The sequence below is a fragment of the Lucilia sericata genome, unplaced genomic scaffold (genome assembly GCF_015586225.1).
Source record: "Lucilia sericata isolate MDLA Ls3-8-SP2 unplaced genomic scaffold, ASM1558622v1 Contig000749F_arrow, whole genome shotgun sequence".
Classification (NCBI taxonomy): Eukaryota; Metazoa; Arthropoda; class Insecta; order Diptera; family Calliphoridae; genus Lucilia; species Lucilia sericata.
This window is the reverse complement of record NW_023994746.1, coordinates 166,479-238,567: the sequence shown is the minus strand read 5'-3', so window position 1 is coordinate 238,567 and position 72,089 is coordinate 166,479. Positions and strand designations below refer to the sequence as shown.

At 31.0% G+C, this 72,089-nt stretch overlaps 1 protein-coding gene across 3 annotated transcripts; it reads right to left on the bottom strand.

Annotated features, from left to right (window-relative positions):
- Positions 1–20,288: 20,288 nt before the first annotated feature.
- LOC119607787 (box A-binding factor-like) lies at positions 20,289–42,260 on the bottom strand. 3 transcript variants are annotated; one of them, XM_037961895.1, is made up of 7 exons: positions 39,627–42,260; positions 26,404–26,782; positions 26,094–26,316; positions 23,100–23,272; positions 22,240–22,404; positions 21,968–22,136; positions 20,289–21,819 (listed from the first exon to the last, which is right to left on the bottom strand). In XM_037961895.1, the coding sequence occupies exons 1-7, from the start codon at positions 42,029–42,031 to the stop codon at positions 20,702–20,704; spliced, it is 4,632 nt and encodes a 1,543-aa protein (XP_037817823.1). In that variant the 5' UTR covers positions 42,032–42,260; the 3' UTR covers positions 20,289–20,701. The 3 variants fall into 3 exon arrangements, with proteins under 3 accessions (XP_037817823.1, XP_037817825.1, XP_037817826.1); XM_037961897.1 differs by lacking the exon at positions 23,100–23,272 and adding an exon at positions 22,600–22,727; XM_037961898.1 differs by having other exon boundaries at positions 20,426–21,394.
- Between the last annotated feature and the right edge of the window lie 29,829 nt (positions 42,261–72,089).

Here is a 72,089-nt window from a genome sequence, read left to right as displayed (position 1 = left end):
AGACTAGACTATAGACTAGACATAGACTAGACTATAGACTAGACTATAGACTAGACTATAGACTAGACTATAGACTAGACTATAGACTAGACTATAGACTAGACTATAGACTAGACTATAGACTAGACTATAGACTAGACTATAGACTAGACTATAGACTAGACTATAGACTAGACTATAGACTAGACTATAGACTAGACTATAGACTAGACTATAGACTAGACTATAGACTAGACTAGACTATAGACTAGACTATAGATAGACTATAGACTAGACTATAGACTAGACTATAGACTAGACTATAGACTAGACTATAGACTAGACTATAGACTAGACTATAGACTAGACTATAGACTAGACTATAGACTAGACTATAGACTAGACTATAGACTAGACTATAGACTAGACTATAGACTAGACTATAGACTGACATAGACTAGACTATAGACTAGACTATAGACTAGACTATAGACTAGACTATAGACTAGACTATAGACTAGACTATAGACTAGACTATAGACTAGACTATAGACTAGACTATAGACTAGACTATAGACTAGACTATAGACTAGACTATAGACTAGACTAGACTATAGACTAGACTATAGACTAGACTATAGACTAGACTATAGACAAAATTATAGACTAAACTATAGGCTAGACTATAGACTAGACTATAGACTAAACTACAAGACTAGATTATAGACCAGACTATAGACTAGACTATAGACTAGATTATAGAATAGATTATAGACTAGCCTATAGACTAGACTACAGACTATACTATAGTCTAGACTATAGACTAGATATACTAGAATATAGACTAGACTATAGACTAGACTATATACTAGACTATAATAGACTATAGACTATAGACTAGACTATATACTAGACTATAGACTAGACCATAGACTAGACAATATACTATAACTAGAATAGACTAGACTATAGACTAGACCATAGACTAGACTATAGACTAGACCATAGACTAGACTATAGACTAGACCATAGACTAGACTATAGACTAGACCATAGACTAGACTATAGACTAGACCATAGACTAGACTATAGACTAGACTCTTCTAGTTTAGCCAGAAAATGGACTTTTTTCACTCAAAAAGCGAGTTTTGATAAGATATAATAATGATCACAGATACCCATCCTTTTGGCTCTAGCTCTTCTAGTTTAGCCGGAAAATGGACTTTTATGTTTTCACTTAAAAATCGAGTTTTGGGAGGAAATCATAGTGATCACAAATTTTCTTTCTTTTGGCCCTAGCTCTTCCAGTTTAGCCAGAAAATGGACTTTTATGTTTTCACTCAAAAAACGAGTTTTGGTAGGAAATAATAGTGATCACAGATTTTCTTCCTTTTGGCCCTAGCTCTTCTAGTTTAGCCAGAAAATGGACTTTTATGTTTTCACAAAAATCGAGTTTTGTTAGGAAATAGTAGTGATCACAGATTTTCTTCCTTTTGGCCCTAGCTCTTCTGGTTTAGCCAGAAAATGGACTTTTATATGGTAGGAAATTATAGGATCACAGATTTTCTTCCTTTTGGCCCTAGCTCTTCTAGTTTAGCCAGAAAATGGACTTTTATGTTTACACTCAAAAATCGAGTTTTTAGGAAATAGTAGTGATCACAGATTTTCTTCCTTTTGGCCTAGCTCTTCTAGTTTAGCCAGAAAATGGACTTTTATGTTTTCACTCAAAAACGAGTTTTGTTAGGAAATGGTAGTGATCACAGATTTTCTTCCTTTTGGCCCTAGCTCTTCTAGTTTAGCCAGAAAATGGACTTTTATGTTTTCACTCAAAAATCGAGTTTTGTTAGGAAATAGTAGTGATCACAGATTTTCTTCCTTTTGGCCCTAGCTCTTCTAGTTTAGCCAGAAAATGGACTTTTATGTTTTCACTAAAAAATCGAGTTTTGTTAGGAAAGTAGTGATCACAGATTTTCTTCCTTTTGGCCCTAGCTCTTCTAGTTTAGCAGAAAATGGACTTTTATGTTTTCACACAAAAAAGGATTTTTGGTAGGAAATGTAGTGATCACAGATTTTCTTCCTTTTGGCCCTAGCTCTTCTAGTTTAGCCAGAAAATGGACTTTTATGTTTTCACTAAAAATCGATTTTTGTAGGAAATAGTAGTGATCACAGATTTTCTTCCTTTTGGCCCTAGCTCTTCTAGTTTAGCCAGAAAATGGACTTTTATGTTTTCACTAAAAAATCGAGTTTTGTTAGGAAATGTAGTGATCACAGATTTTCTTCCTTTTGGCCCTAGCTCTCTAGTTTAGCCAGAAAATGGACTTTTATGTTTTACACTCAAAAATCGAGTTTTGTAGGAAATAGTAGTGATCACAGATTTTCTTCCTTTTGGCCTAGCTCTTCTAGTTTAGCCAGAAAATGGACTTTTATGTTTTCACTCAAAAACGAGTTTTGTTAGGAAATGGTAGTGATCACAGATTTTCTTCCTTTTGACCCTAGCTCTTCTAGTTTAGCCAGAAAATGGACTTTTATGTTTTCACTAAAAAATCGAGTTTTGTTAGGAAATGTAGTGATCACAGATTTTCTTCCTTTTGGCCCTAGCTCTTCTAGTTTAGCCAGAAAATGGACTTTTATGTTTCACTCAAAAATCGAGTTTTGTTAGGAAATTGTAGTGATCACAGATTTTCTTCCTTTTGGCCCTAGCTCTTCTAGTTTAGCCAGAAAATGGACTTTTATGTTTTCACTCAAAAATCGAGTTTTGTTAGGAATATAGTAGTGATCACAGATTTTTCCTTTTGGCCTAGCTCTTCTAGTTTAGCCAGAAAATGGACTTTTACTTTAAACTCAAAAATCGAGTTTTGTTAGGAAATGGTAGTGATCACATTTTCTTCCTTTTGCCCTAGCTCTTCTAGTTTAGCCAGAAAATGGACTGTTATGTTTTCACTAAAAAATCGAGTTTTGTTAGGAAATTGTAGTGATCACAGATTTTCTTCCTTTGGCCCTAGCTCTTCTAGTTTAGCCAGAAAATGGACTTTTATGTTTTCACTAAAAATCGAGTTTTGTTAGGAAATTGTAGTGATCACAGATTTTCTTCCTTTTGGCCCTAGCTCTTCTAGTTTAGCCAGAAAATGGACTTTTATGTTTTCACTAAAAAATCGAGTTTTTTAGGAAATAGTAGTGATCACAGATTTTCTTCCTTTTGGCCCTAGCTCTTCTAGTTAGCCAGAAAATGGACTTTAATGTTTTCACTCAAAAAAACGAGTTTTGGTAAGAAATTATAGGGATCACAGATTTTCTTCCTTTTGGCCCTAGCTCTTCTAGTTTAGCCAGAAAATGGACTTTTATGTTTACACTCAAAAATCGAGTTTGTTAGGAAATAGTAGTGATCACAGATTTTCTTCCTTTTGGGCCTAGCTCTTCTAGTTTAGCCAGAAAATGGACTTTTATGTTTTCACTCAATAAACGAGTTTTGTTAGGAAATGGTAGTGATCACAGATTTTCTTCCTTTTGGCCCTAGCTCTTCTAGTTTAGCCAGAAAATGGACTTTATGTTTTCACTCAAAAATCGAGTTTTGTTAGGAAATGGTAGTGATCACAGATTTTCTTCCTTTTGACCCTAGCTCTTCTAGTTTAGCCAGAAAATGGACTTTTATGTTTTCACTAAAAAATCGAGTTTTGTTAGGAAATTGTAGTGATCACAGATTTTCTTCCTTTTGGCCCTAGCTCTTCTAGTTTAGCAAGAAAATGGACTTTTATGTTTTCACACAAAAAAGGAATTTTGGTAGGAAATTGTAGTGATCACAGATTTTCTTCCTTTTGGCCCTAGCTCTTCTAGTTTAGCCAGAAAATGGACTTTATGTTTTCACTAAAAAATCGAGTTTTGTTAGGAAATAGTAGTGATCACAGATTTTCTTCCTTTTGGCCTAGCTCTTCTAGTTTAGCCAGAAAATGGACTTTTATGTTTCACTAAAAAATCGAGTTTTGTTAGGAAATTATAGTGATCACATATTTTCTTCCTTTTGGCCCTATCTCTTCTAGTTTAGCCAGAAAATGGACTTTTATGTTTACACTCAAAAATCGAGTTTTGTTAGGAAATAGTAGTGATCCACGATTTTCTTCCTTTTGGGCCTAGCTCTTCTAGTTTAGCCAGAAAATGGACTTTTATGTTTTCACACAAAAAAGGAATTTTGGTAGGAAATTGTAGTGATCACAGATTTTCTTCCTTTTGGCCCTAGCTCTTCTCGTTTAGCCAGAAAATGGACTTTTGTGTTTTCACTAAAAAATCGAGTTTTGTTAGGAAATGGTAGTGATCACAGATTTTCTTCCTTTTGGCCCTAGCTCTTCTAGTTTAAGCCAGAAAATGGACTGTTATGTTTTCACTAAAAAATCGAGTTTTGTTAGGAAATTGTAGTGATCACAGATTTTCTTCCTTTTGACCCTAGCTCTTCTAGTTTAGCCAGAAAATGGACTTTTATGTTTTCACTAAAAAATCGAGTTTTGTTAGGAAATTGTAGTGATCACAGATTTTCTTCCTTTTGGCCCTAGCTCTTCTAGTTTAGCCAGAAAATGGACTTTTATGTTTTCACTAAAAAATCGAGTTTTGTTAGGAAATAGTAGTGATCACAGATTTTCTTCCTTTTGACCCTAGCTCTTCTAGTTTAGCCAGAAAAGGAATTTTGGTAGGAAATTGTAGTGATCACAGATTTTCTTCCTTTTGGCCCTAGCTCTTCTAGTTTAGCCAGAAAATGGACTTTTATGTTTTCACTAAAAAATCGACTTTTGTTAGGAAATAGTAGTGATCACAGATTTCTTCTTCCTTTTGGCCCTAGCTCTTCTAGTTTAGCCAGAAAATGGACTTTAATGTTTTCACTCAAAAAACGAGTTTTGGTAGGAAATTATGGGGATCACAGATTTTCTTCCTTTTGGCCCTAGCTCTTCTAGTTTAGCCAGAAAATGGACTTTTATGTTTACACTCAAAAATCGAGTTTTGTTAGGAAATAGTAGTGATCACAGATTTTCTTCCTTTTGGGCCTAGCTCTTCTAGTTTAGCCAGAAAATGGACTTTTATGTTTTCACTCAATAAACGAGTTTTGTTAGGAAATGGTAGTGATCACAGATTTTCTTCCTTTTGGCCCTAGCTCTTCTAGTTTAGCCAGAAAATGGACTTTTATGTTTTCACTCAAAAATCGAGTTTTGTTAGGAAATGGTAGTGATCACAGATTTTCTTCCTTTTGACCCTAGCTCTTCTGGTTTAGCCAGAAAATGGACTTTTATGTTTTCACTAAAAAATCGAGTTTTGTTAGGAAATTGTAGTGATCACAGATTTTCTTCCTTTTGGCCCTAGCTCTTCTAGTTTAGCCAGAAAATGGACTTTTATGTTTTCACACAAAAAAGGAATTTTGGTAGGAAATTGTAGTGATCACAGATTTTCTTCCTTTTGGCCCTAGCTCTTCTCGTTTAGCCAGAAAATGGACTTTTGTGTTTTCACTAAAAAATCGAGTTTTGTTAGGAAATGGTAGTGATCACAGATTTTCTTCCTTTTGGCCCTAGCTCTTCTAGTTTAGCCAGAAAATGGACTTTTATGTTTTCACTCAAAAATCGAGTTTTGTTAGGAAATGGTAGTGATCACAGATTTTCTTCCTTTTGACCCTAGCTCTTCTAGTTTAGCCAGAAAATGGACTTTTATGTTTTCACTAAAAAATCGAGTTTTGTTAGGAAATTGTAGTGATCACAGATTTTCTTCCTTTTGGCCCTAGCTCTTCTAGTTTAGGCCAGAAAATGGACTTTTATGTTTTCACTAAAAAATCGAGTTTTGTTAGGAAATTGTAGTGATCACAGATTTTCTTCCTTTTGGCCCTAGCTCTTCTAGTTTAGCCAGAAAATGGACTTTTATGTTTTCACTAAAAAATCGAGTTTTGTTAGGAAATAATAGTGATCACAGATTTTCTTCCTTTTGACCCTAGCTCTTCTAGTTTAGCCAGAAAATGGACTCTTATGTTTTCACTCATTAAACGAGTTTTGCTAGGAAGTAATAGTGATCACAGATTTTCTTCCTTTGGCCCTAGCTCTTCTAGTTTAGCCAGAAAATGGACTTTTATGTTTTCACTTAAAAATCGAGTTTTGTTAGGAAATAGTAGTGATCACAGATTTTCTTCCTTTTGGGCCTAGCTCTTCTAGTTTAGCCAGAAAATGGACTTTTATGTTTTCACTCAATAAACGAGTTTTGTTAGGAAATGGTAGTGATTACAGATTTTCTTCCTTTTGGCCCTAGCTCTTCTAGTTTAGCCAGAAAATGGACTTTAATGTTTTCACTCAAAAAACGAGTTTGGTAGGAAATTATGGGGATCACAGATTTTCTTCCTTTTGGCCCTAGCTCTTCTAGTTTAGCCAGAAAATGGACTTTTATGTTTTCACTCAATAAACGAGTTTTGGTAGGAAATTATAGTGATCATATATTTTCTTCCTTTTGGCCTTATCTTCTAGTTTAGCCAGAAAATGGACTTTTATGTTTTCACTCAAAAATCGAATTTTGGTAAGAAATTATAGTGACCACAGATTTTCTTCCTTTTGGACCTAGCTCTTTTAGTTTAGCCAGAAAATGGACTTTTATGTTTTCATTAAAAAATCGAGTTTTGGTAGGAAATTATAGTGATCACAGATTTCCTTCCTTTTGGACCTAGCTCTTCTAGTTTAGCCAGAAAATGGACTTTTATGTTTTCACTAAAAAATCAAGTTTTGGTAGGAAATTATAGTGATCACAGATTTTCTTCCTTTTGACCCTAGCTCTTCTAGTTTAGCCAGAAAATGGACTTTATGTTTGCACTCAAAAATCGAGTTTTGTTAGGAAATAGTAGACTTTAGACAATAGACTAGACTTTAGACTAGACTATAGAAAAGATTTAATGATGTCAAAAATTATAGTATAAAAAGGTTAAAAAGTGACTGATTTAAAGCAAACTTTTAAATTTTCTTTAAAAGCTTCCATTACCATTTGTCATCAGGAAACTCTTAACACAATTTCGTTTCACAAAACAACCCCATCTTTTGAAATCTTTTATCGTACAACCATCTGCTATTTCTTTCAATTTTCTTAAACAAGTGTTGTAAACAAAAGTTTATTATTTTCATTTTGTACTTATTTCAAAATGGTAGATGTTCGAAATTGCCTGAAGTTGTTGCTGCCATAATTGCTACACATCATATCAACAACTCATTAGACAACATCATCAAGTCATCAACAACAACAGAATAATATGAAAACAAAAAATAAAGTACAACAACAATAAAATAATAACAATATATTTCCACTAGAAGAAAAAAAAAACAAAAAATACAATAAAATAAAAAAAAAAAACAAAATATTTATAAATAGAAGACAGACAGAGAGTACTTAGAACTCCAATAAAACTTAGCAAAACTGTACTTAACTTTTGTTATTTATTGTACATTCAACAATCATTCCACTGTCGACGACAGACTACTACTATTACTTTTTTTTACCGCATTGTTTGCTGTACTTGACTTGTACAAAAACAAAAACATCGTATAAAGAATACAAATTTAATTGTATGTACCTAAATGACTAAATAAAACTTTGTTTTTTTTTCGTTATTTTTCTACAATAAATAAAATGGCTGTTAGTAACGCGGAAAATTTATTATGGTTTCATGGAGTACAAAAAAAAAAACTGAAAAATATTGCTTAATTCAGGTGTTTTTGTACCCACCACCACCAAGACTATAAACATCACCAACAAAAAAAGTTTATTTACTTTGTCATAAAAGCTTTGTTTCCAATACATTCGAGGGTTATACAGTAAATAGATTCTATAAGAGAAATTTCAATATTTGTTTAAAGGAACACATACAAAACTAGTCCTACTAGTCACTAGTAGTGACTGATCCTTTTAAGGTTTTCTTCTAGTTATAATTCTTCATATAAAGGGAACCTGTCACTTTAGTATGAAAGACAAATTATGTTGCAGATCTCATAACAAAGCTATACTTTCTAGTATTTTAATATGGATCAGGAAATTGGACTGTAATGAATTGTCTTTTGATTCCAAATTTTTTAAAAAATGCTTTGAAAATTTTACATAGTTTGTTTTCTTTTTAATCAATTGGCAAGTCCCTAGTTGTTGTTGTTATTTTCAAAATATCTATCAATAAATAAATTTGTTGTTTTTATCCACTTGTCATTTATTTATAAATAATAGCTATTGGTTCTTTGTAAAAAATCGAAATGTTAATAAACTTTTTATTATTCATATATTTTTCCTAGAATTCTGCAATATTTTAGGGGGGTTTTGTCTATAGAAAATTATATTTATTTACTTCCCAGCAAAAACTTACATTGAAAAGTAATGAGTTAAAAATCTAAAAAAAACTTATTCTTATACTTATTCATTAGCATTTTAAGTCATTGTTATAACACGGCGATGACATTGGAGGCAAGTAATTACCACGCTCGCTTACAAATCACTACTTATATAAGTACTTACAAATAAGGAGTTTTGAAAACAAAGTATTGTTCTTCTTTATAGCCGGCCCTAGCCCGCCAAAGGAACTCTTCTAGATATATGGACTATTTATAACCCATGGGCAGAATATCACTTTGCTCATGGGCAACTTCCTGAAGTGCTTTACGTGATTTTATGATAGTCTGGTGAGCTAGAGCACGGTCAGATTGCAATTTTGTTTTACAAGACTGATGCTGGTCCATGTGCCAGTAGATTGCTCAAATTCTTGATATATCTTATATCTGACGCACAGTTCCGTTCGTTGCTTAATATACGCAAATCTTCAGCAGCTATCAACATCCTCACTGATAGCATGGTCTGTGTTTATTCTTCAAAACAGCACCTAAACACGTATTTGATGGACCGGTTATACACTGCGTTAGATCTCCCCGAGGGTCATGTTTCCTTGATAAAAGACCCTCATCTTGGTGTATTGCAATACTGGGGTAAAGAGGTGCTACCAGTACCTCTAGTCTGCCGGAACTATAAACTGGTGATGACATTTCACTCCCTGGTTAGTCCTTGGATGATTTGTCTTGGGGTCTAACCAAAGCACCACATAATCTGGTACTACGGGTGGTCAGTTGCCCACAGGTCTTGTCCTGACTGTTCAGTTGGTCGAGGTTTTGAGCTGATAATGCAAAGATTGGGCATGCGTTGGTGTTCGATGTACTTGTATCTGATGGATTCTGAGTTGTATCAGAGGTTAGTCGGATGGAGTGATGATTGGAGTGGTGGAGAAGATGGTGTGCTGAACTAAGGTTTGGCAAAACGGAGTGAGATGGTGGTGAAGTTGTTTATACCTTAATCTTTAATCACTGATAAATTAGTGATTTTCCCTCATGGTTGAGTGTGTTGGAGTTTACTCTAAAACATACTCAATTTATCACAGTAGGTCTTTGTGGCCACTGAAATGAGTCTTGTCAATTAAAAAGCGTTTCGGACTACAATTACGTCCCCTAGATGATGTTGGGCGACATATAAGGTCTAAGTATGCACTGGGGTGAGTTATAGATGAGAAGAATGCTCTAGGTATATGCGTATTCGTCACAACATCAATCGGATTTGATGTTGCGTTGTCTATTGTCTCTAAACTAGGGATTACATTTTCCTTGTCGTGGTTAGATTGAGCTTGACTCATGACATCTGTCATTCCTCAACGTGACTACTACGGCAAAAGATTGGATAGTTTAAGTACTTGAGCAAAGTGCACGTATAATCGACCGGAAATCCCATATACGTAAATTGCCACCGTCGTTTAAGAAACACAATGGGCGGGCAAAAGTTCACCCAGTGGTTGAAAAAGACCACCGTGAAATAGACCAAAACACGGCAGGTGTTCACGTAAAGCACTCGCCATTAAGTGCGTTAGAAGTAGCCCAGATACATAAGAATACGATACCGAACATTTATTACCATTCACACAACCCTTTCATCCGACACATTCATAGAGAAAAAGAAACATCCTAAACATTTATTTCTATGCGCCGGTCCCTTCAGTATGCATCATATTTCCATGATATCCAACCATTTCTTACATTTACTCCTGCAGTTACTCCTGTGAGGGTTCCTCTTGTCTCGACAACAGCACCGATCTTATATTGAAATATTAAACTCAATGTACAACAATCTTTAAACTAACATCCCGAAGGGACCACTGCAATAACCGGCACAGGACAATGTCCGAGATACGAGATAACTTACGATCTCTGGTCAGACCACAAGTTTATAAACTATTGTACAGTCCCGGCGAACTAGAGGCACTGGTTTTAGCTCTATATCCCTAGATTGCAATAACATCAAAGTGAAGGTGGCTTACCAAGGTAACTTACCCTCAGGGCGAATGCTCATGAACATAGAGAGATATAATGCGTAGTTCACTCATCCTACAAAATGACCTGATCTTGACTTTCATTTTGACCTTTTCACAAATTCCTTTCCTTTATCTAATAAAGTTTCTGCAGAAATTCAATAGATATGTATAATAGGTCCAAACATGCAACAAGCTTTTGCACTGATCGGAACTATTACTCAAACGAATGAGACCAATATAATGAAAATTATTTGGTTCTAATGGGATTCACAAAGTCTGTAAGTGACTCATGTAGTATTGATCTTATACATTCCAATTTCTATAACAAGTTCCCCACTGATCTTTACATAATTGTGATATAAAATCCGCGATCTTGAATCAAACTTTTGAAAATGTTTCTCCTATCAGGTGCTTTAAAGTTTTGGTGTCTTCTTCGGATTTTGGCAAACGTGTAATTCGTCAAGAATATAAAATAATGATCGGTTTTACTTAAATCCGTAGAGTTTATAACGCATATAAAGAAATATATCTGTGATATTTAGATAGAGTCTATATTACTACAGCATTTTGATGTGATTCTTATTGCAATTCCTATTTTATCTGAAATATTTTTCAATTGCAATTTATATTATCATTTCTTACATACTTTCATTCAACCAATCTCTCATTATCAAGGTTACAATAAAGACTTTCCCTTTTTCAATTCCACCCACTTCCAACACTTGTGCACTCGTATATGCAGATAAAAGTTATCTTATATTTTTGGCCACCCACCAACAAAACACACCAGATATCAGATACGACGATATACAAACTACACCTGAACAGTAGTAGTTTTTGTCTTCTATATCTTATCGTGTATTGTTCCCATATGATTTTCTTAATATCAGTTTGCAATATACAATTTATATAAATAAATATATATATATATAAATACTATCTTATTCAAAACATTGATAGCGAAAATGACAAAAAAAGCAACAAACAAAAAAAGCAATCTGTGCAACGACCGATTAGAAATCTAAAAAAATATGAATACGAGGACTACAATCTACCAACTGATATCGACCCATATCAAAACTAAACAATAAGAAAAAACTATCTACAACTACAATATGACGGCGAAAAAAAGGAAAGGAATTCCTTAGATATCTGAAGGTTGTTTTATTTTATATTTGTGTATTTAGTGAGTATTATTTAAAAATAAATTTAAATTTACTATAAATACTTAATTACACACACTCGCACTTGTTCGCACCCCATATAGATGATCAGTAAATAGTAAACGATAAGATTGGAAAATAAATGATAAAAAAATTTAATGCAAAAAGGTTTGTGTAAATGTTATAGTAGTGGGCGTGAGAATTCTATCTATACGTAGATATAGATTCGATTAAAATGGTGTCAATATTAACAAATATTATTTGATTTTGGATGCAACAGGTGTAATTTCGCAAAGTATTTTGTTGTAATCAAATAAAAGTTTTACTGTAAAAATATTGAATTATCAGTTAATTGATCTAGTACTAAAAAAATTTATCGAATAAAATGGTGTCAATAATAACGAATATTTGAAGAGATAATTAGATTTTGGATGCAACAGGTGTAATTTCACAAACATTTTGTTGTAATAAAATAAAAATTTTACGTTATAGACATTAAATTAGCAGTTAAATATCTATTACTAAAAATCATTATCATTCCACTCATATGTTAGAAAGTTCGGTATCGACCGTATTCCCAATAGTACATCTATCCACAAAGTCGTTCCATTGGCAATTAATCGTTTGGAATTAAGAGGCCTCTGTAGAATAATAATGTTTTAGTTCAACAGTGTCGCAAGAAAGTAAAGCACAACAGACGCCGTAGTGACCTGACAAACCCACTAACTAACTACTAACTAACTAACTAACTAACTAACTAACTAACTAACTAACTAACTAACTAACTAACTAACTAACTAACTAACTACTAACTAACTAACTAACTAACTAACTAACTAACTAACTAACTAACTAACTAACTAACTAACTAACTAACTAACTAACTAACTAACTACTAACTAACTAACTAACTAACTAACTAACTACTAACTAACTAACTAACTAACTAACTAACTAACTAACTACTAACTAACTAACTAACTAACTAACTAACTACTAACTAACTAACTAACTAACTACTAACTAACTAACTAACTAACTAACTAACTACTAACTAACTAACTAACTAACTACTAACTAACTAACTAACTAACTAACTAACTAACTACTAACTAACTAACTAACTAACTAACTAACTAACTAACTAACTAACTAACTAACTAACTAACTAACTAACTAACTAACTAACTACTAACTACTAACTACTAACTACTAACTAACTAACTAACTAACTAACTAACTAACTACTAACTAACTAACTAACTAACTAACTAACTAACTAACTAACTAACTAACTAACTAACTAACTAACTAACTAACTAACTAACTAACTAACTAACTAACTAACTAACTAACTAACTAACTAACTAACTAACTAACTAACTAACTAACTAACTAACTAACTAACTACTAACTAACTAACTAACTAACTAACTAACTAACTAACTAACTACTAACTAGCTAACTAACTAACTAACTAACTAACTAACTAACTAACTAACTAACTAACTAACTAACTAACTAACTAACTAACTAGCTAACTAACTAACTAACTAACTAACTAACTAACTAACTAACTACCTAACTAACTAACATGGCCCGGCGTTTGCGATATACAAAAATGTTCATCTGAGTTTTATTTGCGGGTCACAAAGAGTCACATCACTACGTGGTAGTCAGTAATATTCTAAATATGAAAACCTTTTTCTCAGATCATTTTGGTGCAAAACCTTCCGCGGCAAATTATAAATTCTTAATATTACAAACTACAAGTTTGGATTCTTAATTTATAAGAGTAGTCCTATTCTTGTTTATTCTCCGCTCGGGAAAAAGTGATACACTTTTTCGACGTACCTTTTTATGCTCTATGTGGAATGGATATGCCCGATTTGAAATTTTAAAAAATTTTATAAAAGTTATAACCCTAAACGGTATACAATAAGGTTCCAGATAGGTATATAAGATTCGGCCCATGGTATATAACAAACACTCCTACTTTACAAACGCTAAAAACGATATAATAATAAATTGAAAAAATTGCTCTATAAAGTTAGTTTTTTTATAATTTAGATTTTTTCTAATTTACTTTTGAAATATGTCACAGCAATTTCCTTTACTAGTATTATACATATTAAGGTAAAATAATTTCAGACATTTTATGGGGAATTTTATTATTATTATATTTTTGTACAGCAACAATAACAATGTTTAAATGTCTGTGTAATATGGATCGTTTATAAAGAGTGTGGTTCTTATCTTATCTATTTATTTCAACGTTTCGTAAATATTGTGCTTTAATAAAAGAAAAAAATAATAATGTACAACAAAAAAAAGTAATAATTCTTTCATATAAAAAAAATTGTTTTTGTACCAAATGTTCTGCATAACCGTCTATAGGGGTATGGAGAAACAAAAGTACTGGTATGGAATTTATACCCATCCATAGTTATAATGTATGATATATGAGTGAATATTATTTTTTTGTTTTCCGTGGGTCTACGTGCTAAATTCTATATAAAATTGTTATATACATAAATACTTGTTTATTAATTTATATGTGTATATTTATATTTATTCTAATGAGAATAATATAGAGTCCTTGAAATATACACTACCACGTCAAAATTTATTGTTCTAAATTGTTATTCGTTTAAAATTAAATTTCCTTTTGATTGAAATGATTTGCTTCAAATATTATTTTTATAACCGCTTTAGTATGACGACAGACCCCTTTCGATTGAAAATGTGGATTCTATTCGTAAAGATCTACTTATAAAGCACTCTCAAATTTTAAACAAACAATACAATACAATATACAATAGATAGGATAGATAGATAGCTCGCTCGATCGCTCGCTCGCTACTCGCTCGCTCTCTCGCTCGCTCGCTCGCTCGCTCCTCGCTCGCTCGCTCTCGCTCGCTCGCTCGCTCCTCGCTCGCTCGCTCGCTCGCTCTCTCGCTCGATCCTCGCTCGCTCGCTCGCTCGCTCGCTCGCTCGCTCGCTCGCTCGCTCGCTCGCTCGCTCGCTCGTCGCTCGCTCGCTCGCTCGCTCGCTCGCTCGCTCGCTCGCTAGCTGCTCGCTCGCTCGCTCGCTCGCTCGCTCGCTCGCTCGCTCGCTCTCTCGCTCGCTCGCCTCGCTCGCTCGCTCGCTCTCTCGCTCGCTCTCTCTCTCGCTCGCTCGCTCTCCTCGCTCTCGCTCGCTCGCTCGCTCGCTCGCTCGCTCGCTCGCTCGCTCGCTCGCTCGCTCGCTCGCTCGCTCGCTCGCTCGCTCGCTCGCTCGCTCGCTCGCTCGCTCGCTCGCTCGCTCGCTCGCTCGCTCGCTCGCTCGCTCGCTCGCTCGCTCGCTCGCTCGCTCGCTCGCTCGCTCGCTCGCTCGCTCGCTCGCTCGCTCGCTCGCTCGCTCGCTCGCTCGCTCGCTCGCTCGCTCGCTCGCTCGCTCGCTCGCTCGCTCGCTCGCTCGCTCGCTCGCTCGCTCGCTCGCTCGCTCGCTCGCTCCTCGCTCGCTCGCTCGCTCGCTCGCTCGCTCGCTCGCTCGCTCCTCGCTCGCTCGCTCGCTCGCTCGCTCGCTCGCTCGCTCGCTCGCTCGCTCGCTCGCTCGCTCGCTCGCTCGCTCGCTCGCTCGCTCGCTCGCTCGCTCGCTCGCTCGCTCGCTCGCTCGCTCGCTCGCTCGCTCGCTCGCTCGCTCGCTCGCTCGCTCGCTCGCTCGCTCGCTCGCTCTCGCTCGCTCGCTCGTCGCTCGCTCGTCTCGCTCGTGCTCTCTCGCTCGCTCGCTCGCTCGCTCGCTCGCTCGCTCGCTCGCTTCTCGCTCGCTGCTCGCTCGCTCGCTCTCGTCTCGCTCCTCGCTCTTCGCTTCGCTCGCTCGCTCGCGCTCGTCTCCGCTAGCTTCGCTTGTCTCGACCTCGTCTCGCTTGTGCTTGTTCCCATCCTTGTTGTCTTTCCCTTTCCTCTCCCATACCTGTTTCCGGTCTTTTCAGACTACCCTACTGAGTATTAATACCTGGCAAAAATGTTTGTATCATAATACAATTTACTAGTCTAAATATAATTTTGTATTTAGTTTTCAAAAATATTACTGATTTTTTGGCATACGGTTCGGTATTCATAAATTTTTTACAACAATTCAAAAACTTTTTATTTTCAAACGTATTCGGTATGTTTTTTATAAATACAATAAAAAACAAACAAAAAGTGTAAAATACATTAAAAATAAGAACGAAAAGTGCATAAATAATTGAAAATTGGATAAAAAATATTACAAATATTATAGTGTAAACATAAAATGTATTTTTCGGATTGATTTTTTGAAAATGCGAATTATTTTCATAATATTTTTAATTTGAAGTGTGTTAATACTAGGGTGACTCGATTTTTCAACCGGTTTTAAAACCGGTTTTTTCTGCTTTACCAGTGTCGGTTTTTTCTTAATGTTGATTTTTCGAATATCGAATAACCCGGTTTTTTCATTTTTTAAAAACCGGTTTCGAATACTTTTATTTGCTTTGTGTTCAAAGATTATTTAAATGAAATTTTTAAGTTAATAATAATACAGCCCGTCTAAATTTTAAAAATATTCGAGTCGAGGAACTAGCGTTAAACTTTTTTGATTTTCCTAATTAATTAAAAAAAAATAATTTGTAAAACTGATAACTGTTTGATAAAATTTTATCAATCTTAAGATTATATTCCAATTACAATAATTAATTTACGGCTGAAATTTTATGGAAGTGTTCGAATGCCTATGCGGATTTCCTAAACAGGGCTTTTAAAATAAGCTAGGATTACATAGTACCTTATGTATAACAGAAGTGTCCTACTTTTTTCCTAATTTTTTATATTATAGAAATAATGTAAATCAGACGACTAGATCTAAAGTTATAATCTTTTAAACTGTTAAAAATCATTTCGGGTCATGTTTTACTAATCAAATTTAAACATGAACATTAAGTTTTTCAAATTAAAATATATTTTTTTTTATTTATAAAAAAACCGGTTAACCGGTTTTTTCTGAATTTGAAAAATATCAACCGGTTTTTTTTAAATGTCAGCTATTCGAACTATTCGAAAACCGGTTTTTGGAAAATGTTGAATAATCGATCACCCTAGTTAATACTCAGTATTGTAGTCTGAAAATACCTTTAGCAACTTTTACATCGTGTTTGCTTCAGTTTCCTGGCAACACTTTTTTGATGGTGTGTGGCATGGCTAAAGAAGACGTGGTTTTAATGTTGTTTATAAGGTGTATGGCTAAGCTAAATATATTTTTTCATTGGTTATTTTAGATATAAATAAAGTAATAATACATTTTTTTCGATTTTAATTAGATGGTTATTTTAAGTTGTTAAACGACAGTTTCGTTTTATAAAATGAGAGGGTAAATAAAATTTCATAAACATTTTGCTCATAAGTGGTGAGTTTTTCAAGTTGTGTTAAACAAATTAATTCACCACATAAACCATTATTTAACTATGTTATCCAAATTATTGAACTGCCTTACCTTGATAGTGGTTGGTTTCTCCACAGTGGTAAATATTATGATTTAATGTTGCCTGCTTATAGGTGCTAAATTTTGTAACGAAAATTAATGATCTAGAATATACACTAAGCGGAATTTTATTAAAGGCACTTTAAATGTATAGTCGTTTTACATTTTATCATAAAATTTTTTGAATACATTTGTTTACTCTTTTTCTCTACATTGCACAGTGGGGCAGAATCTAAATTTTATTAAAATAAATCTGGCTTTTCTAAACGGCTGGCACGATCGGGTTAAAACTCGACACGGACGTAGCCAAGGGGTATTCGATTTTAGGTTTAGAATATATATCCGTCAATAATTCTAAACAAGAAAATGTAAAAAAATTGTTAAAAGGTCACACGTCCTGCAATATAATATTCTCTGCAATTCTCAAAATGGAATCTGAAACACTTTGGCCCTTAGGGCTCACATTCCTTAGGGATAAATAAGGAACACATGAAGATTTTCAAAACTGCTTCTTTATGTTGACTAGACTATGAGTTAGTCTTATGAACTAGTCTAAAATGGGCTCGGGTTTCGTCATTAACTACTCTATGCACTAGTCCAACTAGTCCATGGACAAGTTTATTGAATATTCTATTAACTAGTCTATTGATTATAAATAGACTGGTATATGGACAAATAAATTAATTAGTCTAGGGACTACTCGGTAACAAATAAATTTCAAAATCCATCGGTTCTATATTTTCAATATTTTTTTTATTTATTATTTAAAAATGTTCGTTTGTTTTGTGGACTTAATAACTATGGAAGAATTAAAATATCAATAGGAAGTAACAATTTAATTTAAAATATTTATATAAAAAATAATAATAAAATAAATTTTAATTTAAATTTGTTATAAAAAATTTATATATAAAATAATAATAATAAAACAATATATAAACTTATTAAATATATGAGATTTACGGTGTCTTGTTTTTTGAAATTTTTTGTTTTTATATATATAAATAGATAAAATAAATTTTGAATTAAATTTAAAAAAATATATATCAAAAAAATTTACAAATTATAAAATAAAAAGTTTATAAAATATTTTGTGTTTAAAATTTACAGAAAATAAACTATATAGAAAAATTAAAATAAAAGCAAAAACAATTAACTTAAAATCTCTGCTATAAAAATTAAATTTCGTAAAAAAAATAATATTTAAATTAAAGTGGTTTTATAAATTTTAATTAATAATTTGGTTTAAAGGGTAATTAATTACTTAATTAATTTTAGTTTTAAAAAAATTATTTACAAACAATTTTGAAAGTTTTTTTATGGTCCTTAAAGGAAGTGGATTTTTTTTGTTAAAAATATTTAAAAATTTTTAAAAGTATACATTTGGTTGTCTTTTAGATTTATAGCTAAAGTTTTGTTTTTTTATTAAAATATAAAGTTTAAATTATTTGTAGAGAAAAAATTAACTTCTATGTTATATGTATTTAGGAAATATAAATTCTAAAGATTCTTTGGAAATTTTCTAGATTTTTTAAAAATATTTTAGGGATTTTTTTCTAGATTTTTTTAGGTAATCTTTGGTTTTACTTTTTTGGATGTTTAGGGAGAGGTGGTTTAAAATTTATTGAAATTGCTTAGTTGTTGGTTTTTGTGATTTTAATAAGGGTCCTTCGAAACTCAGCAATGCGAATAATATGCATAGACAATAACAGACATGGAAAATTCAGATTTCGAAGAATATCGCGGTACACCCACGAAATTTTCGATACTTTTTCTAACTTATAAACTTTCGGTAAATAGTCTAGTCTATAGTCTAGTCTATAGTCTAGTCTATAGTCTAGTCTATAGTCTAGTCTATAGTCTAGTCTATAGTCTAGTCTATAGTCTAGTCTATAGTCTAGTCTATAGTCTAGTCTATAGTCTAGTCTATAGTCTAGTCTATAGTCTAGTCTATAGTCTAGTCTATAGTCTATCTATAGTCTAGTCTATAGTCTAGTCTATAGTCTAGTCTATAGTCTAGTCTATAGTCTAGTCTATAGTCTAGTCTATAGTCTAGTCTATAGTCTAGTCTATAGTCTAGTCTATAGTCTAGTCTATAGTCTAGTCTATAGTCTAGTCTATAGTCTAGTCTATAGTCTAGTCTATAGTCTAGTCTATAGTCTAGTCTATAGTCTAGTCTATAGTCTAGTCTATAGTCTAGTCTATAGTCTAGTCTATAGTCTAGTCTATAGTCTAGTCTATAGTCTAGTCTATAGTCTAGTCTATAGTCTAGTCTATAGTCTAGTCTATAGTCTAGTCTATAGTCTAGTCTATAGTCTAGTCTATAGTCTAGTCTATAGTCTAGTCTATAGTCTAGTCTATAGTCTAGTCTATAGTCTAGTCTATAGTCTAGTCTATAGTCTAGTCTATAGTCTAGTCTATAGTCTAGTCTATAGTCTAGTCTATAGTCTAGTCTATAGTCTAGTCTATAGTCTAGTCTATAGTCTAGTCTATAGTCTAGTCTATAGTCTAGTCTATAGTCTAGTCTATAGTCTAGTCTATAGTCTAGTCTATAGTCTAGTCTATAGTCTAGTCTATAGTCTAGTCTATAGTCTAGTCTATAGTCTAGTCTATAGTCTAGTCTATAGTCTAGTCTATAGTCTAGTCTATCTAGTCTATAGTCTAGTCTATAGTCTAGTCTATAGTCTAGTCTAGTAGTCTAGTCTATAGTCTAGTCTATATCTAGTCTATAGTCTAGTCTATAGTCTAGTCTATAGTCTAGTCTATAGTCTAGTCTATAGTCTAGTCGATAGTCTAGTCTATAGTTCTAGTCTATAGTCTAGTCTATAGTCTAGTCTATAGTCTAGTCGATAGTCAGTCTATAGTCTAGTCTATAGTCTAGTCTATAGTCAGTCTATAGTCTAGTCTATAGTCTAGTCTATAGTCTAGTCTATAGTCTAGTCTAAGTCTAGTCTATAGTCTAGTCTATTAGTCTAGTCTATAGTCTAGTCTATAGTCTAGTCTATAGTCTAGTCTATAGTCTAGTCTATAGTCTAGTCTATAGTCTAGTCTATAGTCTAGTCTATAGTCTAGTCTATAGTCTAGTCTATAGTCTAGTCTATAGTCTAGTCTATAGTTAGTCTATAGTCTAGTCTATAGTCTAGTCATAGTCTAGTCTATAGTCTAGTCTATAGTCAGTCTAAGTCTATCTATAGTCTAGTCTATAGTCTAGTCTATAGTCTAGTCTCTGGTCTAGTCTATAGTCTAGTCTCTGGTCTGTCCATAGTCTAGTCTATAATCTATTCAACTTTAGTACTTTAAAAAGTTAAAAATACTCTTTTTATAAATTAGTACTATTTTAAAATCTTAATTTTCCATGCCTGGGCAATAACCAGATAAAGTTGGTTAAAATTTAGAATTCCTTCGAAACTCATAACCTTTAAAATTGAGTTTTTTGAATTATAATTCGAATTTTTTGAGAGTTTTTTTTTTTCAATAAATAGCCTTTTGTGGAAAGCAAATTTTATAGCACCGAGTCTTTCGGAACTAAGATATCATTTCAGTTGCTCCAAGAACTTTCTATAGTAAAAATATTTATACGAAGTGTTACTTATAAGTTCCCTCAGCTAGAAAAGGGTTTAAACATTTCTTTTAAAATAGAAATTTTAAAAGTTATAAAAACCAAAGTTTTGTAACGACTGAAATGAAAATGTATATGGTCCTTCGAGCTCCAGTCTAACAACTGGAAACGGATTAAATAACATCTTTAAAATTATTCCATTTTCACTACAGTCTCCCTATCGAACTTACGACTAAAATCATGCAAATGTTGTGGAACGAATTGCAAAAACTGTTGCTGTTGCAAATCGTGTAAATGTTGCTGACGTTGTAGTAAAAATTGATGATATTCATAATCATCATCCATGGAGGGACTACGACTCATATTATTTAAATGGCTGTGTAAGATTTGCTGTTGTTGTTGTTGGTGCTGCTGGTGTTGTTGCTCTTCAGCCAAATGTTGATGTAATTGTTCGATTTTAATGCTGTTATTGGGATCATTCGAGGAAGGTAATAATTCACCATAAGTTTCATAGACAGGAGAGGTGGGTGGTGAGTTGGTTGGTGGTTCGGGATGATAGGAATTTATAGGACTATGATGATTAGATCCCATATGTAGATTGGTTGGGTGACCATGAGGATTGTTGGCTGTTAATAGTTGTTGCTGCTGTTGATGATGATGATGTTGGTGTAATTGTTGCTGTAGATATTGTTGTTGCTGCTGTTGTTGTTGTGTCTGTGAATTGTTGTTGTTGTTGGGAGTTGCACATTTGTTGGCAGCTGCTGCTGTTGGTGATGTGGTGTTGTTGTTGCTGCTGCTGGGTGAATGAGGATTCATTAGCGTATTCGTTGTATGTTGCTGTGGTGTGGTTGTATTCATTAATTGTTGTTGTTCCGCTTGCTGTTGCTGTTGTATATATTTTTGCATAAATTTCAAATTTTCATTATCATTATGATTAAATGTTGTTGTATTGTTATTGTTATTATTATTAGAATTTAAATGATTAGAGGGAGATGAAGAGGCAGATGAGGCTTGATGTTGATGATGTTGAAACATTATGGGTGACATTTGTTGCTGCTGCTGCTGTTGTGCATGTTGTTGCTGATATTGCTGTGGTGACATATTACCCATATTATTAAGCTGTTGTGATTGCTGCTGTTGCTGTTGTTGTTGTTGCATTAACGGTGATGTTGGTGACATATTCATGCTGTGATTATTGTTATTGTTATTATGACAAGGCGATGATATACTATTGGTGGGTGATGTAGCCGCCGATTGTGTTAGTGATGATGTTGATGCATTTAATAATTGTTGTGTTAAAGGTTTAATATCTTTATTTTAAACATAAATTTTTTTACCCCACAATAAAACGACAATTAAATTGATAATCAATATGAAAAGAGACAAAAAAGAGAAGAATACGATAAATTATTAATAAGCATGCTGAGAGATGAGCTATAGTTTTCGTTTAACACTTACCATGATCGCCATTGAGCAGGCTCAAGTTGGCACTTTCTGTGCTAGTATTGAGAGTATTATTTGAGGCATTTATAGATTGTTCAGACGCCGCAGCAAGAGCTGCATTTGCGGCAGCTTGCTTTTTCGATAATTTTTCGGCTTTACAGCCTTTGGGTTTACGTTTGCGAGTCTGTTGAAGAAAAAATTTTATAAAAATTTAGTTCGGAATTCTTAATTTATAAAAACTTTTCTAGAAAAATTTAGAATATTGTATAATTTCTTTAAAAATTTACCTGTATTGTATCCTTTTTCATGGTTAAGGGACGTTTAACACTATGCAGCTTGTAATAGAGACCACAGGCATTACACACCGGTTCACCATTGGGATTACGACGCCATAAAGAAGTTTGGGTAGTCAAACAATTGGAGCAAGTCAAACCAGCCCTTCTAGAGGCACTCTTTATTAAAAAATTAAGAAAAAAAAAACAAAAATTAATTAAAAGTTTTCTAACTTAAAAAACAATTGTCGTATTCACAATCGCACAATCTATTGTGAATTGGACAATTATCAAATACTCAAAAATTAGAAAAAAACAAAATTTTTGAATTTGAAAAAATAAAAAAACAAATCGTATATTAAGAAAAACACCTACCAGACGTCGCGAAGTAGCACGACTAACAACATGTTCCTCTTTAATGTTGGTAGTGCTGTTGTTGTTGTTGCTGTTCCGATTTGTATACGGAAAGGTCTTATAGAAATCCCCGCCTGATTCAGCGGCCACTGTAATATAGTGATTGAGTTGTTTCATTAATTAAATGTTTAACAAACAAAAAAAAATTAATTGCATTTAATTTTTTTTCTACAAAATTTTAACAAACTAACTAAAGCATTCATTCAAAATAATACAAAAAAAAAACTTATTAAAATATTAATTTTTTTTGTTATTTTATATTTATAATAAATTCAATTAATTTTTCTAGGTTTTTTTTAATCTCTGCAAAACTATAAACTTTTAAGAAGCGAGAACGTTTTAAAAACAAAGGGCAAAGGATTTCTATAAGCTTGATTTTCTTTATTTTTTTTTTTGTAAATTATAAAAGATAAATTCAAAAATTTTGTTTTTCTTTTTGTAATTACTGTAAAATAATTTACCAATCTTCTGGGTGGTTTAATTAAGGGACGATTCATTCCGTTCATTTTATGATAAAGACCGCACGCATTGCATAAATAATGTCCGGTATTATCACGTCGCCATAGTGGAGTTGAAATTGCACCACAATTGACACATTCTCGCCCCTCCGTAAAAAAATCGGCATCAAAAAATGCTTCAAATATAATAGACACATAACAAAATACCATCAATATTTATAATGTTTGGGGTTTCTTTTTTTGCTATTTTAACGTTTCCAAAACATAAAAAAAATTTTACTTAATAATTTAATGAAAAACAAAAAGTTATATAGTTCCTATTGTTGTTGTTTTGTTGTAGTAAAAATTATGTGTGATTGTGTAACAAAATCAAAAAAAAAAATTAATTGAATTTATTATAAAAAATAATAAATATTTGTTTGTTTTTCTAAATGATTTAAAAAAGAAATATAAATAGTGTTGAATGATTTTAAATAAAAAAATGATAGTAGGTTAGTTGATGTAGAGTATTTGTAGGCTTAAGAATAAAATTAATATTAGTAGCATATTTTAAGGAGGAGTATGTTAGTTTTTAATTTAAACTAAGTTTAAGTTATTGTTAATATTCATGTTTAATTTATTTGGGGCTCTAATCTAAACGATATTTTTTTGATATTTTAAATGAAATATTGCTTCTACGTAAGTTTTTGATCTTTTATCTTAATTATATTTAAACTATTCTCTTAAACCTTTTAAGTCTTAGGGCTAGTATCTTACTATTCAGTTACTCAGGGAACTTAAAATCGAAAAAATTTGGACGGATTTTAATCATCGTAACAGTAGATTTCTTGATATCAAACTGTGGAAACTTTCAAAGGGATATTTTTTATTGTTTTAAGTACTCGCTCAAATGATTAAAATATGTTATGAGGTTCAAAATTCTTAATTACAACTGTTAGCACCCACTTGACCGATATCATTTGACGAAAGAAACCGGAAAAACTTAAAGAAAAAGTTGTAACGTTTAAACTTGCTTTGAAGAAGCCAAAAATTACTTAATGATAAGTTTAAATTCGCTTATTGTGAGCCTCAGGTAGAGTTCCAGTCAGTCGGACAGGATTCAATTCCCGATAGGCCCGATGGAGGCCTATGTGTATATTTGGATTTGATGAAACATACATATATCCTTCAAACTAACGAAGAAACGAAAGATAGAACGAGCTAACTAATAAGCTATCTATCTATCTATCTATCTATCTATCTATCTATCTATCTATCTATCTATCTATCTATCTATCTATCTATCTATCTATCTATCTATCTATCTATCTATCTATCTATCTATCTATCTATCTATCTATCTATCTATCTATCTATCTATCTATCTATCTATCTATCTATCTATATATCTATCTATCTATCTATCTATCTATCTATCTATCTATCTATCTATCTATCTATCTATCTATCTATCTATCTATCTATCTATCTATCTATCTATCTATCTATCTATCTATCTATCTATCTATCTACTTTTACTATCTATCTATCATCTATCTATCTATCTAATCTATCTATCTATCTATCTATCTATCTATCTATCTATCTATCTATCTATCTATCTATCTATCTATCTATCTATCTATCCATCCATCTATCTATCTATCTATCTATCTATCTATCTATCTATCTATCTATCTATCTATCTATCTATCTATCTATCTATCTATCTATCTATCTATCTCTCTATCTATCTATCTATCTATCTATCTATCTATCATATCTATTTATCTAGCTATCTATCTATCTATCTACTATCTATCTATCTATCTGATCTTATCTATCTATCTATCTAATCTTCTATCTATCTATCTTATATCTAGCTATCTATCTAGCTATCTATCTATCTATCTGTCTATCGATCTATTTATCTATCTATCTACTATCTATCTATCTATCTATCTATCTATCTATCTATCTATCTATCTATCTATCTATCTATCTATCTATCTATCTATCTATCTATCTATCTATCTATCTATCTATCTATCTATCTATCCATCTGTCTGGTCTGTCTATCTATCTAACAACTTTTTATAGCGAAACTCGAAATTGTCTTCCATGCGATAATACGATGAATGTGCTCTCACATTTAATCGCTGGAGTATAATTATATTGTTGTTTTGTTTGGAAGAACTTTTCCTCGCAGAAGAGCCATCAATTAGTTACATGCAAGTGACTTTTAGAAGACACTCAGACGTGACTTAAACGTACAGAAAGTGAAAAGTTGAAAGCAGTTGAAGGTTTTAACATCTTGTTCATTTTTTAGGCTTTAGGAACAGTAAATTCAAATTAGTTGTAGCTTTAAAAAGGAAGTCGTTAACTAAAACCAATCCACTACAAAAGACTAATTTTAAATAGAAAAAAACTGTATGGAAATCTATAACAACAAATGGTTTCACAAAGTCCTTTATTTAACTAGTAAATATTTACACAAAAACCAAAACCCAGACCACATTTACACAGGTTACGTAAATAGGAAAAAGAAAATTTTCTTAAAATCTACCTAAATTTTGAAGGATACTCAAACAACAATTTTGTGAAAACTGAGTAAGTGTGAAATTTTTATAAGCACAAAATTTATGTTTTTCTTTAATGTGGCCACACATGCGTGTTAATGAAGGGACAGATACATAAGGCAGGGAAATTCAAAAGAAATTTCTTGAGAGAATATAGGTTTTCAACGTTTTGAAATATTTTTTTTTATAAATAAATTAACTTGAAATTATATTTAAATTATTTTAAATACTGTTTGTCTGCTTTAAGAAAAAGGTCATAGCCTTTTTCTTCTTTTTTTTTGTTTTGGTATGTGTGAACACATTAATATATAAAGCTTATCAGTTTAAATTAATATATAATACTAGGCAAATACGTGTTTTTAATATAAATAATAAATAAAGTAATTAACTACGAAACAAAAAATAAACAATATTAATTGAAATTTAAATTTAAACTTACTGGCTGACAATGAGGCAGAGGCCGACAAATGGGCTGCTACTAAATTAGTAGCAGCAGCAGCAGGACTTGTTACCTCAGCTGATGAGCTGACCGTACGACCATTAACAGCGGAACGTATAACATTTGTATTGGCGGCAGTTAGGACATTATTCAAAGCTTGATTACCCACCACCGAAGAGGGAGCATAACTAATGGCCTCATAAGGACTAGACCAAGTATCGTTCTAAATTGTCAAGAAAAGGAAAAATAAAATATATTTAATAAAGTAAATTTTGAAAAAAAAAACGTAGAGTATTTTAAAGCAACTTACATGAGTTCTATAATTAGTCAAGGAGCCATAACGATCGACTGCTGAAGCATGTGTATTTTGATTATAGGAAGTAGTGGCTATACGCTGGAATGCTGGCAAAGTACCACCACCACCACCAGCACCATTACTTTGTGTACTTTTGGGTGAACCATAGTCATCCGAATGAGAATTTGTTTCATTGAGATTATTGTTATTGGAGTTAGTTGTTAAAGCCCCAGCGGTAGTATGATTACTTTGACTCGATGTAGTGGCTACACCTGAACCAGAGCTATGATGTTGTGAGGCTGTTGGCGGAGGTGTTGAAGCTGAGGCTGTTGACTGCATACCATACTGCATGCCATTGGCTGCTGACGCTAGCAAAGGTGCCGCATACACTGAACTGCAATTCATAATTTTTATAAAAGAAAATAATTGTTTAATTATTACTTTAAAATTATTATTTTTAATTTATCAAAGTTCTTTTTTTTATATAAATATAAGTATCAAAGTATTTGTTTTTCAAAAAATTTGCCTTTAAATTTGTTTGTATTTTGTTTTTAGTACTTTTTTTTTTAACAAATTTAATATGATGTCATTTTAAAAACATTTTTTTTTTCGAAATATTTATTATATATGTATGTATGTATTTTAAAAATATATAATATTATTTACCTATAGCAATAGTTTTTCAAGTACATATTATTATAATTGGAGAAAAACATATTCATTTTGTTGAAAGTTTGTTTTATTTCGTACCGGATGTTAGAAAACGCATACAATTTTAGTTTTTTTTTTATTTGATTTTTTATTACATATTTTTAAAATTATTCATAATATTAATAGCACTGCAAGTTAAATTGCTAAACATGTGAAATCTAAAGAAATAAATAGCAAAAAAAAGTACCTAAAAATAAAGTACTTTTATAGAAACTTGTCAAGCTAACTATAGAAATAATTTAAAATCTAATAAAGATTTTAAATTGAACGGAAAATATTTCTTAAAACTCTATAAACAAAACCTTAACTTGTCCCCTAACTTTTTGGTACTAATTGAGTGCCAAAAAAGTACTTTTTACACTTCTAATGGCATTAGAAACTTAATTTTTTGCTTCATTTGTGTCCATAAGTACTATAAGCTAAACAAGTATAAGTTACAGGTTTTTTTATTCAGTATGGTTTTAAAAAGTACTTTTTTAGTACTTAATATTAAAGAGCATGGTATTTTAAAATTTTGGACTTATTTTTTTAACACATTTGTGTCCCCAAGTAATAGTGTTCATTCTCAACAACATTTTTAACACATTATTTCAAAATATTATAAAAATTCTAATTTTAATTTCGAAAATAGTAAAATTTTTATTTAAAATGTTATAAGAAAGTACTTTTTACAGTACTTCTTACACTACTAATGCCATTTGGAAGTTAATTTTTTGCTACTTTTGTGTCCCTATGTGCTGTAAGCTAAACAAATATAAGTCACAAGAGATGTAGGTTTTTTATTCACTATGTTTTTAAAAAGTACTTTTTTAGTACTTTATGTAGTAGGGCATAAGATTTTGTAATTTTGAACTTAATTTGTTAGCACATTTGTGTCCCAAAGTAATATTTTTCATTCTCAACAACATTTTTAACAAATTATTTCAAAATATTATAAAAATTTTAGTAAAATAGTAAGTTTTTAAAAGTACTTTTTACAGTGCGATTACCATTTTGAACTTAAACTTCTTAAACACATTTGTGCCCCTAAGTGATTTAAGCTAAACACGAATAAGTGGCAAAAGGCGTACGTTTCTTATTCACAGTGGTTTCAAAAAAGTACTTTTTTAGTACTTTATATAGTAGAACATAAGCTTTGTAATTATGAAATATATTTTTGAACACATTTGTGTCCCCAAGCAATAGTCTTCATTCTCAACCACATTTTTAACAAATTATTTCAAAATATTATTAAAAATTTAGTTTTAATTTCTAAAATAAGAAGATTTTTGTTTACCATGTTATAAAAAAGTACTTTTTATAGTAATTTTTAAAGTACTATTACAATTTTGAACTTTACTTCTTTAACACATTTGTAGCCCTAAGTGCTTTAAGCTAAACACGTATTAGTCGCTAAAGGCGTACGTTTCTTATTCACAGTGGTTTCAAAAAAGTACTTTTTTAGTACTTAATATGATAGGGCATAAGATTTTGTAATTTTGAACTTAATTATTTAACTCATTTGTGTCCCAAAGTAATATTAATAATTTCCAACAAAAATTTTAGCAAATTGTTTCAGAATATAATAAAAATTTTAGTTTTAATTTCAAAATAAGAAGATTTTTGTCTACCATGTTTTAAAAAGTACTTTTTATAGTACTTTTTACAGTACTATTGCCCTTTTGAACTTCACTTCTTTAACACATTTGTAGCCCTAAGTGCTTTAAGCTAAACACGTATTAGTCGCAAAAGGCGTACGTTTCTTATTCACAAAAGTACTTTTTTAGTACTTAATATTAAAGTACTTTTTTAGTACTTAATATTAAAGGGCATGGGTTTTTTAACTTTATTTTAAACACATTTATGTCCCCAAGTAATGGTGTTCATTCTCAACAACATTTTTAACAAATTATTTCAGAATATTATTAAAATTTTAGTTTGTATTTCTAAAATAGTAAGATTTTTATTTACCCTGCTTTTAAAAGTACTTTTTAAAGTACTATTACTATTTTGAACTTAAACTTCTTAAACACATTTGTGTCCCTAAGTGCTATAAGCTAAACACGAATAAGTCGCAAAATGCGTACGTTTCTTATTCACAGTGGTTTCGAAAAAGTACTTTTTTTAGTACTTAATATAGCAGAGCATAAGATTTTGTAATTTTGAACTTTATTTTTAAACAGATTTATGTCCCAAAGTAATATTTTTCATTCTCAACAACATTTTTAACAAAATATTTCAGAATATTATAAAAATTTTAGTTTTTATTTCTAAAATAGTAAAATTTTTATTTAAAATGTTATAAAAACTACTTTTTATAGTACTTTTTACAAACCTATTTCAATTTTGAACTTTATTTCTTTAACACTTTTGTGCCCCTAAGTGCTATAAGCTTGACAGGTATTAGGCACAAAAGACATACATTTTTTATTCATTATGGTTTAAAAAAGTACTTTTTTTTAGTACTTTATATAGTAGCTTATAAAATTATGTAATTTTGAACTTTATTTTTGAACACATTTGTGTCCCAAAGTAATATTTATCATTTGAAACATTATTATAGTAAATTATTTCACCATATAATACAAATTTTAGTTATAAATTTCCAAAATAGTACTTTTTCTAAGAAATCCCTTTTGTTTTTATTTTAAATTTATTATTTTAAACTTTATTTATTAAGGTACTTGTGTCCCCAAGCAATTACTTTTAAATTGTTTAAAATTCTTTTAAATATTTTGTTTTAAAATACTACATTTTTTTCAAGACCCTTTATAATTAATTTTTCTTTAAAAAGTTTCTGTTTTATAAAAGGCAATGGTGTATCCACTTTTTAACTATCAATTTCCTTATTCCCTCTTTCTTTGGCTTAATTTTCAAAATTGTTTACTATATATTTTTGTCCATTTTTTTGTTTATATATATTCATGTCCACATAATATCAAAAACATTATTTTATTCTTTAATTTCAGCACAAGATCAGTGAGCGAAAAGACCACCATCACTATGTTTGTTTAATATCGAAAGACAATAACAAAATTAATTGGCAATTTTTAGCAGTATATTAACAACAATTGTGACAGAGTTATGGATTAATTAAAACGTAGAAATATTATGGTATGGTAGACTTAAGGAAACGGTACAGTAAAGCCTTTTACATGCCATATGAAGCCTCTGATTACACCAATTGACTTGATCACCATTTGTGACAAATATCAGCAGTTTATATATAATAGGTAAGTTTTTAATAAAGACGAAAATTTGCATTATTTCTGTAGATCGTATTGTCGACAACCAGTTTTGATCCTGCTGGTTTTCGAAAGTATTCAAATTCGAGATTTTTTTCATAAATTACCCAGTTTGCAACAAGTATTAGTACCGTTTATATTATAATAAGTTTACAAAAAGGTATTTTTTATAAAAAGTACTATTTTCTTTAATGTTGCTTTCATCAGCTATGATTGATATTCCCATACTTTTGTGTAGCATACTTTTAACAAATATTAGCCCCTTTTTTTGTGGGTCTCCATGTTAATAAGTTCAGTTTTTGTTTTTCTCTCTGGGCCTGTTAAAGAAATTTGATGATTTGTGTAAATAAATCATTGAAATCCTATGTTCGGATTGTTTATAATAAAATAATACAGTAGCTTTTCTAAATATTCTTTAGATCTTTTGAAACTGACAAAAGATTTCAAAGATACGCAAATGTATAAAATATACAAAATAAAAAAAATATTTTGTTGAAATTTATAAACAATAAGGTTTCAGCAAAAATTCAGTCAAAAATTTTACAACATGTTGTTTAGGTGATTGTGAGGATTTAAGAGGGACATACTGAATAAATAGAAAAACCTCATGTTTTAAGCTTTAGATTAAGATATTTTAAAGCCGATAGATTAGACTTTCAGATAATTTTTTGCAAACTTCAGGGCACAATAACTCAAAAATCTGATATGGGAGAAAAATTATGAGGCAAACATTTAAAAATAGAGGTATCTTAGCGCTATTATAACGTATTATAAACTGATGTTTAATGGTTTAGGTTAAGATATTTTGAAGAATAAAGAAGTTATAACAAAATTTAAAACTTTATTTTAAAGTCGACAGATAATTCTTTTAACGTTTCAAATGGTCAAAATCGGGCATTTTTCAAACTTTAGGACACGATATCTCAAAAATCTGATGTGAGGTAAAAAGTTAAAAGCAATGGTCTCTTCGAGGTTTTTTAATTTAGGACACGATATCTCAAAAACCTGATATTTAATGCTTTAGATTAATATATTTCGAAGAAGAAAGAAGTTATAACCGAGATTTAAACTTTATTTTAAAGTCGACAGATTGGTTTTTCAGATTACATTAGAACATTTATAGATAAAGGTGTCTTCGCTCTGTTATAACAACTAAAAAATTGCCAAAAATCTGAGGTTTTTCGGAATACGATATCTCAAAAACCTTATGTAAGAATGTAATTATGAGGATCGCTTCCGATTCAAAGCAGTGCTATCCTTTTGAAAAGTTACTTTGGTTTTTGGGTCTCAACTCTGTTTTCAAATTTTCTCGACCTGTGTAATTTAAAGATCGAGAGAGTGAGAGAAATTTTGAGGTTAGTTTCCGATTCAAAGCACTTCAATCCCTTTGAAAAGTTAATTGGGTTTTTGGGTTTTAACTCTGTTTTCAAATTTTGTAGACCTTTGTAATTTAGAGATCGTTATGTGTTCAAAACTTTTTAAATATTTTAAGGAATCAATAACCAATATTAATAATGTTAGATCAAATCTGTTAATAATTCTGGTACAGTATTGGATCTCTTATACAAGTCCCTTATTCGTAAACAAACTTAAGGACACAATATCTTTAAAACTAGAGGAGGACAGGTTCGAGTTCTGAGTTGCAGCTCAATCCTTTAGAAAAGTTTAAGAAAATCACTTTAAATCGGATATTTGTAGAGCTTAAAAATTCTCAATATCCAAATATTGGTTATATTATTGTTCATAGCTCAGGGGCAGTATTGAAACTCTTATAAAATCATATATGTAAAGATCAAAAATAAGCAGCTTGAGAAAATTGGTGTTCAACTATATATATTCAACTTCTATGTCCTGCTGATATGGGGAAAAATGCTGTTTCAACTATTGAACTTGTTTTCCGCTGATATCGAACTAAATGTATAAGAAGTTCGAAAGCATTAATGGGGTCATACCAGGGACTGGCATCTGCTGATATCGAACTAAATGTTTAAGAAATGCGAAAGCATTATAGGGGTCATCCCAGGAACTGGGTTTTAAATCTAAATATTTAAAAAAAATCTTTAAGTATTAATCACTTGTTTAAGTTTTTGAAGCACTTTGTTGATAAATTTTTTTAATTTATGTTTAATTTTAAATTAAATTATTTTTTTTTAATTAAGATTTAATTTTAAAATAAAATGTTATTAAAGTTATTATTTCAGTTTCAATTTCATAAAATAATTTTAATTCTTTTAAAAAGTCCTTATTACAATTATAATATTTTTGCTGATATTTTATTAAACAAAATTTTTTTTCAAATTTTCATGATTTCAAATATTTTAAAAATTTTTTATTTTTTTTTACTTAAAGTCCATTCAAAAGTTTTGTAGTATATTTTTAAACGATTTTAAACTCAATCTAAGTTTAGGCACAAAAACTGAACTTCACACTTTGACAACGAAAAATCTTATAAACACATTTTCTATTTCTAAACCGAAACGAACAGACCGAACAGTGTCAGTTAGCCAGTCTTTTAGACTGTATACAAACTCTCGTGCTTACAGTCTGCAGTTAATGACAGTTGATACTAATATGTCATATGGAATTTAAGATTACTTCTATATTCTTGTATACATTTTGTTTGTATTGTTGTTGTAGTTGTTATGAGAATCATAAAATTATACACCTTGTACGTGAATGCGCGTTAAAATGTCATAATTGACTAAACGAAAAGAACCATTCAAATCAAATTTCAAAATCTTCTATATGTTTTGTTTTCTTTTTGTTGAAATACATTAACAAAACTGCAACTGAAATAAAAGTTAAGATTTAACATAAGAGTGTGTGTGTGTGTAAAGTTAGTTAAAATTCCAATAACTTTAATGAGAATTTTAAGAAAAAAAAATATTGAAAATATTTACCATGCCTTAACGTTTTAAAAGATAATACTATTTACCTCTAAACCAAACAACCAAACACCTACAAGAAAAAAGCTAAATCAAAAGCGTGTTTAATCTAGAGAATATGAACTCAGAAATACCATAAACGTTTTCTTTTACTTCTGTGGTTTATCTTACAAATTGTTTTGTTTATAATATTCGTAATAGTATTATTATGGTTTTATTATTTTTAGTAATATTTGCATATAGGAAGTGTTTTTTTTATATATTTATTTATTTGTACAAGTTAATATTACGTATTTTCTGTTTAAATTATTTTTTTCTTGCTGTTTATAAAACAAAATCTGTTTTGTTTAGAATCTTGCAAAAAGTCACATATTTTCTTCTGTTTTCTGAACCACGCTTCAATTGTTGTATTTGTTTTATGAGTTTAGCTTGAGTTTTTGCAGTCAGTTATTAAACAAAAGTTGTTTCTTATGAAATTATTATTCTTTAGAAATACAAAAGGCCTTCTTTAAAAGGCAGCACACTTTTTAATAGGTTTTCCAGTTAAACTTCAACAGAAAATGGGTCATTATATTAAAATTTATAACTGTAAATCTACTCTATGAACTATTTTTTTTTACATAGAAATCATATTAGAGGTGTTCAAGAGGTTAAGCAAGAAAATCTGGCATCTCAAATCTGACTCTAATATTTGCAGGCTTATCTTTAAAATCTTAAAGCAAAAGCTTGTTAAAAGCTTTAAAACACTGGTAGCCATTCTATGTTGCCTTAAATCAAAGATAGGCAAAAAAAGCTCTCTAGATTTCACACAAAACAAACGTAAACAGTTAGAAAGCTTATTCTTCAATCTTTCCCGAGAATATAAAAGCAAAAGCTTAACAAAAGCTCTAAAACAGTGGTGGTCATTAAATGTTTCTTCTTCGTTGCCTTAAAGCAGCGATAGACAGAAAGCTCTCTTGCATTCACACATACGTAAGCGTACACAAAAGACAAACCTAACCAGTTAAAAAAGCTCATTTGCCCAACTCTGACGAAGCCTGTTATAAAACTTAAAAGGGTTGTAAGTTCCAGAATGTTGAAATAGGGACAACCTTTGCCCGATTTAAAACTGTGAAACCTTTTGAAACCCTATTAAAAGTTTCTATAGCTATTTTCCGGTTTAAAATCAAAGTTCTAAAATGGAAGCTTGTTATTTATCAGTTTGATATATAAGAAAATCACAGGCTTAGGAAATAGGATCTAGTAAAAATTAAAGATTTACAGTGGATTTTTATAAATTTCTATTGAATTTTTAGCTTTAAAACCTGAAATTAAGATCTCATTTTTTAAGCTTTAAAATGTGATAAGCAAGCTTTCAATAAACTGAAAGTTTTTTCAATAAAAGTTAACGAATAAACTTCGCAAGAGATTAAATTATAATCATTCAGATAAAACTTTTATATATGAAATTGTCTTGTTAATATTTAGAGCTTTTCAATGTGTACTCCAAAAAGCTTTAACGAAACTGAAGGTTTGCTTATTAAGCAAAGTTCTAGTAAAATAATTTTGAGATAATCTTAAGCTTTTTATGAATGAAAGTCAAAGTTTGATTGAAATTTAATCAAAGCTACATATTTAGCGCTTTTGAGTATGGAATTTTAAAATTTTGTATTAATCACGAGCTTTTCAAAATGAAAATCAAAATTTGATTAAATTTAAATTTTTCTTTTTAATAAAGCTTAAGTTTTAACTCCACAAAAGATTAAATTAGTCATTGAACTTAAAGTTTTGAATATGAATATGTCTACTGCATATCAAGAGCTTTTTCAAGGTGGAATTCGAAAATTGTGTTTTAATTTAGAGCTTTTCAATGTGAAAGTCAAGTTTTGAATAAACTAAATTTTAATCAAAGCTGTTCCATCATTGAGCTTTAACTTTTAAATCTAAAATTGACTTATGTATATCTAAAGCTTTTTAGTGTTGAATTGTGAAATTCTGTTTAAAACTTGAAAGGTAATAGTGGATTAATAGAAGGTTTTATTTTTAAATAAAGCTTAAATTTAAAGTTAAAATTAAACTTTAAATCTCAAAATATTCTTAAACATAGCTAGAGCTTTTCAATATGAAAGTAATGATTTGATTAAACTGAAAGTATTCTTTTTAAATCAAAGCTAAAGTTTGAACTCAACTAAAGCTTTAATTTAAGCTTTACAATATAAAATTTATAAAATAAAAGAGTTTAGCTTTTTAATCAAAACTTTAGCTAAAACTTTTTAAGCTGAAATCTAACACAGAGCTTTGTAATATTCAATGTTTAATTAAACTAAAGTTTTAATTTGAAAGCTTTTTAGGGAAACAGATCTAAATATAATAAAACTTTAGCTACATATATTTAAGATTTACAAATTCAAGTTAAACTTTCGATGAGATAAAACTGAAAATTTGCCATTTTTAGGCTTAGCTTTTTAATAAACACTTTAATTAAAACTTTTAAAGCTGAAATCTAACACCGAGCTTTGTAATATTCAATGTTAGTTTAAACTTAAGTTTTAATTAGAAAGCTTTTTATTAAAACAGATCTCTATTTAAGATTTAAAAGTTTAAGCAAAACTTTCATTGAGATTAAACTTAAATTTTGCAATGTTTGTAAATCTAAATCGAATAGAAGGTCTGAAAAGGATGCTCAACAATTATGAAGAGTTTTTCTTAAACTTTTTTAATGATTTGCTTAAGCGTTTGTCTGTTACATTTGCTAGATTGTCTATTTCTATTCTTCAACAATTAGGAGTAGTTTTACTTTAACTTTGTTTAATGATTAGCTTAAGCGTTTGTCTTTACATTTGCTCGATTGTCCATTTCTTTATTGGTAGAAGTAAGACCCCTACAGTTTGGTTTAAAAACACATTCAGTAAACTTTCAGGTGTTCATTAAATGAAAAAAAGTGTTAACTCATAAATTATCCTCTAAACAAACTTGGTTTTTATTGGAACTGCATATAAAATGTCATCAAACTTTATTTAAATTTTTGGTGGAAACCTATTTTCTAGTGGTTAGCACAAAACCCCCCAAAAATTTAGTAGAATGCGGGTTAAGTTTTTTCTTTTAAAATGCAACACATGCACGCCACAAACACGTGCCACAATTACGTCGCTCAAGTGTGTCCAACAGATATCTTTACCCAAAAAAAGAGTTAAATAATCTAAACTTGGCTAATTTCCGTATAAAATGCGGGATGACAAAAGTAATACAAGGGGAAGAGGGTAGAGAAATTTTTAAATAAAAATTGTTAAATTAACACGTTTTAAAAAAAGTTATCAAAACAAGAACTAAAAACTAAATTAAATGATTAAATGAAACTGAAAAACTAAAGGTGACCAGGTGTTGAAAATATGAGATAAATATAAAGAAACTTGTTATAAAACGAGGAAATTTCTTTTAGTGTATAGTTTTTATTAAGGGGGTGTATTAAATTTACTTTAGTTGTAACAAACATTTAAGTTTAAAATTTCATTTGAAAAAAAAAAATGTGTTACGTAGACATTAATTTGCAGGAAACTCTATATGGTTATTTAAAACTCGAAATTTTTTTCTTATTTTAAGTTTTGAAAATTCAAATTGTAAATATGTTTGTATGTTTGTGAATAATTATTATATGTCTGCCGCCAGCAACTGAAAAATAGCAAACAATTTGAAATTTCCAACAACAAAAACTAAAGTTTATTTAGGCTATTTGGCATTAAATGTATGAGTTTGTATTCATAATTGTTTATTTACATTTATTGTTGTTGGTTGTTTTTTTCAAACCAAAACCCACAGTGTGAAAATTTATTTCAAATAAATAAATTACAAACAAAATATGAATTCAAAAAAAAAAACAGTTGCAGTTTTAATTTTGTTTAAAAATGAGGTTTTTGTGGTGAACATAAAATTCTTTAATGGTTATTTTTTTTTTTCTTTTTAAAGGTAATTTGTGAAAAAAACAATATTTTGAAATATTGAAATATTAATATTGAATTATTTAATTGCAAATGTCTAGTTTGTATTGTTTTTTTATTGTTTATAAATATATAAAAAACCATATAGTTTTTTAAAATTGTCGTACAGCATCATTGTAGAAATTGTATAAATAGTTGTTTATATATAAAATTATATGAGAAAATACCCTACCTTAAATGGGAGGGTATTATAAGTTAATCCAAAGTTTATGTTTTATGCTTTAATCAATCTTAAACGAACAACTTCTAGATTTATATATATTAAGCTTTATTTTGTTATTAAACTTGCTTTAGTAGTAAATCTCTGAAAATTCGAGTGAAATCGTGAAGATTGCCTGCAATAACAGCCCGAAGTTATCTATATAGACCAGTCCAAAGACGAGTACATGGACCAGTTCATAGACGAGCCAACATACTAGTCTATACATTAGTCAAGTGACTAGTCCTCTATTCCACGGACTAGTCAGAGTACTAGTCCATAGACTAGCCAATAGCCTAGTCCATAGCATAGTCAATGAAATATTCAATAGACTAGTCCAGAGAATAGTCAAAGAACTAGTCAATAGTCTAGTCCATAGACTGGTCAATGGACTAGTCCATAGACTAGTCAATAGAATAGTCAAAGAACTTGTCAATATAATAGTCAATGAACTCGTCAATAGCCTGGTCCATAGACTAGTCAATAGACTGGCCCCTAAACTAATCAATAGACTGGTCCCTAAACTATTCAATAGCCTAGTCTATAGAATAGTCAATAGCCTAGACATAGGACTAGTCAATAGGCTAGTCAACAGAATAGTCAAAGGACTAGTCAATAGACTTGTCAATGAACTAGTCAATTGGAAAGTTCATAGACTAGTCCGTAGACTACTCAATAGAATAGTCAAAAGATTATCAATAAACTAATCAATAGGATAGTCCATAGTCTAGTCTAGTCAATAACCTAGCCCAAAGACTAGCCAACAGACTAGTCAATAGACTAGTCCATAGACTACTCAATAGACTAGTCAATAGCCTAGTCAAAGGCTATTCAAAGGACTAGTCAATTGGATAGTCCATAGACTAGTCAATGAACAAGTCACTAGCCTTGTCCATAGACTAGTCAATAGACTGGTCCCTAAACTAGTCAATAGCCTAGTCCATAAACTAATCAATAGCCTAGTCTATAGATTAGTCTATAGCCTAGTCCAAACAATAGTCAATAGGCTAGTCCATAGACTAGCCAATAGAATAGTTAAAGGACTAGTAAATAGATTAATCAATGAACTAGTCCAAAGACTAGTCAATGACCTGGTGCCTAAACTAGTCAAAAGCCTATTCTATAGAATAGTCAATAGCCTAGTACAAAGATTAGTCAAAGGACTAGTCAATAGGCTAGTCCATAGACTAGTCAATATGCTAGTCTATAGACTAGTCAATATGCTAGTCTATAGACTAGCCAATAACCTAGTCCATAGACTAGTTAATAGTCTAATCCATAAACTAGTCAACAGACTGTTTCAAATAGACTAATCAAAAAATAGTCAATAAACTACTCCTTAATCAATAGACTGGTCCGTAGGATAGGAAATTTGTCCAACTATTTATTCGACCTCAACCAATAAATTTTAAACTCAAAGCTATAAAAGAAGGGGGTCTTCTACCGACGGAATGGCAAACTAAGTTGTAAAACAAAAACAACAAGAAAACATCATATTCGAAAAACACCTGAATTAGCTAATTTAAGTGTGACTGACTGAATGCCTATGAAAAAAAAACAACTCCCAGGAAATATGAGGCGTACAGAAAAGCCATAAAAAACTACTTACTAACTGAAAATCTTTGTACTTTTGATTCATTATTTTTTTAACAAAAAATCACCGTAATAAATTTCATTACTTTAAAAAAAAATATTGAAAAAATACTATGAATTTAAAAAAAAACAAAAGAGTATAATTTCTATTAGTCATTTGGAATAAAAGGTTATTTTTTGTTGTTGTTGTAGTCATTGAAAGTGCATATAACTGTAAAACAAATCAGGTTACAATTATTGAAAAATATTATGGAAATAGTATGAAACTATTGTTTAGTGTTGAGACTTAAAAAGAAGCACGTGCACTTGAAATGTTATAGATGACAGAATATTTTCTAGGAAAACCAATTACGAAAATGGAGGGAAAAACATTATTTGTGTTTATTGATTGTAATTTCAATTAAAATTTTAATTGTTTCGCTGTTTGTTTAGTCTTTTGCTAGTTTATTGCTTAAAACAAATATTGATTAAATTATTTATTAAGAAATTAGTTTAAGCAATTAAATTTAGAGATTATTTTAAAATGGAGGAAAAATACAAACTTTAATTGATACAACGAAGTTTTGTAATTGATATTTTCATCAATACTAGGAATATATTAATACTTCAAAAACTATTACTTTTTCAAGGGTCCAAAGAATCTTTTACTTACCTATTCGATAGTCCCGGTGAAGGTGGTGAGGTGAAATTGAACAGCTGCGATTGATCGGGTCCCGTCAACATAGTATAGATATCACGATGACCCGCAGCACTGGCATTCGTTAACTGGGTAAAACTTTGCAAAGTAGCCATATCACCCGACTGCGATAAAGCCGATGAAGGTGAAGGAGATTCAGCACCCGAACTGGCCGAATTATTATGATGTAAATGATGTATACTCTGTAAATGATGATGCGGTGAAGAGCTTTGCAAATGGGCGGGAGCAATAGAGGGTAAATGTGTTAATTCGGTTAAATTGGCCGAATGATAGGAATCCTTTAGGGATTGAACATCAACAGAGCTTGAAAGTGTTAAATAGCTAACACCAGTATGATGATCTTCCAGGCATTCATCTTTTAAAGTGTCCTGTATAACCTCATCTATGCTGGTTGGTGTATGAGCAGAGGCACTAACATTTTGCACACCCATTAAAGGATGATGATGATGATGCACAAGCTCGTGATGAGGATTATAGGTGGTGGTGTAGAGTCCTAGATTTGATCGCATATTGTCGTCGTGTAAATAATTGGTGGTAGAAGGAGTAACGCTACTGCTATTGGCAGGATTTATTAAATGACCCGAGCTGGTAAAATAGGCTGTACTAGCTGAATGATGGGGATTATGATGGGCCGCCGTATGATGTAATTGAGCCAACGGCGAAAAAAGCTGCAGATTTATTAAATCTTTATTCGTATTATCTCCGTTAGAGGGAGTATGATTCAAAGATAAATCATAGGCACAGGAGTTATAAGAATTTAACCAATGTTCCGTATTAGAGGGGTGATGTTGTGGTAATTGCGCCTGCAATTGGGCTCCAGTTAAGGGTGAGGGTTGTTGTGATGTTAAATGTGCCGTAGAACCTATAACTGCCAAATTTAAATTTGGATCATTGCTAGAGGCATTGAGTATATTATCGGTGGCTATATATTCACTTGTTGTATAAAGAGAACTTTGTGGGATTTGAGAATTAGTGTTATTATTATTATTGTTGTTGCTATTGTAATTTGTTATTATCACTGAATTATTAGCGCCACGATAATTTTGTGGAGCTGTGTTGTTGTTGTTGTTATTATTTAGAAGATTTTTTGCATTATTTGTTGCTGTTGTTGTTGTGTTATTATCATTTAAATTTTCTAATGAATTTGTGGGTGTTGCTGCTGATGTTGTTGCTGTTGTTGTTGTAGTTATAACACGATTTATCACTGTTTTATTTGTATTATTATCACTATTAGTATTATTAATTAATTTTTGCTGATTGGCTAACGTTTCAACACTGTTATTATCATTATTGTTGTTTTTATTATTATTGTTAACACTTTCTGAAACGTCACTTTTATTATTATTATTATTGTTATTATTTGTATAATTTTTATGAGAATTTTCTAATTTTTGCTCATTTATATTCGTATTTGAGAATTTTTTATTATGATAATGATCTTTAGCTTCGTCATTTATGTTAGCGACTGTTGTTGCTAAATTATTATTCGTTATCGTTGTTGGAGACGCTGCTGTTGTGGTTATAATTGTGTTTATCTTTGGTGTCTGTTCGTCGTTTTTCAAATTTTGTGTATTTTGTACTTCGTTTATGTTCGTCGCTGATGTACGTAACACTGTTTGGTTTGATGTTTCGTTGACAACTGATATGAATTGTGGTGCCTTAGCAGCCAAAGACGATAAATTCAAATTCGTAGTTGGTGTGGTGGTGATCGTTGCCGTTGTCGCCGTTGCAGAACCTAAAAACTCATTGTGTACAACGCTGGTAGTAGCAGTTGTTGTTGTTGTTGCCTGTTGCTCTCTTTCTGTTATTGTTATTCCTTGTTGTTGTTGTTCTGGTGTTGGTGAATTTCTTCTTGTTGTTGTATTTCTTTGTATATCCGAATTTATTGTATTTATGAGGGTAGTATTTGCCGTTGTTGTTGTGGCTATGGAGTTTAACGGTGTTTGCTGCTGTTGCAGGGATGATCTTCCCTCTTTTTCACATTCTATCTCTTTCTGTAGCCCAACATTATTTAAACAGTTTGTTAACTGTTCCTGTTTTGTATTAAAAAAGGATTCTTTTGATCCTTTGTCTTGTATTTCATTTTCTCTTTCATAGTTCGTTTGCTGCTGTTGTTGTGTTTGGTATTGTTGTAGATTATTTAATAATGACTGACTTGCTGTTGTTGTCGTCAATGAAGTTAATCCTTTATTTGTTAATTTACGATTTTGTTTAGAATTTACTATAGCTTTGGTGATTTTCATATTGGCAGCATTTGTTAATAAAGAATTATTACTGCTGCTGCTATTAGTATTAACACGATTTTTGGTTTTAGCTACTTTAGAGGTTAGAGGTAAATTACGATTATTGGCACATTTCATGATTTATGTAAACAATATTTCAAATAAAAAATTCTTATATTTTATCAGCAACAAAAACACTTAAAACATTTTATTATTATTTATTAGAAATTACAAAATAACAATTTATATATTAACTAAATAGTTAATGTTTAATTTAACAAATTCCTAAGTTGTGTTTAACAAAAAAACAAAATTTAATCCGCGTTTCGTTTCAATTCAAACTTGACGTTTTGAGTTTTTTCTTAAAACTGTTAGTCAGCATCTCATGTTTTAAGCCTCCATTCCCTTAATCTCTTATTAATTTCATTCCGTCTTTCATCTTTAGTCTGTTTTTAATATAAAACATTTTATTAAAAAAAAAAAAAACTTCATTAAAAATCCACCATTTTTATATTTATTTTGTTATTTTCCCTTTTAATTAATAATATTAATACACTCTCTCTCTCTGTGTTTTTGTTTTACCGTTTTATGTTTTCCTTTTGTTTTTATGAATCATCCATTTCTCTTGATCGCACCCTCTCTCACTCTCTTACTCTCTTTTGCTGTTTACTGAGTGTTGAAATTTTGTTTTGTTTTAAAATATTCACCTCTTATATTCCTCTCTTTATCTGGCTTATAGTATTTGGGATTGGTTATATTCCTGGCCTGCTTTTTCCCACATTTGAAATCTTTATCTGTTTTAGTAACGCCCTTTTGGTCTTGTGTTTAACCATTTGTTTTGTTTTTTTTTTGTCTTGTTTCAAAACCAACAACAATAATAAAAAATCACAATGGCTTTTCATATTTTATGTTTTTATTGTTGTTTTTAAATTGTTTTTTGTAAAGTCATTCCCTGACGTTTTATGCTATTTTTTCTTTGATTCATTGTGATCTAATAACAGTTTCTATTAATAGTTAAATATGGTTTCTAATTTTATTTTGTTAATTAATTTTGTTGAATTTTGTTTTAAAAATTTTGAAAACCCTAAATGAATGCTTTGCAAACGATGTTAAGATGAAGGGTTCTATAAATAAACTGGAGTTTATGACATTTAATTGCTTCTTCAATTGGAAGCTCAAACTTGAATTAGTTGACTAACTATTGACTAGATTATAGAATACACTAAACTATAGACAAGACTGTAAACTAGACTATAGGCAAGACAATAGACTAGAGAATAGACTATACTAAGTATAGACTAGACTGTAGGCAAAACTATAGACTAAAGACTAGACTATAGACTAGACTATAGACCAGACTATAGACTAGACTATAGATTAGACTATAGACTAGACTATAGACTAGACTATAGACTATACTATAGACTAGACTATAGACTAGACTATAGACTAGACTATAGACTAAACTAGACTATAGACTAGACTATAGACTAGACTATAGACTAAACTAGACTATAGACTAGACTATAGACTACACTATAGACTAGACTATAGACTAGACTATAGACTAGACTATAGACTAGACTATAGACTAGACTATAGACTAGACTATAGACTAGACTATAGACTAGACTATAGACTAGACTATAGACTAGACTATAGACTAGACTATAGACTAGACTATAGACTAGACTATAGACTAGACTATAGACTAGACTATAGACTAGACTATAGACTAGACTATAGACTAGACTATAGACTAGACTATAGACTAGACTATAGACTAGACTATAGACTAGACTATAGACTAGACTATAGACTAGACTATAGACTAGACTATAGACTAGACTATAGACTAGACTATAGACTAGACTATAGACTAGACTATAGACTAGACTATAGACTAGACTATAGACTAGACTATAGACTAGACTATAGACTAGACTATAGACTAGACTATAGACTAGACTATAGACTAGACTATAGACTAGACTATAGACTAGACTATAGACTAGACTATAGACTAGACTATAGACTAGACTACAGACTAGACTACAGACTAGACCATAGACTAGACTATATACTAGACTATAGATTAGACTATAGACTAGACTATAGATTAGACTATAGACTAGACTATGGATTAGATTATAGACTAGACTATAGACTACACTATAGACTAGACTACAGATTAGACTACAGACTAGACTATAGACTAGACTATAGACTAGACTATAGACTAGACTATAGACTAGACTATAGACTAGACTATAGACTAGACTATAGACTAGACTATAGACTAGACTATAGACTAGACTATAGACTAGACTATAGACTAGACTATAGACTAGACTATAGACTAGACTATAGACTAGACTATAGACTAGACTATAGACTAGACTATAGACTAGACTATAGACCTAGACTATAGACTAGACTATAGACTAGACTATAGACTAGACTATAGACTAGACTATAGACTAGACTATAGACTAGACTATAGACTAGACTATAGACTAGACTATAGACTAGACTATAGACTAGACTATAGACTAGACTATAGACTAGACTATAGACTAGACTATAGACTAGACTATAGACTAGACTATAGACTAGACTATAGACTAGACTATAGACTAGACTATAGACTAGACTATAGACTAGACTATAGACTAGACTATAGACTATACTATAGTATAGACTAAAACTATAGACTAGACTATAGACTAGACTATAGACTAGACTATAGACTAGACTATAGACTAGACTATAGACTAGACTATAGACTAGACTATAGACTAGACTATATACTAGACTATATACTAGACTAGACTAGACTATAGACTAGACTATAGACTAGACTATAGACTAGACTATAGACTAGACTGTAGACTAGACTATAGACTAGACTATAGACTAGACTATAGACTAGACTATAGACTAGGCTTTAGACTAGACTGTAGACTAGACTATAGACTAGACTATAGGCTAGACTATCGACTAGACTATAGACTAGGCTATAGACTAGACTATAGACTAGACTATAAACTAGACTATAGACTTGACTTTAGATTAGACTATAGACTGTGGAATATTCTATAGACTAAACTATAGACTACAATATCGACTAGACTATAGACTAGCCTATATACTAGACTATAGACCAGACTATAGACTAGACTTTGCACTCGACTATAGGCAAGCCTATAGACAAGAAAAATTCGAAGACACCCAATTTTGGTAAGAGACAATCAAAGACCGATTTGCATGCAATTTTGGTATAGATATCGATTCTTATAATCGTAACATTTTTAAGTCAACTGTTAAACTTTTGCCATAGGTATTTAACAATATAATTTTTGGTTACAAAAATCTTACTCCTATTTGTACCCACTCGGGTCCTGCATAGGACTTTATGATTTTAAACCATTTTACATGGGATTTTTATTTAAATTTTCCAATTACAAGGTGCTAAAATCTCTATTTGACCCATTGTGCACGTTAGATTTCTCTAGCGGTTTCAACTAATAAATCCCTGTGAGAAAATATCTTTAATTTCTTACCACAACACTTTTCTAACAAAATAAACCAAGATATTTTCTAATATAACACCAATAAATATCTGGCCACAAGACTGTGAAACCATGTTTTTCGTATGACTTAAAAAAAATCAAAAAAAAAAAAATATTTAACCACAATTTTTTTCTTAAAATTTATTTTTACAATGAACTTTTTTTTACAGTTCATGAATATGTATATTTGGAACATAAATTTCTTGAAAAAAATTGAAAAAATTGTTGTATTTAAGATTTTAATGTTGTGTTTAAAATTGAATTTGTTTTCGTTTCAATTTTTTTTTTTTTTTTTGTTTTCATATTGAACTTTGTTGACTTCCCAAAAAAAACAAAAAATTAAAAAAAAATAATTAACTGATAAGAATTTATTTACTATTGACTTGTTTCAAAAGTCTACATACATATTTTTATGAATTATAGGATTTTTTTTTAATTATAAAACAATAACGAAAAATATGGACTTTTTAAAATGCGGGAAACTTAATTTTTTTTTTAATTTATAATTTTTTTTTTTTATATTTAACAAATATTAAATAAATCGCAATAATTATTTCCCTTTTTACTTGAATAACGCAGTCTTTATGTTCAAATTTACACTTAGAGAATCAGCTGCTAAAATCTTCGAATATTTGACATGTAAATCCCTAAGAACTAGTTCTAGAAGTGACTCTATATAACTTCTATAGAAGCAGTTCTGATTGCCAAATATAACGGCATACTGATCCCAGATAGAATGTCATTAGAACATTAGAGCAAATACTTTTAGGAATTCGTTGCTACACGGATGACTCGAAATTGGGGGACAAAGCGGGTCTGGTGTTTTATATTGAAACAGAAGCTTCCAGACAGAGCAATAACGCATTCCTTTGACGCCAACAGAGGTTAACATATTTACCGACAGCCAGAAGGCAATTAGGGCGATATCAGGTGATAAAGTTAAATTCAAGACCGTATTGGATTGTAGAAAGCTCTAACCGAATACTCTATCAAAGGTAAGGATTACATCATATGAAAGAAAGAACCTTAAAGGCAAAGGAGCTCAAGGTCTAGCTAACTACCTTGAGCTCCCTTAGTTAGTCCCTTATCACTTAAAGTAACCCTAACGAGAGCAGAACGACAAGTCACCTCAACATGAGCAAGTCTGAGGTTAGTATGATGGTACGTAATATGAGTGGATCAGAACATAAAGAAAGGACAGTGACACTCTGGAGCAGTTTCTTTCACCGAAATTAGATCCAAATATTTCGGGAATGATATTGACATCAGACGATAATGAATACTATATAAGGTTTTTGTTTTTACCAGCAAAGATTTTTTAATGAAAAGGAGTGCACAACCTAAACAAAAATCAGTTAGTTAGTTAGTTAGTTACTTAGTTAGTTTGTTAGTTAGTTAGTTAGTTAGTTAGTTAGTTAGTTAGTTAGTAGGTAGTTAGTTAGGTAGTTAGTTAGTTAGTAGTAGTTAGTTAGTAGTTAGTAGTTAGTTAGTTAGTTAGTAGTAGTTAGTTAGTTAGTTAGTTAGTTAGTTAGTTAGTTAGTTAGTTAGTTAGTTAGTTAGTTAGTTAGTTAGTAGTATTAGTTAGTTAGTTAGTTAGTTAGTTTAGTTAGTAGTTAGTTAGTAGTTAGTTAGTTAGTTAGTTAGTTAGTTAGTTAGTTAGTTAGTTAGTTAGTAGTTAGTTAGTAGTAGTTAGTTAGTAGTTAGTGTTAGTTAGTTAGTTAGTTAGTTAGTTAGTAGTTAGTTAGTTAGTTAGTTAGTTAGTTAGTTAGTTAGTTAGTTAGTTAGTTAGTTAGTTAGTTAGTTAGTTAGTTAGTTAGTTAGTTAGTTAGTTAGTTAGTTAGTTAGTTAGTTAGTTAGTTAGTTAGTTAGTTAGTTAGTTAGTTAGTTAGTTAGTTAGTTAGTTAGTTAGTTAGTTAGTTAGTTAGTTAGTTAGTTAGTTAGTTAGTTAGTTAGTTAGTTAGTTAGTTAGTTAGTTAGTTAGTAGTTAGTTAGTTAGTTAGTTAGTTAGTTAGTTAGTAGTTAGTTAGTTAGTTAGTTAGTTAGTTAGTTAGTTAGTTAGTTAGTTAGTTAGTTAGTTAGTTAGTAGTTAGTTAGTTAGTTAGTTAGTTAGTATTAGTTATTAGTTATTAGTTAATTAGTATTAGTTAGTTAGTTAGTTAGTTAGTTAGTTAGTTAGTTAGTTAGTTAGTTAGTTAGTTAGTTAGTTAGTTAGTTAGTAGTTAGTTAGTTAGTAGTTAGTTAGTTAGTTAGTTAGTTAGTTAGTTAGTTAGTTAGTTAGTTAGTTAGTTAGTTAGTTAGTTAGTTAGTTAGTTAGTTAGTTAGTTAGTTAGTTAGTTAGTTAGTTAGTAGTTAGTTAGTTAGTTAGTTAGTTAGTTAGTTAGTTAGTAGTTAGTAGTTAGTAGTAGTTAGTAGTTAGTTAGTTAGTTAGTTAGTTAGTTAGTAGTTAGTTAGTTAGTTAGTTAGTTAGTTAGTTAGTAGTTAGTTAGTTAGTTAGTTAGTTAGTTAGTTAGTTAGTTAGTTAGTTAGTTAGTTAGTAGTTAGTTAGTTAGTTAGTTAGTTAGTTAGTTAGTTAGTTAGTTAGTTAGTTAGTTAGTTAGTTAGTTAGTTAGTTAGTAGTTAGTTAGTTAGTTAGTTAGTTAGTTAGTTAGTTAGTAGTTAGTTAGTTAGTTAGTTAGTTAGTTAGTTAGTTAGTTAGTTAGTTAGTTAGTTAGTTAGTTAGTTAGTTAGTTAGTTAGTAGTTAGTTAGTTAGTTAGTTAGTTAGTTAGTAGTTAGTTAGTTAGTTAGTTAGTTAGTTAGTTAGTTAGTTAGTTAGTTAGTTAGTTAGTTAGTTAGTTAGTAGTTAGTTAGTTAGTTAGTTAGTTAGTTAGTTAGTTAGTTAGTAGTTAGTTAGTTAGTTAGTTAGTTAGTTAGTTAGTAGTTAGTTAGTTAGTTAGTTAGTTAGTTAGTTAGTTAGTTAGTAGTTAGTTAGTTAGTTAGTTAGTTAGTTAGTTAGTTAGTTAGTTAGTTAGTTAGTTAGTTAGTTAGTTAGTTAGTTAGTTAGTTAGTTAGTTAGTTAGTTAGTTAGTTAGTTAGTTAGTTAGTTAGTTAGTTAGTTAGTTAGTAGTTAGTTAGTTAGTTAGTTAGTTAGTTAGTTAGTTAGTTAGTTAGTTAGTTAGTTAGTTAGTTAGTTAGTTAGTTAGTTAGTTAGTTAGTTAGTTAGTTAGTTAGTTAGTTAGTTAGTTAGTTAGTTAGTAGTTAGTTAGTTAGTTAGTTAGTTAGTTAGTTAGTAGTTAGTTAGTTAGTTAGTTAGTTAGTTAGTTAGTTAGTTAGTAGTTAGTTAGTTAGTTAGTTAGTTAGTTAGTTAGTTAGTTAGTTAGTTAGTTAGTTAGTTAGTTAGTTAGTTAGTTAGTAGTTAGTTAGTTAGTTAGTTAGTTAGTTAGTTAGTAGTTAGTTAGTTAGATAGATTTAATTCGTACCTTAATAATTATTCCACGAACCCTCAATTAGAAGCCGAAACTGCAAAAAGGAGTATGATTCAAAAATGACTTCATTCAATTAGTTAATGAACTAATGTATATAGAAAGAATGAATTATTAATAACAATTTTAATAACTTATATTTTAATAATAATTTATACCTGCTATGTGCACTATTTTAACACATATGTATTAGTCATAATATTATTACCTACTAAATATTTTTGAACACCATCCCCCCCCCCCCCCGAAAAATCAATCCACAACAATGAATACCTATAAATTTATTTACGACAAACATCCTGTTTTCGTTGTAAGCAATATTTGGAAAATCATAAACACAACTTTGTTTACAATTTTTACAAAATTAGCACATTGAAAATTTGGTTATTTTTCAAAAACATGCAGGTAAAAACTTAGACATACAAACAAACAAGCATGTTCGTTCAAGTATGATTGGAAAATAAATATTTTCATATTTTTATATTTTCTAAGGATTGGATTGGATGTCTAAAATGTGAGAGAGTGTCATCACGTTTAGCAAATATTAAAGAAATAAACAACTACATACCTAAATCTTTGTTTCATTCAAAATTAAAAATAAATTTGTTGCTGGAAATTTTGAATTGTCGGCACGTGTAAGATTTGTGGTCCTTTCTCATTGTCTTTATCCAATTTAAATATTGGTTATTGCATTGTACATAATATTTAAATTCTTCTAAAGTTATGATTGTTACTTTTTTATAAAATGATCAATTCAATATTTAGTTATGAAATGAAAAGGACCAATGTTTTATTTGACAAATTTGTCATAATATTGTGACAATGCTGAATTATATAAATAATTCTGAAATGATGTTTGAATGAATAATAATGTTCAATATGATAGAGAATTTAGTGGAGAACTATTAAGAGTGTTATATTTGGCTATGTAGGACCATTCTATAAACATCAGGGTGATATTTGTAATAGGGCTATTTATTGGAATCCTTTTAATTTTAATAAAAACAATATCTTAAAAATGTTTAAAAACCATCTTTAAGAAATTTTTTTAAAGAAAATTTTAACAAATTCCAAAAGTAGATTAATTTAATAATTATTTTAATCTATTTTCCTTTTTAAATCTTTTTTTTTAAGTACGTTTTGGAAAATTTCAACAGATTTGTGATCAGTGATCACATATTGTCAAATATTACATAAAATATGTCAATCTGAACAAACAACACAACAAAAAAATTCAATAGTAAGTATTTAATCCATTTACTGAAGTTAAGTATTTGTTAAACTAACAAATTTGTGGAATTAATGAGTTTTAATCTTTGGTTTTCTTAACTTTTACTTGACTCTTACATATGGCGCTAAAATTTATTTTTTCAAAATTTGTTATTTTAATAAATTAGAAATTCCAAAAGTTAATTAATATAAATAAATATTAGTTTTTAGTGCTATTGTTAAATGAAAAGATAAATACAAAATTAGAAATTTAACATATACATATAAAGATTTTTAAATAAACCAATTTAAGGTATAAACTAAAGATTTTAAAACAGGATTAGAAAAGAAGTACGATAAATGCATTACGTAAGATTAATATAATTTGTAGAGGAGCCGCTGCTGCTAATTTGATCTTTTCCCGTCAAATCTGTCGTTTTTAAAATAGCAACAGTTTTGTCTATATTATAGTCTTGTATAGTCTGTAAATTAGACTCTAGTCTATAGTATATAGTATAATATAGTATATAGTATAGTATACAGTATAGTATATAGTATAGTATATTGTCTAGTCTATAGTCTAGTCTATAGTCTAGTGTATAGTCTAGTCTATAGTCCAGTCTATAGTCTAGTCTATAGTCTAGTCTATAGTCTAGTCTATAGTCTAGTCTATAGTCTAGTCTCTAGTCCTAGCTCTATAGTCTAGTCTATAGTCTAGTCTATAGTCTAGTCTATAGTCTAGTCTATAGTCTAGTCTATAGTCTAGTCTATAGTCTAGTCTATAGTCTAGTCTTATAGTCTAGTCTATAGTCTAGTCTATAGTCTAGTCTATAGTCTAGTATATAGTCATAGTCTATAGTCTAGTCTATAGTCTAGTCTATAGTCTAGTCTATAGTCTAGTCTATAGTCTAGTCTATAGTCTAGTCTATAGTCTAGTCTATAGTCTAGTCTATAGTCTAGTCTATAGTCTAGTCTATAGTCTAGTCTATAGTCTAGTCTATAGTCTAGTCTATAGTCTAGTCTATAGTCTAGTCTATAGTCTAGTCTATAGTCTAGTCTATAGTCTAGTCTATAGTCTAGTCTATAGTCTAGTCTATAGTCTAGTCTATAGTCTAGTCTATAGTCTAGTCTATAGTCTAGTCTATAGTAGTCTAGAGTCTAGTCTATAGTCTAGTCTAGTCTAGTCTATAGTCTAGTCATAGTCTAGTCTATAGTCTAGTCTATAGTCTAGTCTATAGTCTAGTCTATAGTCTAGTCTATAGTCTAGTCTATAGTTCTAGCTATAGTATAGTCTATAGTCTAGTCTATAGTCTAGTCTATAGTCTAGTCATATCGTCTAGTCTATAGTCTAGTCTATCTATAGTCTAGTATAGCTAGTCTATAGTCTAGTCTATAGGTCTAGTCTATAGTCTAGTCTATAGTCTAGTCTATAGTCTAGTCTATAGTCTAGTCTAGTCTAGTCTTAGTCTAGTCTATAGTCTAGTCTATAGTCTAGTCTATAGTCTAGTCTATAGTCTAGTCTATAGTCTAGTCTATAGTCTATAGTCTAGTCTATAGTCTAGTCTATAGTCTAGCTATTAGTCTAGTCTATAGTCTCGTCTATAGTCTAGTCTAGTCTAGTCTATAGTCTAGTCTATAGTCTAGTATATAGTCTAGTCTATAGTCTAGTCTATAGTCTAGTCTATAGTGTAGTCTATAGTCTAGTCTATAGTCTAGTCTATAGTGTAGTCTATAGTCTAGTCTATAGTCTAGTCTATAGTCTAGTCTATAGTCTAGTCTATAGTCTAGTCTATAGTCTAGTCTATAGTCTAGTCTATAGTCTAGTCTATAGTCTAGTCTATAGTCTAGTCTATAGTCTAGTCTATAGTCTAGTCTATAAGTCTAGTCTATGGTCAAGTCTATAGTCTAGTCTATAGTCTAGTCTAGTCTATAGTCTAGTCTATAGTCTAGTCTGTAGTCTAGTCTATAGTCTAGTCTATAGTCTAGTCTATAGTCTAATCTATAGACTAATCTATAGGTAGTCTATAGTATAATCTAAAGTCTAGTCTATATTCTGGTCTATAGACTATTTTAAAGTCCGCACTGCGCTGCCTGAAGCGAAGTTCAAATAATAAATCTGTTCTGGATCCACCTTCACTTTTAATAATGTCATTCTAGACGACATAATAGTCATTAAATAAAAAATGTAATAAAATTTCCCGGCAACATACCTTTTTCATGAAACTCCCTCTTAAATTTCATAATAATAAACACTACATTTTCTCCAACTACTTAATAAGTAATAATTTATGCTCCTTTTTAGTAATTTTACGATCTAAATTGCTTTCAAGACATTATTAATATTCATAATTTTTTTAAATTTTTACCGAAAATTATTTAATAAAACTATAAAACTAGTTGTCGCCATTTAAAAAACAATCTAAACAAATCATTTAGAACAATTGAAAAGACATAAAAATGCCATAAAAAAATGGCAAGATCAATTTACAAGTTTTTACGACTTTTAATCTCTTTAAAAATGTCGTTATATTCATTCAAAAATTTATCACCGACAACAAAACTCAAGTCAAGCATTTGACTGAGGGTGTTCCTGTTTTAGAGGAGCCGTGTTAAGAAAATGTTTACGACTTTTTCAATATTTTGCAATATAATTTAAAAATTTTGTTTGCATTGAAAATTTTTAATGTTCATACGTTTTAAGTAATTCCCCACACAAAATTTGAAATAGTAGTGACGCCAAATATTTTGGTTTTTCTTAAAGTTATTTGTTCTAAAATATGAAATATTTCTTCATATGTTTGTTGTTGTTGTTTAAATTTCAAGTGTTTTCTAATAGTATGTTGTTGGGTTTATCGTTAGTCAAGAGTCCTTTTTAGAATTCTATGTTCAAGTTGAATGAGTATTTTGTTCGGCCTCATAATATTTTATTTTATGATTGTTTTTTGATGACCATAAAATCAAATAAAAACGTGCGTTTGTGTGTAACATTTTTTTGAAATTATTTTTTTGAAATTGTGGAAAATGGGAAATAATTTTGAAATAGTTAAATTTTATAATTTGATGCGTATAATTTATGTATGTTATTAATACTTTATTTATTTTAAATAAAATAACTTGATTATGACTTGATCGTCTCGAACTATTCTAGGCATCTGATACTCAAAAAGTTAGTCAAAAGGTTTTATTATACTAAGTCTGTAAAATAATTTCAGAAAACAGTATAATAAAACATGTACCAAACCGGTCCTGACACTTGTTTTACTCGGTTTACTAGGTCCTTTAAAAACCTCTAATTTCTAAATCTCTGGAGTATATAAACATTATGATTTAGTGATTTAATAAGGTGTTAACTCTTGGAAAATCTTTAAGTAGATACTCTAACATAAAATATAAACACTAAAACCTCTCTCACTCTCTCTCTCTCTTCCTACAATGACATAAAATAAAGTTCGAATATTTTGACATATTTATGACTAAACATTTGAAAATCAAAACCTCAAATTGTCACAATTGTACAAAGTAAACCTTTCTAAGGAACTATTAAAATATGAAACTCAACTACATAAAATAATGACACTCAATGGAACTGGTAACGTAAGATTATATAATAAGGGTAAATGTAGCTCATGTTATCTCTGTTGAGGATATTTATGACTTTTGAAAAAATATTCTCTAGTTCATTGTCATTGTGTTTTTTTTAATACAAAAAAAAATCTTAAATAATTTTTTGGTTTACAATTGCATTTGTTTGTGTTTCTTTTTCTCAAAACACACTTTCAATTTTATTTTTACAAATATTTACATTTTATATTTTTAATAATTTCATAAACTAAACGTTCATCATACATCCATAAGTATTCCATTCCATTCATTTGTTCTTCAAAACCCATCCATACCACTTGAAATTTGAGTCAAATATTTTTCGCACTTAATATTTGTATTTCTCTTGGTTTCTAAAAAGAAAAATTATACAATTTTCTTAGTATAAATATTAGTGGTTCAAGTACATACTTTTATTATTATTTATATAATTAATATTTCTTATATTGTTTTGGTTAAATAATGTCCATTATGAGGTACTAAATTATTATGTAATGAAGTAAAAAATACCACAATTATATCTACCGCATAATGTTTTTAATATTGATAATAATCTGAAAAATTTATGGGAGTTTTAATGATATGAAAAAATGTCTTTAACACTTTATATTAAAGTCAAGTGTATATAGATGGAATGAAATGTTGAAGTGGGCTAGAACTGAACTAAAACTGAACAAGAATTGAATTACTTAGAACTGAACTAGAACTGAACTAGAACTGAACTAGAAAGGAACTAAAACTGAACTAGAACTGAACTAGAACTGAACTAGAACTGAACTAAAACTGAACAAGAATTGAACTACTTAGAACTGAACTAGAACTGAACTAGAACTGAACTAGAACTGAACTAGAACTGAACTAAAACTGAACAAGAATTGAACTACTTAGAACTGAACTAGAACTAGAACTGAACTAGAACTGAACTAGAACTGAACTAGAACTGAACTAGAACTGAACTAGAACTGAACTAGAACTGAACTAGAACTGAACTAGAACTGAACTAGAACTGAACTAGAACTGAACTAGAACTGAACTAGAACTGAACTAGAACTGAACTAGAACTGAACTAGAACTGAACTAGAACTGAACTAGAACTGAACTAGAACTGAACTAGAACTGAACTAGAACTGAACTAGAACTGAACTAGAACTGAACTAGAACTGAACTAGAACTGAACTAGAACTGAACTAGAACTGAACTAGAACTGAACTAGAACTGAACTAGAACTGAACTAGAACTGAACTAGAACTGAACTAGAACTGAACTAGAACTGAACTAGAACTGAACTAGAACTGAACTAGAACTGAACTAGAACTGAACTAGAACTGAAACTGAACTAGAACTGAACTAGAACTGAACTAGAACTGAACTAGAACTGAACTAGAACTGAATTAGAACTGAACTAGAACTGAACTAGAACTGAACTAGAACTGAACTAGAACTTAACTAGAACTGAACTAGAACTGAACTAGAATTGAACTAACTGAACTATAACTGAACTAGAATTTAACTAGAACTGAACTAGAACTGAACTAGAACTGAACTAGAACTGAACTAGAACTGAACTAGAACTGAACTAGAACTGAACTAGAAAACTGAACTAGAACTGAACTGAACTGAACTAGAACTGAACTAGAACTGAACTAGAACTGAACTAGAACTGAACTAGAACTGAACTAGAACTGAACTAGAACTGAACTAGAACTGAACTAGAACTGAACTAGAACTGAACTAGAACTGAACTAGAACTGAACTAGAACTGAACTAGAACTAGAACTAACTTGAACTGAACTAGAACTGAACTAGAACTAACTAGAACTGAACTAGAACTGAACTAGAACTGAACTAGAACTGAACTAGAACTGAACTAGAACTGAACTAGAACTGAACTAGAACTGAACTAGAACTGAACTAGAACTGAACTAGAACTGAACTAGAACTGAACTAGAACTGAACTAGAACTGAACTAGAACTGAACTAGAACTGAACTAGAACTGAACTAGAACTAAACTAGAACTGAACTAGAACAAAACTAGAACTGAACTGAACTGAACTAGAACTAAACTAGAACTGAACTAGAACTGAACTAGAACTGAACTAGAACTGAACTAGAACTGAACTAGAACTGAACTAGAACTGAACTAGAATTGAACTAGAACTGAACTAGAACTGAACTAGAACTGAACTAGAACTGAACTAGAACTGAACTAGAACTGAACTAGAACTGAACTAGAACTGAACTAGAACTGAACTAGAACTGAACTAGAACTGAACTAGAACTGAACTAGAACTGAACTAGAACTGAACTAGAACTGAACTAGAACTGAACTAGAACTGAACTAGAACTGAACTAGAACTGAACTAGAACTGAACCAGAACTGAACTAGAACTGAACTAGAACTGAACTATAACTGAACTAGAACTTAACTAGAACTTAACTAGAACTGAACTAGAACTGAACTAGAACTGAATTAAACTGAACTAGAACTGAACTAGAAAGAACTAGAACTGAACTAGAACTGAACTAGAACTGAACTAGAACTGAACTAGAACTGAACTAGAACTGAACTAGAACTGAACTAGAACTGAACTAGAACTGAACTAGAACTGAACTAGAACTGAACTAGAACTGAACTAGAACTGAACTAGAACTGAACTAGAACTGAACTAGAACTGAACTAGAACTGAACTAGAACTGAACTAGAACTGAACTAGAACTGAACTAGAACTGAACTAGAACTGAACTAGAATGAACTAGAACTGAACTAGAACTGAACTAGAACTGAACTAGAACTGAACTAGAACTGAACTAGAACTGAACTAGAACTGAACTAGAACTGAACTAGAACTGAACTAGAACTGAACTAGAACTGAACTAGAACTGAACTAGAACTGAACTAGAACTGAACTAGAACTGAACTAGAACTGAACCAGAACTGAACTAGAACTGAACTAGAACTGAACTAGAACTGAACTAGAACTGAACTAGAACTGAACTAGAACTGAACTAGAACTGAATTAGAACTGAACTAGAACTGAACTAGAACTGAACTAGAACTGAACTAGAACTGAACTAGAACTGAACTAGAACTGAACTAGAACTAAACTTGAACTGAACTAGAACGGAACTAGAACTAAACTAGAACTGAACTAGAACTGAACTAGAACTGAACTAGAACTGAACTAGAACTGAACTAGAACTGAACTAGAACTGAACTAGAACTGAACTAGAACTGAACTAGAACTGAACTAGAACGAACTAGAACTGAACTAGAACTAAACTAGAACTGAACTAGAACTGAACTAGAACTGAACTAGAACTGAACTAGAACTGAACTAGAACTGAACTAGAACTGAACTAGAACTGAACTAGTACTGAACTAGAACTGAACTAGAACTGAACTAGAACTGAACTAGAACTGAACTAGAACTGAACTAGAACTGAACTAGAACTGAACTAGAACTGAACTAGAACTGAACTAGAACTGAACTAGAACTAAACTAGAACTGAACTAGAACTGAACTAGAACTGAACTAGAACTGAACCAGAACTGAACTAGAACTGAACTAGAACTGAACTAGAACTGAACTAGAACTGAACTAGAACTGAACTAGAACTGAACTAGAACTGAACTAGAACTGAACTAGAACTGAACTAGAACTGAACCAGAACTGAACTAGAACTGAACTAGAACTGAACTAGAACGGAACTAGAACTGAACTAGAACGGAACTAGAACTGAACTACAACTGAACTAGTACTGAACTAGAACTGAACTAGAACTGAACTAGAACTGAACTAGAACTGAACTAGAACTGAACTAGAACTGAACTAGAACTGAACTAGAACTGAACTAGAACTGAACTAGAACTGAACTAGAACTAAACTAGAACTGAACTAGAACTGAACTAGAACTGAACTAGAACTGAACTAGAACTGAACTAGAACTGAACTAGAACTGAACTAGAACTGAACTAGAACTGAACTAGAACTGAACTAGAACTGAACTAGAACTGAACTAGAACTGAACCAGAACTGAACTAGAACTGAACTAGAACTGAACTAGAACTGAACTAGAACTGAACTAGAACTGAACTAGAACTGAACTAGAACTGAATGAATAGAACTGAACTAGAACTGAACTAGAACTGAACTAGAACTGAACTAGAACTGAACTAGAACTGAACTAGAACTAAACTTGAACTGAACTAGAACGGAACTAGAACTAAACTAGAACTGAACTAGAACTGAACTAGAACTGAACTAGAACTGAACTAGAACTGAACTAGAACTGAACTAGAACTGAACTAGAACTGAACTAGAACTGAACTAGAACTGAACTAGAACGGAACTAGAACTGAACTAGAACGGAACTAGAACTGAACTACAACTGAACTAGTACTGAACTAGAACTGAACTAGAACTGAACTGGAACTGAACTAGAACTGAACAAGTACTGAACAAGAACTAGAACAGAACTAGAACAGAACTAGAAATAGAAGAGAACTAGAACTGAACTAGAACTGAACTAGAACTGAACTAGAACTGAACTAGAACTGAACTAGAACTGAACTAGAACTGAACTAGAACTGAACTAGAACTGAACTAGAACTGAACTAGAACTGAACTAGAACTGAACTAGAACTGAACTAGAACTGAACTAGAACTAAACTAGAACTGAACTAGAACTGAACTAGAACTGAACTAGAACTGAACTAGAACTGAACTAGAACTGAACTAGAACTGAACTAGAACTGAACTAGAACTGAACTAGAACTGAACTAGAACTAAACTAGAACTGAACTAGAACTGAACTAGAACTGAACTAGAACTGAACTAGAACTGAACTAGAACTGAACTAGAACTGAACTAGAACTGAACTAGAACTGAACTAGAACTGAACTAGAACTGAACTAGAACTGAACTAGAACTGAACTGAACTAGAACTGAACTAGAACTGAACTAGAACTGAACTAGAACTGAACTAGAACTGAACTAGGAACTAGAACTGAACTAGAATGGACTAGAATGGACTAGAACTGAACTAGAACTGAACTAGAACTGAACTGAACTGAACTAGAACTGATCTAGAACTGAACTAGAACTGAACTAGAACTGAACTAGAACTGAACTAGAACTGAACTTGAACTACAACTGAGCTAGAACTGAACTAGAACTGAACTAAAAGAACAAGAACTGAAATAGAAACGAAATTCGGAAGTTGAGGAATTGTGTTTGAAACATAGAGAAAGTATTTCGGGAATCAATTTTTTTAAATAGAGCTTTATATGCAATTTTTTTAGCTGTTAAACTATTTTACTTTTGCGGTCATATGAAAAAGAATTTACCAAATAAAATTGTTGTAATTACTTAATTTTCCCACAATAACGAAACATAGAAATTCATTATTGCTATTGTACTAATTTAATTTAACTTTTTACAATGTGACATTATGTCATGCTCGGTTTACCGAATGAATTGATAAGAAAACCAACCAATTTTTCTAACATAGCAGTGAATTACTATGTTACTAAAATTATATTGACTTCATTTCATATGTAATGGGAACAATGACTGTATGTATGGCACAGAGTGGGCGACAATAGTAAAACCTTCTTACAAATAACAACCAAAACATTAAAAATTTCGATCAAATAACCTATAGAAAATAGAACAAGTATATTTAGTAGATATTAAGATACAAATAAAAAACATCATTCTAAAGGAATAAAATTTATACACTTGTTTACTAAAACACACATTCGAAAATGCAGTATCTAAGATATAAATATTTAAACAACAAAAAATAGAACATAAATCATTAATGAAGCGTTTAAAAAAAACTGTCAATATTTTAGTGGTTTCTAAATTGTTTCCCCATTCCTTTGTTACTCTTGAGACCACAATTGCTGGAAAATGAAATGATTTATTGCATTTTTATAGCATGTGAAAAGGATTCATTTTGCTGTGGGATTTATGTTTCAATATTTGGTTTGGTTTAAGTGCTACATTTCACACTTGACTTAAAGGATTAACATGGGTATTTATTTAAGCGTTACATTTATTTACGGGTATTTGGGACAAACTTTATAATGTTGTAGTGACCAATTTGGAAAAATATCTCGATAGAACAGCTATTTTGTTAGATATTCCAGGACAGATAGTCAGTTTAATAATTGTGAGCCCCCATCCAATATTATGATCAGGAGATGACACAAGATAATCTGCAAATTTCTAGAATGAACTACAACTGAACTACAACGGAACTAGAACTGAACTAGAAAAGAACTGGAACTGAACTAGAACTGAACTAGAACTGAACTAGAATTGAACTAGAACTGAACTAGAACTGAACTAGAACTGAACTAGAAAGAACTGGAACTGAACTAGAACTGAACTAGAACTGAACTAGAACTGAACTAGAACTGAACTAGAACTGAACTAGAACTGAACTAGAACTGAACTAGAACTGAACTAGAACTGAACTAGAACTGAACTAGAACTGAACTAGAACTAAACTAGAACTAAACTAGAACTGAACTAGAACTGAACTACAACTGAACTAGAACTGAACTTGAACTGAACTAGAACTGAACTAGAACTGAAATAGAAGAAATAGAACTGAACTAGAACTGAACTAGAACTGAACTAGAACTGAACTAGAACTGAACTTGAACTGAACTAGAACTGAACTAGTACTGAACTAGAACTGAATTAGAACTGAACTAGAACTGAACTAGAACTGAACTAGAACTGAACTAGAACTGAACTAGAACTGAACTAGAACTGAACTAGAACTGAACTAGAACTGAACTAGAACTGAACTAGAACTGAACTAGAACTGAACTAGAACTGAACTAGAACTGAACTAGAACTGAACTAGAACTGAACTAGAACTGAACTAGAACTAAACTAGAACTAAACTAGAACTGAACTAGAACTGAACGAACTGAACTAGAACTGAACTAGAACTGAACTAGAACTGAACTAGAACTGAACTAGAACTGAAATAGAACTGAAATAGAACTGAACTAGAACTGAACTAGAACTGAACTAGAACTGAACTAGAACTGAACCTGAACTGAACTAGAACTGAACTAGTACTGAACTAGAACTGAATTAGAACTGAACTAGAACTGAACTAGAACTGAACTAGAACTGAACTAGAACTGAACTAGAACTGAACTAGAACTGAACTAGAACTGAACTAGAACTGAACTAGAACTGAACTAGAACTGAACTAGAACTGAACTAGAACTGAACTAGAACTGAACTAGAACTGAACTAGAACTGAACTAGAACTAGAACTGAACTAGAACGAACTAGAACTGAACTAGAACTGAACTAGAACTGAACTAGAACTGAACTAGAACTGAACTAGAACTGAACTAGAACTGAACTAGAATTGAACTAGAACTGAACTAGAACTAGAACTGAACTAGAACTGAACTAGAACTGAACTAGAACTGAACTAGAACTGAACTAGAACTGAACTAGAACTGAACTAGAACTGAACTAGAACTGAACCAGAACTGAACTAGAACTGAACTAGAACTGAACTAGAACTGAACTAGAACTGAACTAGAACTGAACTAGAACTGAACTAGAACTGAACTAGAACTGAACTAGAACTGAATTAGAACTGAACTAGAACTGAACTAGAACTGAACTAGAACTGAACTAGAACTGAACTAGAACTGAGCTAGAACTAGAACTGAACTAGAACTGAACTAGAACTGAAATAGAACTGAAATAGAACTGAACTAGAACTGAACTAGAACTGAACTAGAACTGAACTAGAACTGAACTAGAACTGAACCTGAACTGAACTAGAACTGAACTAGTACTGAACTAGAACTGAATTAGAACTGAACTAGAACTGAACTAGAACTGAACTAGAACTGAACTAGAACTGAACTAGAACTGAACTAGAACTGAACTAGAACTGAACTAGAACTGAACTAGAACTGAACTAGAACTGAACTAGAACTGAACTAGAACTGAACTAGAACTGAACTAGAACTGAACTAGAACTGAACTAGAACTGAACTAGAACTGAACTAGAACTAAACTAGAACTAACTAGAACTGAACTAGAACTGAACTAGAACTGAACTAGAACTGAACTAGAACTGAACTAGAACTGAACTAGAACTGAACTAGAACTGAAATAGAACTGAAATAGAACTGAACTAGAACTGAACTAGAACTGAACTAGAACTGAACTAGAACTGAACCTGAACTGAACTAGAACTGAACTAGTACTGAACTAGAACTGAATTAGAACTGAACTAGAACTGAACTAGAACTGAACTAGAACTGAACTAGAACTGAACTAGAACTGAACTAGAACTGAACTAGAACTGAACTAGAACTGAACTAGAACTGAACTAGAACTGAACTAGAACTGAACTAGAACTGAACTAGAACTGAACTAGAACTGAACTAGAACTGAACTAGAACTGAACTAGAACTGAACTAGAACTGAACTAGAACTGAACTAGAACTGAACTAGAACTGAACTAGAACTGAACTAGAACTGAACTAGAACTGAACTAGAACTGAACTAGAACTGAACTAGAACTGAACTAGAACTAGAACTGAACTAGAACTGAACTAGAACTGAACTAGAACTGAACTAGAACTGAACTAGAACTGAACTAGAACTGAACTAGAACTGAACTAGAACTGAACCAGAACTGAACCAGAACTGAACTAGAACTGAACTAGAACTGAACTAGAACTGAACTAGAACAGAACTAGAACTGAACTAGAACTGAACTAGAACTGAACTAGAACTGAATTAGAACTGAACTAGAACTGAACTAGAACTGAACTAGAACTGAACTAGAACTGAACTAGAACTGAACTAGAACTGAGCTAGAACTAGAACTGAACTAGAACTGAACTAGAACTGAACTAGAACTGAACTAGAACTGAACTAGAACTGAACTAGAACTGAACTAGAACTGAACTAGAACTGAACTAGAACTGAACCAGAACTGAACTAGAACTGAACTAGAACTGAACTAGAACTGAACTAGAACTGAACTAGAACAGAACTAGAACTGAACTAGAACTGAACTAGAACTCAACTAAAACTTAACTAAAACTTAACTAGAACTGAATTAGAACTGAACTAGAACTGAACTAGAACTGAACTAGAACTGAACTAGAATTGACCTAGAACTGAACTAGAACTGAACTAGAACTGAACTAGAACTGAACTAGAACTGAACTAGAACTGAACTAGAACTGAACTAGAACTGAACTAGAACTGAACTAGAACTGAACTAGAACTGAACTAGAACTGAACTAGAACTGAACTAGAACTGAACTAGAACTGAACTAGAACTGACTAGAACTGAACTAGAACTGAACTAGAACTGAACTTGAACTGAACTAGAACTGAACTAGAACTGAACTAGAACTGAACTAGAACTGAACTAGAACTGAACTAGAACTGAACTAGAACTGAACTAGAACTGAACTAGAACTGAACTAGAACTGAACTAGAACTGAACTAGAACTGACTAGAACTGAACTAGAACTGAACTAGAACTGAACTAGAACTGAACTAGAACTGAACTAGAACTGAACTAGAACTGAACTAGAACTGAACCAGAACTGAACTAGAACTGAACTAGAACTGAACTAGAACTGAACTAGAACTGAACTAGAACTGAACTAGAACTGAACTAGAACTGAACTAGAACTGAACTAGAACTGAACTAGAACTGAACTAGAACTGAATTAGAACTGAACTAGAACTGAACTAGAACTGAACTAGAACTGAACTAGAACTGAACTGAACTAGAACTGAACTAGAACTGAACTAGAACTGAACTAGAACTGAACTAGAACTGAACTAGAACTGAACTAGAACTGAACTAGAACTAGAACTGATCTAGAATTGAACTATAACTTAACTAGAAGGAACTAAAACTGAACTAGCACCAAACTAGAAGTGAACCAGAACCAAGTTAATTAATATGCAAATCGTTAAGAATCCCATTTATTAAGACGTTTTCAAAGAGTATCTTCAGTCCGGATCACATGGTGTCAAATCCAGAAAGTTAATGTCACGTAAATTATTTTACAATATACACAATTTTGTTTTCAGACCAGGGATCACATCCTTAAAATATTTTTTTTTTTTTTTGTTGAAAATTAAATATTGACTAAGACCAAGACCTAAATAGAAACAATTCAATATGAATTGTTTGTTAATTAAATACAAATAAAAAACTAACGAAACAAATTCAAAAAACCAAATGACATGTAGACACATGAGTTTGAACCAAGAGTAAATTTAAAATTGGACAAACCCAAATAAAATTGTGGCCACAAATAAATGTTTAAGTAAACGAAACGGAATTAATTGAAATGGTCGGGAAAACACAACGAGAAATGTTCCTTTAAACAAAAAATATGTAACAATGAAAAGTAAATGGACTAAATTGAAAACACTTTACAAACAATTTAAAAGAAATTTGTATGCATGAACATTAGAATAAAAATACGATATGGAGTATTTTGTAGTGCGAGTACCTGTTGGCAGAAGAACGATCGTTGTAGTCATACTTTGTACATCCATCTGGCAATTGTTACCTGTTATCACACAATGTTATTTGTCAGGATGTAAAAATAAAAACATGTTTGTTATTGTTTTGTTTTATTTTCTAATTGCTTTCATTCTAACGCTGTCTTCCTGTCTCTTTCGTTCTCCTAATTTTCTAAATGGTTTTAAACTCAATTAAAACGTTTTGTTGTTGTTTGTATTCTAATATTTATTAGCATTTTTGGGACTTATTATGGTTTTGTTTGTGTGTTTTTTAGTGATTTATTTGTTTTCCACACTTAAGTGAAATTGTTGTAGTTGAATGGATCATAACATAGTCCGGCTGCCACACTTTCTCTTTTTTCCTCTTCCTTTTTTCCAAATTACAATTTTTATTTGGCAATTATGTTGTATTTAAGCAGAAGACTTTTCACAATGGATTTTCTATAGACCCAATTTTATGATTCCGAAAACAATGAGTAATACTAGAAATTAATGAGCTGTCTATTGTTTTTTTATTTATATTAACAGTGGTTATAGTGCTTTGTTATTTGCTTGAGAATTTTCATTCATAAAAATTGTGGAAAAACCATAAATTATTAGTGAAGCTGAATGTGTAAATATGAATATGATCGTACAGTATATTTCCTTCCTGTTGTTAATGATTAATAACATTTTCAGATAGTTACAACTGAGGCGATCGCGATCAGGGATTAATATCTTTAACGTACTCCAAAATGTGCGAAAATTTAACATAAAAATGTATAATGCCAATGTGACAGATACCAGCACGATATTGGTCACTAATACAACCATTATGGCAAATTTTCCGTTTGCTACGTTACAGATAGGGTCTATACAGCGCCAATCATGTCGATCAAAAACTAAAAACTCAAATTTAGTGACGTGATTAAAGGACCTGCTATTTTTCCAGAATATGATTAGAAAATCGACATCTATATTTGAGAAAGTTTATAATAAAATTTTTATGATAAATTATTTGTTTTACTGAGCTGAACTAGAACTGAACTAGAACTGAACTAGAACTGAACTAGAACTGAACTAGAACTGAACTAGAACTGAACTAGAACTGAACTAGAACTGAACTAGAACTGAACTAGAAACTGAACTAGAAACCTGACACTAGAAACTGAACTAGAACTGAACTAGAACTGAACTAGAACTAACTAGACTGAACTAGAACTGAACTAGAACTGAACTAGAACTGAACTAGAAACTGCACTAGAACTGACTACGAACTGATATCGATGAAACGACCTAGAATGAACTAGAACTGAACTAGACTGAACTAGAACTGAACTAGAACTGAACTAGAACTGACCAACTGAACTGAACTAGAACTGAACTAGAACTGAACTGAGAACTGAACTAGAATGAACTAGAACTGAACTAGAACTGAACTAGACTGAACTAGAACTGAACTAGAACTGAACTAGAACTGAACTAGAACTGAACTAGAACTGAACTAGAACTGAACTAGAACTGAACTAGAACTGAACTAGAACTGAACTAGAACTGAACTAGAACTGAACTAGAACTGAACTAGAACTGAACTAGAACTGAACTAGAACTGAACTAGAACTGAACTAGAACTGAACTAGAACTGAACTAGAACTGAACTAGAACTGAACTAGAACTGAACTAGAACTGAACTAGAACTGAACTAGAACTGAACTAGAACTGAACTAGAACTGAACTAGAACTGAACTAGAACTGAACTAGAACTGAACTAGAACTGAACTAGAACTGAACTAAACTGAACTAGAACTGAACTAGAACTGAACTAGAACTGAACTCGAACTGAACTAGAACTGAACTAGAACTGAACTAGAACTGAACTAGAACTGAACTAGAACTGAACTAAAACTGAACTAGAACTGAACTAGAACTGAACTAGAACTGAACTAGAACTGAACTAGAACTGAACTAGAACTGAACTAGATCTTAACTGGAACTGAGTTAGAACTGAACTAGAACAGTGCTCGAACTGAACTGGAACTGTACTCGAACTGAATAGAATTAGAACTGAAATAGAACTCAACCAAACTGCACCAAAATTAAACCAGAACTGAACTATAGCGGAACTAAATCTGAACTAGAAATGAACTAGCACTTAACTAGAACTGAAGTAGATCTAATGACAGGTGTTTGTGCTTCTAGATCTAGGAGATCTAATATGAAATTTTTTGTGAAAAAAAAAAAACTAAACTTAGTAATGATATTTTAACTATTTATATCAAGAGTTTTTTCTGGGAATTCCGTAGAATTTGATTAAACATTACGTTTTAGGAAGGAACACTTTTTAAGGAGTAAATAGACAGATGAGGTAGTGTGAAGTTTTAGGCGATAACTCGTTTCAACTCTAATCGTGTATAATTGTCATGTAGAGTTTTCCCTTTCTGAGTCATGTAAACTTCTCCCTTATAAATTCAGATCTTAGAAAGTATCTTTGATGTTAGTTTGTCTTACTTCGGTGCTTTAGTGTAATAGCATTATATGGATCAGATATTTATCATAATTGATTTTGGAAGCATTTGTCTTATATTAAACTCAAACTAGCAATGCTTTGGTTATTTGGAAATCTATTCTGGAAATTTAGGCTCATGATAGGTAGGGTCAAAAATGAGCCGATCTAGAATTTTATTTAAAAATTTATATTTGAAAGACTTTTGTTCGTAAAATTAGTTATAATACTCCCACTTTTTCATACATGAAACTACCATGACCAAACTTAGTAATGATATTTTAACTATTTATATCAAGAGTTTTTTCTGGGAATTCCGTAGAATTTGATTAAACATTACGTTTTAGGAAGGAACACTTTTTAAGGAGTAAATAGACAGATGAGGTAGTGTGAAGTTTTAGGCGATAACTCGTTTCAACTCTAATCGTGTATAATTGTCATGTAGAGTTTCCCTTTCTGAGTCATGTAAACTTCTCCCTTATAAATTCAGATCTTAGAAAGTATCTTTGATGTTAGTTTGTCTTACTTCGGTGCTTTAGTGTAATAGCATTATATGGATCAGATATTTATCATAATTGATTTTGGAAGCATTGTCTTATATTAAACTCAAACTAGAAATGCTTTGGTTATTTGGAAATCTATTCTGGAAATTTAGGCTCATGATAGGTAGGGTCAAAAATGAGCCGATCTAGAATTTTATTTAAAAATTTATATTTAAAAGACTTTTGTTCGTAAAATTAGTTATAATACTCCCACTTTTTCATACATGAAACTACCATGACGAACAATGAACCTAAAACGCGTAAGTAACAATTGGAGTGTAAAGAAACAAGAATATAAGGCAAGGACTGTGATCCAACTTGTACACTAATCGACCGGCACGACTAGTCTTTAAGAAAACAAAATGGAAAAAATATAAAACAGTCCAGTTACCAACAACCATATCCAGGGTATTTCTTTTATTTTTTTGCTTTTATTATTAAGCGACCCTAAGTTTTTTTTTCATGAAAAAATATTCCATATAAAATGCAAAAAAAAAAAAAACACTTGTTGTTGAAATAAAGTACAATATATATTTTTTTAATATGTAGAATAAGTGTAAATGTTTTGTATGTGGCGCGACTTGAACCCAAAAGACTTGAAATGGAAAATAAAGAAAAAAATATTTAAATATATAGTATTAAACAACAACGAGTTCATTTTGTTTCTTATCAGCAGAAACCGTTGGTAGCTCTGTACAAAAAAAAAATAAATAAATAAATAATATAATAAAATAAAAAAACACGCTTAAAAAAGTATATTCAGGCTGACACTCACTGTACTGGCTTCAGCGTAAAGTTTTGTTTTCAAAACCAACTTTTAATTACTGAATTATTGGAGGAGACAGACTTATTATGTTAATTTATTTGTAACAACTAATAAAAAACCTATTTTCCACAAATACGGTTAAATAAGAATCTGTATCTTATTTCTTAACTCTCAAAACTAAATCATTCTAATCAATCCTATTACTGATCAAGGACTCAGCCCTTGAACTAATAACAGCAGCAGTAAATCGATTTTATATTGTGCATTGCTTCGTCTGTGTAGGGTATATAACTTTTTCGTCTTGACCGATCAATTATATTTTTTATTATAAACATTCACACTTGTTTTCCATTTAATTCGTTTAAAATTCTCGATATTTATGTTCTTCATGTGCTGTGCGAAACAAAAGAATCCCATTTTTTTTTCTTCTTATTATTGTCGTATTATACACTTCCTGTCAAAGTTCAGTTTTTTTTTTTTTCGAAGAAATGCTTTATATTAATTTATTTATTACAATAATTTTTATAATAATAGCTGTTAAAAAATAATAAATATAAGTAAATAAGAAATTAATTTCTGAATTCTACTTTATTTTGTTATATTATTAAAATAATTGTATGAAAGGAAATTTCAGATTTAAATTGATTAAATTTAACTTCAAATGCTGAAATTTTTTATAGCAGTTTTTAAATAGTTGCTATGAAAAAAGGAACAAAAATTAAAATTCAATTAAGTCAATTAAATTAAACTGATGTTCAGTTCTAGATCTAGTTCATTTCTATTTCATTTCTAGTTCAGTTCTAGCTCAGTTCTAGTTCATTTCTAGTTCAGTTCTAGTTCAGTTCTAGTTCAATTGTAGTTCAGTTCTAGTTCAGTTCTAGTTCAATTGTAGTTCAGTTCTAGTTCAGTTCTAGTTCAGTTCTAGTTCAGTTCTAGTTCAGTTCTAGTTCAGTTCTAGTTCAGTTCTAGTTCAGTTCTAGTTCAGTTCTAGTTCAGTTCTAGTTCAGTTCTAGTTCAGTTCTAGTTCAGTTCTAGTTCAGTTCTAGTTCAGTTCTAGTTCAGTTCTAGTTCAGTTCTAGTTCAGTTCTAGTTCAGTTCTAGTTCAGTTCTAGTTCAGTTCTAGTTCAGTTCTAGTTCAGTTCTAGTCAGTCAGTTCTAGTTCAGTGCTAGTTCAGTTCTAGTTCAGTTCAGTTCTAGTTCAGTTCTAGTTCAGTTCTAATTCAGTTCTAGTTCAGTTCTAGTTCAGTTCTAGTTCAGTTCTAGTTCAGTTCTAGTTCAGTTCTAGTTCAGTTCTAGTTCAGTTCTAGTTCAGTTCTAGTTCAGTTCTAGTTCAGTTCTAGTTCGTTCTAGTTTAGTTCTAGTTCAGTTCTAGTTCAAGTTCAGTTCTAGTTCAGTTCTAGTTCAGTTCTAGTTCAGTTCTAGTTCAGTTCTAGTTCAGTTCTAGTTCAGTTCTAGTTCAGTTCTAGTTCAGTTCTAGTTCAGTTCTAGTTCAGTTTTTAATTCAGTTCTTGTTCAGTTTTAGTTCAGTTTTAAGTTAGTTCTAATTCAGTTCTAGTTCTGTTCTAGTTCAGTTTTTGTTCAGTTCTAGTTCAGTTCTAGTTCAGTTCTAGTTCAGTTCTAGTTCAGTTCTAGTTCATTTCTATTTCATTTCTAGTTCAGTTCTAGCTCAGTTCTAGTTCATTCTAGTTCAGTTCTAGTTCAGTTCTAGGTTCAATTGTAGTTCAGTTCTAGTTCAGTTCTAGTTCAATTGTAGTTCAGTTCTAGTTCAGTTCTAGTTCAGTTCTAGTTCAGTTCTAGTTCAGTTCTAGTTCAGTTCTAGTTCAGTTCTAGTTCAGTTCTAGTTCAGTTCTAGTTCAGTTCTAGTTCAGTTCTAGTTCAGTTCTAGTTCAGTTCTAGTTCAGTTCTAGTTCAGTTCTAGTTCAGTTCTAGTTCAGTTCTAGTTCAGTTCTAGTTCAGTTTCAGTTCTAGTTCAGTTCTAGTTCAGTTCTTCAGTTCTAGTTCAGTTCTAGTTCAGTTCTAGTTCAGTTCTAGTTCAGTTCTAGTTTCAGTTCTAGTTTCAGTTCTAGTTCAGTTTCTAGTTCAGTTCTAGTTCAGTTCTAGTTCAGTTCTAGTATCTAGTTCAGTTCTAGTTCAAGTTCAGTTCTAGTTCAGTTCTAGTTCAGTTCTAGTTCAGTTCTAGTCAGTTCTAGTTCAGTTCTAGTTCAGTTCTAGTTCAGTTCTAGTTCAGTTCTAGTTCAGTTCAGTTCAGTTCTAGTTCAGTCTAGTTCAGTTCTAGTTCAGTTCTAGTTCAGTTCTAGTTCAGTTCTAGTTCAGTTTTAATTCAGTTCTTGTTCAGTTTTAGTTCAGTTTTAAGTTAGTTCTAATTCAGTTCTAGTTCTGTTCTAGTTCAGTTTTTGTTCAGTTCTAGTTCAGTTCTAGTTCAGTTCTAGTTCAGTTCTAGTTCGGTTTCTAGTTCAGTTCTAGTTAGTTCTAGTTCAGTTCTAGTGTCAGTTCTAGTTCAGTTCTAGTTCAGTTCTAGTTCAGTCCTAGTTCAGTTCTAGTTCAGTTTCTAGTTCAGTTCTAGTTCAGTCTAGTTCAGTTCTAGTTCATTTCTAGTTCAGTTCTAGTTCATTCTAGTTCAGTTCTAGTTCAGTTAGTTCAGTTCTAGTTCAGTCTAGTTCAGTTCTAGTTCAGTTCTAGTTCAGTTCTAGTTCAGTTCTAGTTCAGTTCTAGTTCAGTTCTAGTTCAGTTCTAGTTCATTTCTAGTACAGTTCAGTTCAGTTCTAGTTTAGACCTAGTAAAGCTCTAGTTCAGCTCTAGTTCGTTTCTAGTTCAGTTCTAGTTCAGAACTAACTTTTTCAGAAAATAATGAGACAATATTAAGTTGATAAGCTGATTTTTTAGTTTAATCATAAATTAGACATTCTTGCTTTAATTATTAGGTACTTTTATTTTTCTAAACAACTAAGTTATTCAATCCATGTAATACTTTTTTCTTTATCATAAAATTAATACATAAATTGTAAATTTTATATTTTCTTACCTGCATAAAAAAATCTTATTGTCATCTTAGAATTCTTGAGTCAATGGTTTTAATTCGTAAATTAAGTCTCTCTAGAGTACAAGATTTAAAACTTTTTCCGTATTTTAATCGCTACTTACAACATATAAATTTCAAAACAGATTTTGACTTTGAAAAAAGTCAAAATATATCTTCTGGGATTTTTATCTTAATCACAATAAATATGACAGAAATTTTGCAAAGAAAAACATGCATACAATAGCGCACACATAGAATGGGAAAATAATAAAGAGATCAATTTTTATGGCAATGATTACTAGTGGTGATCATACAAAAGACACTCATAATCGATAGATAAATTGATCACACTTTTAAAACACTCGCTAGTATATATTTGTGTGTATTGTCAAGAGTGTACTGATTAAAGGGGCGTTTGACAGTTGAGTTTACGGTTTTAAAATTTGTGTGTTTTCACATATTTTTAGTGAGTGTATAGTTTTTATTTTTAATTTCTGACTTTTTGAAATCCCATATGTATTGGAATAATGTGAGGATCGTCGAAAAAATGATCACTTTCATTGGAATTTATTTATGAGACCAGAGCCATGTGTGTTTTCTGTCGAGTGCGAGTGAGTGAATGTGTGTTTTTTTCTTTCGTAAGAGATTTTGTTTTCATTTCGTAGGCGTTTACAGTGTTTATGAGCCATAAATGTCAACTCTTTCGTTTCTTGCTCCGTTCATGACAGCGATGATCATGATGATTTGACACATGACACTGTTGTTGGCTAAACTTAAGCAGCATGCTAGAGAACTGCCTATTTGTGTGAACAACGTATCAATAAATTCCAACTGGCTAGTGTTTTTCCAACTTACAATTAGTCATATTGGATAAAATATATGTAAATATGTAGTTAAATAGGGGAAAGGGTTTATTTGCGCCGATGCAAAATTCTACTCTCTCCATATGGATTGTAAATATATTTCCAGGTTTATTTGAGAGGT

Coding starts and splice junctions, on each gene's coding strand:
- LOC119607787 (XM_037961895.1), bottom strand. CDS start 42,031: ATGAAATGTGCCAATAATCGTAATTTACCTCTAACCTCTAAAGTAGCT. Junction 26,783..39,626: donor TCACCGGGACTATCGAATAG/GTAAGTAAAAGA, acceptor TATGAATTGCAG/TTCAGTGTATGCGGCACCTT. Junction 26,317..26,403: donor TGACTAATTATAGAACTCAT/GTAAGTTGCTTT, acceptor TTGACAATTTAG/AACGATACTTGGTCTAGTCC.